This window comes from Mirounga angustirostris, unplaced genomic scaffold (assembly GCF_029215605.1).
Source record: "Mirounga angustirostris isolate CCGP_5_RB_7025 unplaced genomic scaffold, mMirAng1.0.hap1 SCAF_13, whole genome shotgun sequence".
NCBI classification, from domain to species: Eukaryota; Metazoa; Chordata; class Mammalia; order Carnivora; family Phocidae; genus Mirounga; species Mirounga angustirostris.
The window spans coordinates 31,743,629-31,808,256 of NW_026991721.1; the positions used below are offsets into that span (position 1 = coordinate 31,743,629).

The 64,628-nt window shown below is 38.6% G+C and overlaps 1 protein-coding gene and 1 pseudogene across 1 annotated transcript; one reads left to right on the forward strand and one right to left on the reverse strand.

The window, feature by feature from the left end:
• Window positions 1-1,742: 1,742 nt before the first annotated feature.
• On the reverse strand, window positions 1,743-3,471 carry LOC135362330 (tigger transposable element-derived protein 1-like; annotated as a pseudogene).
• Window positions 3,472-14,566: 11,095 nt separating this feature from the next.
• SLC5A12 (solute carrier family 5 member 12) lies at window positions 14,567-59,991 on the forward strand. The gene is made up of 15 exons (XM_045892649.1): window positions 14,567-14,905; window positions 22,109-22,174; window positions 23,524-23,575; window positions 24,945-25,012; window positions 29,517-29,671; window positions 29,793-29,933; window positions 34,806-34,935; window positions 36,194-36,282; window positions 39,835-39,947; window positions 46,289-46,356; window positions 51,348-51,434; window positions 54,277-54,443; window positions 56,046-56,149; window positions 57,588-57,715; window positions 59,839-59,991. Exons 1-15 carry the CDS (start codon window positions 14,567-14,569, stop codon window positions 59,989-59,991), a joined length of 1,860 nt encoding a protein of 619 aa, XP_045748605.1.
• The last annotated feature ends 4,637 nt before the right edge of the window (window positions 59,992-64,628 follow it).

A 64,628-nucleotide genomic window follows, 5' to 3' on the forward strand; every position in this document is an offset into this window, starting at 1 on the left:
CTCCCGCTTTGTTCTTTCTCAAGATCGCTTTGGCTATTCGGGGTCTTTTGTGGTTCCATACACATTTTAGTATTATTCTTCCTAGTTCTGTGAAAAATGTTGTTGGTGTTTTGATAGGAATTGCATTGAATCTGTAGATCGCTTTGAGTCATGTGGACATTTTAACAAAAATATGGTCACTTGGACTCTGAGGCCAAGCCTTGTGTCTCTACCAGAGTCCAGACCCAGCAATCTACTCACTGATTCTCCCACTGGGATCTGACATAAATGCATCAGTGCATCTTTTTCCACAACAACATCTCCAATACCACCGATTATGGCAGATCATGTGATCCAAATGGCTGGTCAGCTTGCACTGCAGCTTGATCTGCTGCAGAACCCTTTCCTTCTCTGGGTCCCAATCAAAGATGACATCCTTTCATAACACCCAATACAGAGTCCAGACCAGTATTCCTGGGTGCAAAATGAGTTGTCTCCAGAAAAAGAGAGACTTCCAGAAATTAGAATTCTTTGTGAAAGAGGATGCAAGATGCATAATTTATCTTTTACTTTAAGGAAATATCATGATACATCCCTGATTTCTGGTCTCCTAAAATGTTTCCCTAAAACATTGATGTGGCAGATCTCTCAATATTCATAAGATTAGTGTACTCGCCTCCGCAGTGTTTACGTCTTAAAGATTTTTGCATGTTAGTCACCTCTAGCTTATTCTGGTCAAACAGCATGATGCCAAAGATGTACTAGAGTAGTATGATATTCTGCAGGTCTGCATAGCTCAGATTTCTTCACTATATTACGACAGAAAGAAAGAAAGGTAACATAACCTTGGGCTAAAACTGTTGAATATATTGTCATCTACTTATTGTGAAAGTCAACTGTTTCTGATCTTTCATCCAGTTTCAGTAGAAAGGAACAGTTACTAAATTAATTAATTAATCACAACCATGTATTGAAAACCATACTACATCAATCTATGGTAGAAAAAAAAATACCCAGATTTTATAGGAGCCCAGACTAGCAGATGGAACAGAACTATGAGAAGGATTCTAACTCCTGTTTCTTTAAATCTTATAATGCCTTAATCTCTCTACCATCTCCTCTGGGATGCGATGGTGTTTTTGATTTGCCATCTTGGCCAGGCATGGGAGGCAGTTTCAGAGGTTTTCCACTTGATTTCTCCACTGTGCTAGCAATTACTCCATAGGTCAAGGACCCAGTGCGGGGGTTCCTCCAATTGCCAAGGATGTCAATCACTAGTATACCTCCACGGGTTGAGGACGTGGCCACCAGGTGAGTTCATGAACCTGGTGAACTCTGTAATTCAGACCTGAAGGAACAATCTGATACCTCAGCTCTCTAGGTATCAGTGCCCTTAGGGACACTCTGTTTTACTTACTATCTCCACAACTGTCATTGGTTTAAGACGCCCCGACTGCCACCCTGACCTTGCCATTTGTTATAACAATTATAACATCCTAGTTTCTGGCAATTAAGTCTGTCTCCTAGTTTCTATTGTTTTAGAGCCCCATCATCCCCATGGCTATCAGTGAGCCAAGCTCAGTTCCAGACCACTGCAATAGAGCAAATATTTCAATAAAGCAAGTCAAATGAATTTTTTGGTTTTCTCTATGCATATCAAAGTTATGTTTATATAAAACTTTAGTCTATTAAGTGTGCAATGGCATTATGTCTAAAAAAGCCGTGTACATACCTTAATTAAAATGCTTTATTGCTAAAAAATGCTAACCATCATCTGAGCTTTCAGCAGGTTCTAATTTTTTTGCTGGAGGAAGGTCTTGCCTCAACATTGATGGCTGCTGACTGATCAGGGTGGTGGTTGCCGAAGGTTGAGATGGCTGTGGACAGTTTAAAAAATAAGGCAAGGAAGTTTGCCACATTGATTGACTCTTCCTTTCATTAACAATTTCTCTGTAGCATGAGATGCTGTTCGATAGACTTTGAACCACACTAGAATTCTTTAAAAATTGGAGTCAATCTTCTCAAACCCTGCCACTGCTTTATCAACTAAATTTATGTAATATTCTAAATCTCGTTGTCATTTCAACAATCTTCACAGCATCTTCACCAGGAGTAGATTCCATCTCAAGAAACCATTTTCTTTACTCATCCATTAGAAGCAACTCTTCATTCAAATTTGATCATGAGATGCAGCAATTCAGTCACCTTTTCAGGTTCCACATCTAATTCTAGTTCTTTTGCTATTTCCACCATATTCACAGTTACCTCCTCCACTGAAGTCTTGAAACTCTCAAAGTCCTCCATGAGGGTTGGAACCAACTTCTTCCAAACTCCTGTCAATGTAGATATTTTCATCTCTTCTCACAAATCACAAATATTCATAATGGCATCTAGAATGGTGAACCCTTTCCAGAAGGTTTCAATTTACTTTGCCCAGATCCATCAGACGAATCACTGTCTATGGCAGCTATAGCCTTATGAAATGTATTCCTTATATAACAAGACTCATAAGTTGAAATTACTGCTTGATCTGTGGGCTACAGAATGGATGTTGTGTTAACAGGCAAGAAAACAACTTTAATCTTGCTGTATATCTCTATCAGAGGTCTCGGGTGACCAGGTGCATTGTCAATGAACAGTACTATTTTGAATGGAATCTTTTTTTCTGAACAGTACGTCCTAATAGTGGACTTAAAATATTCAGTAAGCCATGTCATAAACAGATGTGCTGTCATCTAGGCTTTGTTTTTCCATTTATAGAGCACAGGCAGAGGAGATCTGGCATAATTCTTAAAAGCCCTAGGATTTTTGGAATGGTAAATGAGCATTGGCTTCAACATAAAGTCGCCAGCTCCTAACAAGAGAGTCAGCCTGTCCTTTGAAGCTTTGAAGTGAGGCATTGACTTCTCCTCTCTAGCTATGAAAGTCCTAGATGGCATCTTCTTCCAGTATGAAGCTGTGGTGTCTACATCTGTTGTTTAACATAGCCACTTTCATGATTATCTTAGCTAGATCTTCTGGATGACTTGCTGCAGCTTTTACATCAGCACTTGCTGCTTTATCTAGCACTTTTATGTCATGGAGATGGCTTCTTTAAACCTCACAAGAGCCAAACTCTGCTGACTTCAAATTTTTCTTCTGCAGCTTTCTCTCTCAGCCTTTGTAGAAAAGGAGTTAGGGCTTTGCTCTGGATTCGGCTTTGGCTTAAGGGAATGTTGTGGCTGATTTGATCTTCTATCTAGACCACTAAAACTTTCTCCATGTCAGCAATAAGGCTGTTTCGCTTTCTTATCATTCATGCATTCACTGGAGTAGGACTTTTAATTTCCTTTAAGAATTTATCCTTTGCATTCATACCTTGGCTAACTGGTGCAAGAGGCTTAGCTTTTGGCCTACCCTGGCTTTTGACATGCCTTCCTAACTAAGCTTTATCATTTCTACCTTTTGATTAAAAGTGTGGCTTTTCCTTTCACTTGAACACTTGGAGGCCATTGTAGGGTTATTAAATGGCCTCATTTCAATATTGTTGTGTCTCATGGAATAAGGATGCCTGAGGAGAAGGAGATGGAGGAATGGCCAGCCAGTAGAGCAGTCAGAATATACACATTTATCAGTTAAGCTTGCCTTATATGGGGGATTCGTGGTGCCCCAAAACAATTACAATAACAACATCAAAGATCACTGATCACAGATCATCATAATAAATATAATAATAATGAAAAAGTTGGAAATACTGCAAGAAATACCTAAATAGGACACAGAGACATGAAGTGAGCAAATGCCGTTGGGAAAATGGTGTCTATGGACTTGTTTGATGCAAGGTTGCCAAAAACCTTCAATTTGTAAAAAATATAATATCTATGAAACACAATAAAGCAAAGTGCCAAATGAGGTATGCCTGTTTTTGGGTTCATCATGTAGTGCATAGCCCTCTGATTGGCACATAGTAAATAGGTGGTCCACAAAGTTGCATTTCATTCCTTCTCTTGTCCATTTTGTAGGTTCTTTCCCATGGGATGGATGTGGAAACAAGCTTACATAATATGCTCCTTGAATGAGCCTTTAATTCCTGGGAAGGATGGGATGTGAAATCAAACTTACAGAAAGGTTTCATTCAAGATGATTCAGATCTTAAAAATTATTGAAAATGTCATTTTTATCTAAGAAGTAGTACAATTTTTCCTTCACACTCAATGACTATTCCCTGTTATAGAATTTTACAAGTCATGAACTCACAGAACTTCAACTAAATTTATGTTTATGCTTGTGGACCTTGGTATAGATAGGCAGCAACATCTTATTACTAGATAAAACAATGATTAACAAAAACCAAAGTCCAAAAATAAATCTTTACTTGAAGGAAAAATAGCCTCCTATTCTCTTAGCAAAAAATTGCTAAGTAAAATTTTAAAAATTTTAATGAAGTTAAGGTTTTCTTATGAGTTTTTTGTAAGTTTTTGTGTTACAACTTTGTATTTTCAGTAGTAAGACCATTTATTGAGTTATCATTTTTTGAACCTCATCTGTATGCCTGGTATTAATTATCTTATCCATATGACCATAATACTATTCCTAGTATTAATTATCTTAACTACTTTATAGGCATTGCCTTATTTAATCCTCACTATTAGGCTTCAAAGTGTTGTTCCTCTTTTACAGCTAAGAAAACCAAATCTGTTTTCATAGCTTTCTTCAAACTTGTAGTGTGGAGCAGAGCTTGGAAAAGAATCCAGATTTGACAAAAGCCATGATCTGTTTACCATGATACTTTGTCTTCATAAACGTAAATATTTACTTCTGCCTTACAAGGTCATACTAGTTCATTTTTAAAAGACCCCTCCTTCTTTTTTATTTATTTGTTCTTGATTTTATGCCAGATTTGCAAGGTCAGTGGTTGCTCAAGACCAGAACCCTTTAATCAAGTATAAGACCTCTCCTTCTTAGGGAAATAGAGTGTCAGGCATGCAATAAATGGACAGACCACTATGTTTCCTAAAAATTGAATTGTTCCTGTTGAGTAGGAACAGAGTCAGTTGATTCTCATGAATACATCATCTAGAAGCTCCTAAATTTAATACATAGACAAAATCAAACACAAATGTTTTTATTATTAGGTATCCTGAGATGTACTTGTTCTTCTATCTTTCCCTCTTTGACAATGAGGTTGACTTAATTGCCCTGGCAATTGGGGCATTTTCACTCTTTGGTGACTAAAAATAAACACATTAAGAAGTCAAGCTTAACAGAGCATCAAAGCATATCAGTTGCAGTGTGTAGGATTTCCTCCACCTGGGTGAGAATGCTGTGTGGGAGGGTGCTTTTTCACAAAATGTTGGAGGATGGACCCCTTCTCGATCTCAAGCATTTTTCCAGTGGAGACACTGCCAGAGAGTGGGGGCTGGAAACCAGAACATTCTATAACCTCCTGTGATTAGAAACAAAGTACAAATGACTGGCCTAAAAGTTGGCCTGAGGCAGTTGCAAGAAATCAGCTGAGTTTATTCTCACTTTCCAGTGCCCAACTGATTATCCTCTGTAGAGAGGGTGACCATTTGTCTTGGTTTGCATGAGATGGCTTCTTGAACCCATGTTTCTCCTGCAAGGGCACTGATATTATAAGTGTTTTTCCATAAACCCTTCTTTCTAATCTTCTAAAATTTTAAAACATAGTGCACAGCAAGACTGTTTGTAAATGTGCTTTCTTACACATTCTTCCCCAAGTCCTAGTTGTTTTGATATTCCATAACATTTTTGCTTCACGGGGGAACTGAAATAATGCTGATTTGGGAAAGCTTACAACATTTTTAAAATGGGCCATACACTTGCTTATCTAGAGTCCAAAAGTGACAAGAAGTGACTTAGAAGCTATAATGGCTACAAATACCTATAGAATCACAAAACAAAGTTAGCTGCAGCTGACAGATTTCAGCTGAGCTAGAATTTTTACCACATTTACAAGAACATTCCTATCCCTGGGGCGCCTGAGTGGCTCAGTTGGTTAAGCGACTGCCTTCAGCTCAGGTCATGATCCTGGAGTCCCGGGAACGAGTCCCACATCAGGCTCCCTGCTCAGCAGGGAGTCTGCTTCTCCCTCTGACCCTCCTCCCTCTCATGCTCTCTGTCTCTCATTCTCTGTTTCTCAAATAAATAAATAAAATCTTAAAAATAAATAAATAAAAGAAAAAAAAGAACATTCCTATCCCAAGATGCAAAAAGCCCACTTAAAAAGAAAGAACAAAGTGATATAAAATGTACGACGTGATAAATTATATCAGTGCAATGAAACTGGGAGGATTTCCATAATCTAGACATTGTGAATACAGAATAGAGGAAAAAACCAAGAAACTCCCAGTCAGAAATCTGATTTTTGTCTCCCTGGATTAGGAAATAAATATTTACAAGTGAAACCATATTTCTTCCCATATTGTTTCCCTGTTATCTTTGTTCTCTCCAGAATAGTGTTGAAAGTGTCTAGTCCATGTGTTGTAGCATGACAGCTATCTCTAATAGAGATGTGACAGACATCAGTTTTGAAGTTCCTATGATGTGCGAACTCTGTGTATGACACATATCTCTAACATTCACAGCAGTTTGGTGAAAAGGCTCTTATTTCTATTTCAAAGATGAGCGATTGAGTGTCAAAGAAATTAAATAACTTGTTTAAGGTGATAAAATTATAAATGGCTGAGCAAAAATGTAAGTCTAACTCTGGCTCAAACAAATCCTCTGGTCTTCATTACTAATAATAAGACCCTCCACTTATTGACACATACGTACGTATCTATTAATTGACTATCACATTTAAGTTCTTTAAATTACCTGAAAACCATAAGCAGAGCCACCAAGTGCAAGCTTCAATAAAAAGGAGATACAAATGAAATAAAATAAATTCAAGGCTCCCAGCAAAGGAGGTCCCACTAAAAATCTTATATGGGATCTTGTATGGGTATGCTTATAGAATGGCTGCAGAAAGCTACACTGGCAAATTGCACCAACTTATTCTAACATCCCCCTGCCCCATAGCCCATCATGCCTTGTGTATAACTTAGCCACTATCCTGAGTTTTATGGTGAAGAAAGACATAAAGCGCTCTTCATCACTTTTTGGCCTTGATAAAGGTCAAAAAAGTTGGTAATTGACTGTGATGAGATTTGAATTCACTTTTCTGCTTTCAACGTAACATGAAGCATTTCTCACTAATGTAAACAATATTGAAACAGGTACCTGAAAAATCTAAATCTTGATGGGAATTCTTTCTAGGAGGAAGTTTTTTTGTATATCATGAACCAAAATAAAATACAATCCAAGGCCTGGCAACTTAACCTGGTGAGGAAATCAAGTCTTAGGATAGCATTAGAAAGTGTAGAATTAGAATAAAATTTCTAAGAATTATTTCTTAGACTAGAATTCAAAAAGACACACACAAATATTACAAAGAGACTCGGCACTTGAAGAGTGAGTGCCCTCTAACCGGTGTGGATGGACCTCCATATGACCACCTTAAACTCTTATAAAGGAAGACAATGATGTCTTTGATTCATCACTAAGTAAGTGAGAACACAGTCACCCACATCATGGCCCCAACCGTGTCACTGTTGGAAAAACTCTACGTTGTAGTCACCATTGCACATTTTCGCAGTTTTCTCTTGATGTTGCCTTTGAGGCTAGGACACATTTGTTTGTATATTCCCAGGGATAACAAGTGTTCAGGAGATGCAAAAAAGCCATTCAATCATAGTGGTGTCTAGTGGTGGCAAGGGTGGCATGAAGAACCCTGGAATGGATAGGAAATTAGGAACAAAGGTGTTTCCATAGCAACTGATAAAATTACATCAGAACTTGCCAACTATATTCTATTGTTCAAGTGTATTTCCAAAGAGTCTGCATAAATAAAAATCACTTAATATTACAATTAGCTTGAATTCATTTGACATTTTATTGATTGATTGATTAATAAGGTATTGAGAAGATGACAGTATTACAGGACACAAGGGGCCTTGGTTATCACTGCTCTATTTCGCTGGAGATGTGTTGGTTGTCACTGCTCAGATTGACAGGATAGAAAAACCTAGATTTTTCTTCAATACTTTTATATATATAGAGAGAGAGAGAGCACGTGTGTGCATGAGTATGTGTGAATGGGGAGGAAGGGCAGAGGGAGAGGGAGAGAGAGAATCTTAAGGAGGCTCCACGCCCAGCACAGAGGCTAATGTGGCACTTGATCTCATGACCTTGAGATCATGACTTGAGCCAAAATCAAGAGTCGAATGCTTAACCAACTGAACCATCCAGGCACTCCTTCAAGACTTTTTAAAAAAGTCTGTCCATTAAAGCTGGAAAGTGAGTAAGCTGAAAATGTCTTTGTAATATATATACAATAGAATGTTACTCAGCCATAAAAAAGAATGAAATCTTGCCATTTGCAACAACATGGATAGAGCTAGAGTGTATTATGCTAAGCAAATAAGTCAGTCAAAGATTAATACCTTATGATTTCACTCATATGTGCAATTTAAGGAACAAAACAGATGAACATAGGGGAAGGAAGAAAAAAAGAGAGAGAGGGAGGTAAACCATAAGAGACTCTTAAATATAGAGAACAAACTGAAAGTCAACGGAGGGGAGGTGGCTGGAGGATGGGCTAAATGGGTGATGGGTATCAAGGAGGGCACTTGTGATGAGCACTGGGTGTTGTATGTAAGTGATGAATCACCTGAAACCAATGTTACACTATATGTTAACTAACTAGAATTAAAACAAAAATTTGAAACAAAAAATGTCTTTGTAAGAAATAGTACAAACCACATAGATTTTAGAATTATCCAGGTTATACTTGAGTCTAAAACCACTTCTCAGAAGCTGAATGAACTTGCTCTTGACCTTGGACAAAGCACTTGTATGTACTCATCTTTTCCATTTGTAAAGTGGGATTATTGACACTAATTTTTACAGATTTTTATTATTTTTTTAATTTTAAAAAATTTTTAGATTTTTATAGCCATATAGGACCAAAATGATACATGAATGTGTCACACACATAGCAGATTCTGTCCCCTTTTAATACTTATTCAAAAGTTCTATTTCAATGCCTTAAAGCCTGAACCAAACAAGAAATGTTTTTTCCATTACGCTTATTTAGCACTGAGGAGTTGTTCTATTACGGAAGGGTTGCTTGGTACTTAAGGGCAATTACTGAAGGACCTTGATCCTCATGCTCAGTTGCCCTTCCAACTGGATATTCCTTTCAAATGTTCTACTTGTTTACAGTAGATGTGTGATGCCATTAGTCTGTTTTAAATAACATTATTTGCTGGACTTTGAAATTTGCCTCTTAAGGGTTTGAGTCACCATCTCTTCACATTTGTTAAGTATATATAGAATGAGTGAATAAAGTTTTAAACATGGTCACATTTAGCTACAATGAATTTGGGAACTTGATAGGGTGGAATATGAATTTCAGTTTGTGTTCAGAGGTAGATTAATATTTCAGCTTTAAAACAAATCTTGGAAAGTTTTTTCTTAGTTTTTTGTTTTTCCCCTCAGGAAAATAGGAATTAAATGTAGATTATAAAGATGGAATGGACCCCTAGAATTTACATAATTTAGTTTAATTTATGGCGTGTCTGTTATGGGACAGAAATTTCTAGATACTGAGCGTACCTCTGAGAACAAAACAGACAAATCCCTTTAGAAAGTTTTCATTTTAGTGGAGGGATGTCAATATTTAAAATATTCTATAGTGGGGCACCTGGGTGGCCCAGTCGGGTAAGCATCTGACTTTTCATTTTAGCTCTGGTCATGATCTCAGGGTTGAGGGATGGAGCTCCTCATCGGGCTCTTTGCTCAGTGCAGTCTTTCCCTCTGCCTCTGCTCTTCCCTTTGCTTGTGCTCCCTCTCTCTCAAATTAATAAATAAATAAAATCTTTAAAAAAATAAAATATTATATAGTATATTAGTAGAGGATACATTTTTGAAGAAAAAAAATAAAGTGGAGAAGAAAGATCTGGAAGTGGTTGTTTGCAATTTAAATAGGTCAATCAAAGAAGGTAACAGTTGAGTAGACTTGAAAAGTGATTTAGTTACTTACATTAATCTAAGTATCTAACTATTAATAGGATATACCATCATTTTTACAAATGTGGTAACTAAGAACTAGAGAAAATAATAAAATCACAAAACAGCTTAGTGACAGGGTAGAGAAAGAAACTTGGTCTCTTGCTGCAGATAAAGGATGTTTTCCACTATATTACACAAGGGCTTGGGAACAGCATTTTTCTCTAGTGAGAGTATGTAAATGAAATTCAAGTGTCAACTCCTTGGTGCCCTAAATCCTCCAGCCTTCTCAGAGCACCCTTCTTTTTACATTAGCAAGAAAGGAAGGAAGGAAGAAAGGAAGGGAGAGGGGAAGGAAAAAAAGAAAGAAAGAAAGAAAGAAAGAAAGAAAGAAAGAAAGAAAGAAAGAAAGAAAGAAAGAAAGAAGAAAGAAAGAAAGAAAGAGAGAGAAAGACAAACACAAGGCAAAAAAAAAAAAAAAAGGACTAAAAAGCTCCTGACTTTGATAGAATAGGATACCAAATGGTCTTCCATACCTCAGTCTCAAAGATCATACTGTCAGGAGGTCTTTCTCCACTTTTTGTTTCTTCTGGGTTCTGGGTTCTCAGTCTCCCCTATGTGTCATACTTCCTTCAATAGTTTTCCTTCCTCCTTCTGCATTTTGAACCCAAAGGTGATCACAACCTCTTTTCTCTTTAGTGTAATGATGAATATACACCAATATAACCCCAGTGATGTAGCAGCTTTTCCATAAAGGTTGAGATACAGAAGGGTATTACACTCCAGTACAACATGACAAAAATTTAACATTTATCTGGGGACCTAATGTACAACATGGTGACTATAGTTAGCAATATGGCATTATATACCTAAAAGATGCTAAGAGAATAGATCTTGAATGTTCTCACTCCCCACCCCCCAAAAAGGTAATTATGGGGAATTATGTAGTCAACTAACACTTTTGTGGTAACCATTTTGCAATATGTAAGTGTATCAAATCATCACATTATACATCTTAATCTTATACAATCTTATATGTCACTTATATCTCAATAAAGCTGGAAAGATTCTAACAATTTTAACATTTAATATTAATTATTTTCATTGTTAGGACCCCTTTGGTTCTCCTTACACTGGTTTTGAGAAATGTCTCTGCCACAAGACAGATTCTTGTACTGTTTTCTTGTCTTCATTCCTATGCTGAGTCTCCCATACTATTCCTCCAGATGTCTAATCTTGCCAGTTTCTTTACCCTTTCCTCCCTTTGGTAGTATTCAGTGTTCTCAAACTCTCTCCTTTCTCCCATTAGAACTTGCTCCAAACAAAGTGCAGAACTATTTTACACTAAGGAGACTATTACTGATAACAACAACAATTCTAACCTATTAGGCAGTGGGTAATTGGATAATGGAGCCTCATCAGGGGAGAATGTGTGTGTGTGTGTGTGTGTGTGTGTGTGTTAGGGGGAGCAGGTGATGATGTCTTACCATCTAACAAAGTTTCCCACCTGACACTAAGGAATAAGGTGCAAATGTTTGCATTTCGAGGACCTGCAAAAGGGTTCAGGAGATACTGGGGTTTCTTCAGATCAAAGAAGTACATTTCCCCCTCCCTTCCATGTTAATATTTATGATATAGGGATGTGCCTTCTAATTGATATAGTCATTGAGGCACCTGGTGGGCTCAGTCAGTTAAGCATCTGACTCTTGACTTTGGCTCAGGTCATGATCTCAGGGATCTGGGATCAAACCCCACGTCAGGCTCCCCACTCAGCAGGCAGTATGCTTATCTCTCTCTCCCTCTGCCCCTTCCCCTGCTCTCTCTCTCTCTTAAATAAATAAATAAATAAATAAATAAATAAATAAATAAATCTTTTAAAAAATAATTGATATAGCCATTGAATGTGCTGGTTCTCTTGTTTTCCTTGAAAAGTTATGAATAAGTTGATTCTATGCCTTGTAATCATCATGAATCTTGCATAGAGTGAGTTTCTCTGGGAAAGAGGAAGACAGTTTGAAGACATTGAATGCTACAGAAGGGAGAAAAAGATTTTTTTTTAAATGGGAAATAACTGAGAATTAACTTAATAAATTGTTGCTGTGCCTTATAGTCAGCAAAATGTTGAGAGCAAGGAATATTTTATTATGAGAGGCATGAAGCTTCCTTCACATACCAAATCATTAACCACTCTACTTCCCCATGGTTTTGAAATCTAAGACTAATGGAAGTTATGTAGACAATACTGTGTCTTGACAGTGGTTCATTAAAAACAGCAGTACTCATAGACTCGTCAGCTGCAAGCTTCTGGTATTTAACCCTGGGACCTCATGGATATAATGATAATGTTTTGAACAAATATTCTCCTGACCGGAACAAGTTGTTCACATGCCTTGTGGATTGAATATTACCACTTAGTTGGTGTTAATATTAAAGCATAAGGTAGTCAAGTCTCTGAAAGCCAGAGTTCTGATTTTCTGCTGAGACTGTTACAAACAAAACCCCATTATATAATTATAATACTGAATGATAAAAATAATTAAAATCCTAGGTTAAAATAAAAATATTAAAGGCCTAGTTTCCCATTAACATGGATCATATCAAGTCTGCAAATTTACGAGAGGAATTTTAACAACAAGACACAGATAGTTCCTGGCAGAGTCTTTGCATATTTATTTGTGACTAAAAGTGTATCTTGGCCATCAGAGCTTCCTGTGGCCTAATTCAAATCCATGGAGCAAAGTAGGGAGTGAAGACAGTATCCAGATTAAACAAAAAATCAAAGGTGTTCAGTTATCCAGATGTCAAAAGCAAAATTAGAATTTCCTCTGTTTGACAAAAATGTTTCTGGGTGGGGCATATTGAATAATATATATTTTCTTCTTTTGCTTTTTTGATTATTTCCTTATTTTCTTTTTTTTTAAAGATTTTTTATTTATTTATTTGAGAGAGAGAGAGTGCAAACACACGTGGGGGGGGGAGGAGCAGAGGGAGAGGGAGAAGCAGACTCCTTGCTGAGCAGGAGCCTGATGCAGGGCTCAGTTCCAGGACCCTGAGATCATGACCTGAGCTGAAGGCAGATGCTTAATTGCCTGAGCCACCCAGGCACCCAATTTCCTTATTTTCTACAGTGGCTACTATTTCTTGATCACTATGGACCAGGCCTTGTGCCTCTATCTTCCAGAAGCTGGTTGTCTACAACAGCTGACTGACTCATACAGACACATACATATAGGTTCTTTAAAATAGCTGAGGATACTCTCAGAGTTCAAAGTGAGTACCAAGGGAGGCTGCTTCCCACAGGAGCTGGGGTGGAGAGGGCAGGTGTGAGTCAAGGAAGGCTCCACAGAGGAGAGGAGACAGGAACTAGATTTCATGGAATAACTAGGCTTTGTAGAGCTCGGTCTCAGGGAAGGTCATTGAGAAAAAGGAGAAGTATGAACAATAGAGAACAATAGAGAAATGTCCCCCAAAAGCTTAGTGGGGATACTTCAGGACAATTGACCCTCTAACAAGAGCAGAAACAGCAATCTATAACTGGATTTTCACCTTCCTTTTCTCATTTGTCCTAGTACTAACTCTGACTTAGCCTCCGAGTGCAAGTGTTGTAAATATCAAAATGAAGGAGAGACTGGGAGATAAAATAGAGGACTACAGATGGTTTATTAATTATTGGTGAATCCATTTTCTGAGTCGAGAGAGAATCAACTATTATGTTCAGGAGTGCTCTGCTCTAAACACCAATAATAGCCAATGGGTAGATATTAGTAACTTTGATTTTACAGATCAGAGAAAAGAGGGTAGATAGTTTGAGACACTTAAAGACTCTAATAACCAGTTAAGGTCTTTTTACCCCCATGTTCCAGTTGAAGCTCAGAAAGGTTAAATGATTTGCCAACAATTACACAGCTTGCTTACAACTGAGCCAACTTGAGCAAAGGTCTCTTGATTGGCAGTCCTTCACTCTTTTCCTTCCACACCCACAGCCTCGGAAAATTACAGGTACCCCTCCCCCACCCTCCCTTATTCAGGTAAAAGACACCCCTGAGGGTGATGTTGCATATTGCAGATTCCATTTTACTAATTAAAAATGCTGAGATGGTCAACTTGTATCACTTCCATTTTTTCCTCAGTAATGTTTAACCTTAAATCAAAAAAATCTAGAAGATAAAAGAGCATGTTACCTGGCAAGTCCATTTCACCCCCATGGTTATTAATTTTAGAACACATCTGAATTCCTTTTCTGGCACATGCTTTAGTAGGGGAACAGACAGGTCCTGGCTGGGTCAGATTTCAAGTTCTCATCTGTTGGTACCAATACCACTACCAGATTCTTCTCTGTCGTCAACTTCTGAGGTCTTCCCCGAGTACAACTTGGTGTCTGAAGATCCACTGAAGTGCCTGTGGTCCTCATTTTCTTCCCCAAATCACAGTCTCTTCTCTTGGCAAAACATCTACTGCCCTGAGCTTTGCTTTTGGAAACAACTTCTCCCTGAGATCTGGTTGAAAGCAACTCTCTGGTGCCATACTTCCCAGCATGGAGGTGAAGAGCTTCACAGTTTGGGATTATGTTGTATTTGCAGCTCTCTTTGTCATTTCCTCTGGAATTGGGGTGTTTTTTGCTATTAAGGAGAGGAAAAAGGCAACTTCAAGGGAGTTCCTGGTCGGGGGAAGGCAAATGAGCTTTGGCCCTGTAGCGTTGTCTCTCACAGCCAGCTTCATGTCAGCTGTCACTGTCCTGGGGGCCCCCTCCGAGGTGTACCGCTTTGGGGCATCCTTCGTGCTCTTCTTTATCGCGTATGCACTTGTCATCATCCTCACGTCAGAACTCTTTGTCCCCGTGTTCTACAGATCTGGCATCACCAGCACTTACGAGGTAAGACAACTCTTCTCTTTTTCTTCACTTTGGAAAGAGTTGCTATTTTCTCTCCACTTGGACATTTTTCCCCCCTCTCTCTAATAATATACATTGTCTTAATAACACGGGCTAGTTGAGAAGCACATTTATTTTCAGGATGATGACGCTTTCATGGTAAAAACACATTTCGTTCTGGGCATCTGGGTGGCTCAGTCGTTAAGCATCTGCCTTCGGCTCAGTTCATGACCCCAGGGTCCTGGGATTGAGCCCCACATCGGGTTCCCTGCTCCGCGGGAAGCCTGCTTCTCCCTCTCCTACTAACCCTGCTTGTGTTCCCTCTCTCGCTGTGTCTCTCTCTGTCAAATAAATAAATAAAATCTTAAAAAAAAAAAACCAAAAAAACACATTTCGTTGTTATTGGGAAAAGCTTATCTTTGGACACACAGAACAGTTTTTCTATCTGTAGAATGAAAATACGGAGCTAATCCCACAAGTGTATCTCAATGATTAAATGAGAACCTATTTGTAAACCCCTAATGCATTGTCTGACTTGTAAGAGAGTCTCAATGAAAGAGAGCTGAAGTTAATATTTGTATTATTCACATCAGTCTTCTGAAAAGCAAGCAGAACATACACTGTAAATATTATCATTTTCCAGATAAGAAAACTGAGACTGAGCTAAATGGCTTAGCCACGATTGTATAGTAGATAAGACCTACTGAGAACCCATTTCGTCTTTATCCCTTTCCATCACATACTAGAGCTGAGTACTTTAATATTGGTTATTCCTATCAGTGGAGAAATGGTAATGTTTTTAAAAAATTAGAAAACATTTTAATGGGGGAGATTGTTAAATGATACATATATGGAGTTTATGTTGATGAAAACAAAATGAGGCATGATTTTGCAATACTTCTCAAGAAAAATAGCAGGTTAAAAACTGAATTTGCATGTCCAATATTTAAGCATGATCATAAATCAGTTTCTATGAGAAAGGTATTTATTTTCCTTATCCAACACCATCCCTACCAAGTCACAGCAGAGGATTCTTAACAGACCTCTTTTTTTTTTTTTTTAATTCTGTAAACTAAATGATTATAAAGGATTACTCTGGACTTCAAAAGCCACTTCGGCAAAGGAACACTTTAAAGAAGGTTTTAAAACTTGTGATTCTGCAGATAATCATAATCAAATATCCAACGTCAAACTCCCCTCCCTACCAAAAGTAGGTGACTGGAATTAGGTAATGCAACAGCTACTGTCTGGTACATAATTCAAGGGGAAACGGCTCAATTTATGGTTAGTCCTACAATATATATGCACATATCCTCGCTGCTCATTAGTGTACTTCTGAAAACATAAATATATCCTAGGTTTTTCCCTCAGCTATTAAGGTTAGACTCCCAGATGCATTGCTGGCATTTTAAAAAGAATTGCTTCAGTAACTGCTAGAGCGAGGAAGACAGAGAGAGAAAGAGAAGAGTCAGAAAATGGGAGTTCGATTTCAAAGTCCACTGCTTAATAATAGGAGGACTTTGTACAAGTTACTAAGCATTTATCAGCTCAGGTTTCGACGCAGAAAATAATACCTCCCTTCTTTCGTGGAAGTTTAGTTAAGTGTAAAAGAACTTTTTAAATTATTTAAAAAAAAATAAAAATTCGATGCTTAATGAGTATCGAATGGATTATGGAATTAGTTGTAAAAATGATTTTTTTGCTCTTTGACTTTGTGCTGAACACTGCTCTAGCTACTTCACATGATTAAATCATTTGACCTTCAAATCACCTTCTTTGATAGGCTCTATTATTATCATCCCCATTTAACAGACTAGAAACATGAGGCACATAGAGTCAAGTAACTTGCCCAATGTCACACAGCTAACAAGTGGCCGTTTTTCAAACCTGAGCTGTCTAACTTTGGAGATGGCATGCTGAATCACAATGCTATCCTGCCCTACTAAATGCAATAGAGAAAAAGTAAATAAGATAAGGTAGAATGTAGTTCTGCTTCAGGTGGAGAATGCCAACAATTCATATGGGGTGGTTAGGTGAGACTTCAGGGATAATTGGGCATTTAATTGGGGGCCTGGATAAAGCAAGCAATTGCACCATAGGAGGGAAGAACATCCCAAGCTAAAGTAACCACAGATGCGAAGGCCCTAAAAGGGGAATGTGATTAGCATGTTTGAAGGACGGCAAAGAAATCAGTGTGCTTGGAGAAGAGTGAGCCAAGGGGAGAAAGGCAAGAGATGAGATCAAAGAGGTGGGGGGGCCCCACTCGACACCACCAGTGGGTGTGGTGTCAGACACAGGGGGCTTTGAATATTTATAGGGTAATTTGGTTGTCAAAATAAGTGGGGGGCACTACTGGAGTTTAGGGGGCATGAGCAGGGACACCAGGTGTCTTGCAGTATGTAAGGCACATAATATGCAATGAATAATTGTACCACCATGTGCTTAGTGATTTTTTAATGCCCTCATGTTCAAAACCTACTGCAAATAGAAATTAGTAGTACTTTGCTACATAAGAATGTTAACTTTTTTTTTTAAAGATTTTATTTATTTATTTGAGAGAGAGAGCATGAGCTGGGGGGTGGGGCAAAGGGAGAGGGAGAAGAAGACTCCATGCTAAGCAGGGAGCCCAACACATGAGCTTGATCCCAGGACCCTGGGATCATGACCTGAGCTGAAGGCAGCCGCTTAACCACCTGAGCCACCCAGGTACCCAATAATGTTAACTTTTTAAAATAAGAAGTTATACACACCACTATAAATTAGTCTATTTCCCCCAAATTAAAATGGAATAAAAACATTGTCTTGAAGTTATTGAAACATTTACTGAGCAATCTATTCCAGATGTGCTATTCAATACCCAGTTCATTGTAACTGGTTTTAGTAAAGCGGTTCAGTTACTGCATTAAACCAATTGCAAATATGTAACTGAGGAAATTTGAGACTGCCTTTTAATTATTAAGTTAATACAGTTATAGGAAATGTAAGGGTTTCATTGAATTTAATTTATAAAGTTTGTTGCCCTCTACATATTTTTTAATTTTTAGTACCCTAATAATAAGGACTTCAGATTGTGTAAAGTACTTAAGAGGCGATTTGGGGATTTCCTTTTGCTTTATAAGAATTGGCAGAAGGCACAAGGATTAAAAGCATGACCTCCTGACTATTTGGCTTTAAATGCCAACACGGCCACCCATCAGTGGCATGACTGGGAAAATTGCTTAACTTCTCTGTGCCTGATTTCCACATATGTGGAATAGTGGTAATAAAAGCAACCGTCTCACCGGATGTCTGTGAGGAGTAACTGAGGTATTACATGCAAATACTTTTAACAGAACCTGACAAATGGTAAATGCCACATAAGAGTTTTATATTATTATTTATTATTACTGTTGTTGGTGTGGTTACTGTCCCCACATTTATACTACTTGAGCTCTATAGAGAAGCTTGAATGTATTATGTTTCTTTATTCATCCTCCATTCCCTATTACCCATTCCTAGATGTTCATTCCAGGGTCTTTTAAAGTACTAAGGACTGAAAGAAGTGGAGTTTATTTTCCTACCCCTTGAATCTGGGATGGCCTTGTGACTTGCTTTGACCAATAGAATGTGGCAGAAGGGATGTGTGAATTTAATTTAATTTAATTATGTTATGTTATATGAAATCAATGAATCGTGGATCACTACATCAAAAACTAATGATGTATTGTATGGTGACTAACATAGCCAACTGATTTAAATGCTTTGATATACAGTGGGATTTCAAGACCAAGATGTGCCATCTGCACAAATTTATCACTACCCTGTCCCATGTCGAAGCATGAGGGATCGTTCTTCCCCTCACGTTATAGATTAGGCACAGCTCATTTGCAGTGTCATACAGCTTCATTATCTCCACTTGGATGGTTTGTCATTAGTTATTGCCTTCTTTCTCACAGCACACATTAATAAATCTAGTCTGTTCTTATTCACCCTTAGCACTCGTTTATAGGCTGGTGTCTGCCTGCTTTCTCATTTTTCTTGGACTTCTTAAACTAAACGGCTTCTGATTTACTTAGTTCTCTTTAATCCAAATTTTTTCATTAGGTAGATGCACAGGCTACTGTTTTTTAATATCATCTTTTATGGTGGTTTCTAAACATTACAGATGACATACTGTGGGGGGTACGTTTCTTTCCTTTTATTTCTCCTTTAAATTATATTTGTGGTGTTGTAGTAATTTAAACTTTCAGAAATTAGATGTGCATAAGATGTCATTATCGAATATTATTTCAGCACAGTAAATGATGCTACAAAATGTTTTATTTAAGATGGATATTCAGGGTCTGAGAAGGTTTGAGCCAATGTTATAAAGCCTTTAGGACATTGTAAGGATTGACTTCTACTCTCCATGAGGTGGGTCATGACAGTGTTTGGGCAGAGGAGTGACATGATGTGATTTGCATCTTGAGTGTTGCTCTAGCTGGATGTTGGCAATGAGTCTGGGGTTTTGACTGCTGTAGCAGGGGGTCTAGTTAGGAGGCTCCTGCTGTAGCCCAGACAAGAGCTGATGGTATTACAGTAGCTACAGAAGAGATGATGCAAGTGGCTCTTTTTTGAGAGTGGGACGTGGGCATCAGGATTCTTGTATGAAGTAGATGTGGGGAGTGAGAGAAAGAGAGGAGTAAAAAGTGGATCCATGTTATTTGAGTTTGAACCAACATGAGAAGTGGACTTATTATTCACCAAGATGGAAAAGAATGTGGCTCTATCAGGCCTGGGGTTTTGAAAATAATCAAATACAATGATGGGAAATGATATCTGTGCAATTTTTTCAAACGCAGGCATGAAGCATGCGACTCTGTGGTTGAACTTCCATTTTTACTCCTGACTGTAGTGATAGATAAATACACACGCAAGAGGACCATTGAGTGAGGGAGGGGGTAATTGAAAGGCTGGGTAAATACATTCTTTCAGGTGGATTATTACACAGTTGGAATTGTCTCTCTTGTTTCATGGATGAGAAACCAAAGGCTTAGGTCACAGTGAGCTAGCGGCAAAGCTCAAACTAAAATTCAGGGAGTCTTACTTCTGATCCCCTTCTTTTATTTTTTTTCACATATCTTTTTCTCAATACTGCCTCTCCAGTTGGACTGAATTGGCTGAATTTAGTGGAACTAAATTGAGATGTTAAAAACCCTTGACTTTGTGAAGATTCCTATAGCAGTTACCTCATTATCTTTCCATTTTTTGGGAACAATTTCCCCTTTGCTTTCCCAAACCTCAGGTGCCACCCAGCCCCAAAGCCAATACCAGATTATTCTGGGGCTTTGTTACAACATTTCGCCACTCCTGGTATCAATTTTTATATTATTTATGTATTGTTGCATAACATATCACCTTCCCCGCCCCCCAAAATTTCTTAGAACAGCAATTTTATTTGCTCACAATTCTATGGGTCATCAATTTGGTGTGGGCTCAGTAGGGTCCAGTAAAGAGGTTCTCCTCCTGGTCTCACAGTGGCCTTGTATATGACTGCCATCAGCTAATGCATTAGCTAGTGGCTGGTATGTCTAGAGGAACTGAGATGAGACAACTTATTTATATCACACCTGGCCTCATCCTCCAGCAGGCTGTCTTGAGTTCTTTTATGTCACAGGGAAAAAAAGTTCCCATCAGCAGGACACAACTTTTTACACAAGCATTTTTAAAGTCATCACTTACATTATATTTGGTTTAAGTTGTGTTCCCCCAGAAGCAAACCCTGAGACAAGGATTTGAATGCAAGTCATTTGGGGGGAAGTATTTCATTTAACATTGGTAGGTAAGTGGCAATTAAAATATGGAAGGAAATGAAGCCAATAAAAAGTGTGTTTTTGAACAGATTACTACTGTGAGCAATTGATGTTCAGTCTCACTGGGGACCTCTAGAAGACATAGATCATGTCTCAGGGTTGTCCTTCCTGACCGGCAAAGAAGTCTGAATATTTTTTGTCTAACTCCCTTTGGTCACTGGCTTTCAGCCAATGATAACACCCCCAGGCACTTCTAGTCCGCCCCGTGCAAGGGCTGAAATAAAGCCCTTAAGCAAATGATCACAGGTGCATTTAGAAGCCATCAGCTTGTACTGGAATAGTGAGTGCCAGTAAGCTCAGGCATTGCACTCACAGTGACTATTACAGTCACTAAGATCCCACTATATTCTTGTGCTTGTACTTGGCATTATCATATACTATGTCACTGGAGCCTTATAAGCACCAATTTTAGAAAAGAAAGCCATTGTTTAGTGCATTAAATGAATCTCTCCAAAGGTGTCTCATTTGAACCTAAGCTGTCTTCACCGCAAAAGTTTTGCATCATTTTCCATCCTACGACATCTGAGACTTGACTCCTCACTGACTTCTTTACCTCTTTAAGAATATTTTCCTTATATCTGGTGCCCTCAGTCACACACCCCCTGGACTATCTCCTAACTCACAGTGTACTAAATCTATCGTCTGAAGAAGGAGGGTCTATGAATAAGATCGTTATTTTCTCAGGGTAAGGGTTGAGCAGGGCAAAGAAAACAAAAGTCTGAGAAGTACAAAGCATGTTGATTGAAAAACACACAGTGATTTTATGTGGAGAATTAATAATGGGAGGGCTAGTGGTGTGACTTAGGAAGAGTATAGATCATACAGTAGAGAATATCAAGTGTGGACTTTGTCAATGATAGAGAGTCATTGAAGATTTTAAGAAAAAGAGCAACATGATTAGAGCCTTGCTCTAGGAGAACCAATGTGGCAGATGTGTGGTTGATGGAATGGATGGGCAAGGATTGAAATTAGAGGGAGTCACCTGGGAAAGAGGGAATGTAGGTCTGGGCTAAACTGGGGGGAATGGGATATAAAAGGAAACAGTGGCTTCAGTATAGTCAGTAGGAAGATCCCTGGGTAGAAAGCTAGAGGATCTGGATTTTCATTCAAACAATAAAAATTTAAAAATAAAAAGCATTTATTTTCTCTATCATGAGAACCTTAAGCAAGAATTGAGCTTTAATAGAGCTCTGATATTTCTTTGACTTCAAACAATCCATATTTTTCTGGTTCTCTTGAGTATATATAGCATAAAATCATATTATAAATCCAAAGCACTAAACATAAAGGAATACAAGAAAAAAGAACCTTCTTAGCAGCTCTTATGTAAATAACTCACTGACTCTTTGCTTGTCCTTCTCTCTGTTCTTTCTAGTACTTACAACTACGATTCAATAAGCCAGTGCGCTATGCGGCCACTGTCATCTATATTGTGCAGACGGTAAGGGGGAAGGGCTGCTACAGATGTGGAAAGTGTGGGGTGACAAGATATGGGTTTGCTTACTCGGGGGGGAGGGTGGCAATGAATGCAACCAAGGGACAGACCTAGCACTTTCTTCCAAGGATAGCACTTTCGGGATGTGTGATTACATTGAAAGTTACCCACATTGTACAGACCCCGTATATTCATCCAAATAATAAATAAAAAACAAATGTATATTATAAACCACAAAGGAAAAAAATAGCATTAAAAACACATTGCTTTGGATATGAAATGGTTCAGTAACTGGTTTTCACTAGTTAACTGCATTGAACCAGAAATGCCCATTTTGTTGAAAGTCATTTTAAGACAATACTCCCATCTCCCCTTTGGGATTCCTCTCCTGCTCCCTAGCTCTGGGTGCCTTCATGCTGTCCCCCAGGGTCGCCTGTGGCACACTGTTGGTATGCTTCCTACAGCTCACAATGTACTTTCTGCTGGAAAATAACCTTCTTCTCTTTCTTAATCAAAACTCCCACTCACTCACTGAAGGATTTAAGAGAGAGAAAAGGAGGAAAGCAGTGCTCCCTGACCTGCTCCTACACTTTTGCCTCCTAAAACCCTCACAGGAATCTCTAAATGGTGAAATCCCATTTAAAATAAAAATGAGACTGCACCTACTTCCCTCAGCATAGTGGCTGCAACCCTGGGAGTCCAAAGATGTACTCATGAAGTAGATCACCCGCGTTCGTCTTACCCTGCTCTGTACTGTCTCCATTTGAAAATCCGTATTTCAGCGGCGTGCTGAGATGAGGTTGAGTCATTGTGACATATGCATGGCGGCGGGGGGTGGGTAGAGAAAGGTTGAACCAAAACCTTACCTTGAAGCCTATCTTTGTTTCCTTCAGAAATACCCCATATTGGGCGCCTGGGTGGCTCAGTTGGTTAAGCGACTGCCTTCGGCTCAGGTCATGATCCTGGAGTCCCGGGATCGAGTCCCGCATCGGGCTCCCTGCTCAGCAGGGAGTCTGCTTCTCCCTCTGACCCTCCCCCCTCTCATGCTCTCTCTCTCTCATTCTCTCTCTCAAATAAATAAATAAAATCTTAAAAAAAAAAAAGAAATATCCCATATCTGGCCATAAAGTCTCAAAATTCACAGCAGTCTTAAAAGTCCAGTGCTCTTCCTCCATCAAATGCTTTGCACACTAATGACAGTAATCAATGATTTCAAGATTAGAGCGGTTGCCAATGACATGTTTAGTGACATGAGGAGGGAAATACCCCTCTAAGGTCAATAAGGAAACTTTGAGGCAGCTTTCCCTTCCGTGTCACTTTTCACACTGTTCACTTGACTCTTGCTTCCCCACCAGATTCTCTACACAGGAGTCGTGGTATATGCACCTGCATTAGCACTCAATCAAGGTGAGTCACTGATACTCCCTTGGATACTCTCCATCTTTTGTATGCTTACATTCTCACCTTGAGAAATATACATCCATCTTGTTGGGGAGACATTCCTGCGGTTAGGGGCTCTAATTACTGTAGTCATCACGATAGAGAGCTCCAAAAATCAAACATTGAAAATAGTGCTGGGTGTAATATGTAACTGATGAATCATTAAATTCCACCCCTGAAAATAATAATATACTATATGTTAACTAACTTGAATTTAAATAAAATCTAAAAAAAGAGAGAGAGAGAAAAGAAGGTAAATAATTAATTACTTGATTTGCCCACAAGGTTTCAAACACCCAGTTTGATTGTCATTTAGTTGTTTGTTCTGTTTTTCTGAAATGATGGCAGTTTTGGTATTGCATACACACAACCACTAAAGACGTTTATAATGTATGATCCTGTCTCAGGGGTTTCATGAAGTCGATAATCTGAATACAGGAGTAAAAGGTACTCGTAGGAATTATTTTAAAACTTATAGACATTGGGGAGGGTATGTACTATGGTGAGCGCTGTGAATTATGTAAGACTGTTGATCACAGACCTGTACCTCTGAAACAAATAATACATTATATGTTTTAAAAAAAAGGGAGAGAAGAAGATAGCAGGAGGGGAAGAATGAAGAGGGGGAAATTGGAGGGGGAGACGAACTATGAGAGACTATGGACTCTGAGAAACAAACTGAGGATTCTAGAGGGGAGGGGGGTGGGAGGATGGGTTAGCCTGGTGGTGGGTATTGAGGAGGGCACATTCTGCATGGAGCACTGGGTGTTGTGCACAAACAATAAATCATGGAACACTTCCTCTAAAACTAATGATGTAATGTATGGTGATGAACATAACATAATAATAAAAAAAAAACTTATACTTGACCTTTTTGAGGGAATAGAATCCTAGAAACAAGAGTTAAAAAAAGATTAAAATAACTTTCATAATAATACCTATAATATTAGAAGTCTTCAATATTCAATTTAATCATGCTCTGCACTTATATTGAGACACATTTATTCAGGGCTGAGGTTTAGGGGGTTTCAAAGTCCTCAGCCTAACTTCGTTAAGAAAAAGCAAACAAACAGTTGGTGCAAAGACCAGAAGCTACAGAATTTTAGGAGGAAAGATTTGGCTTTTAACATTACCTAAAAGTTATAGACTGAGTTGAAGTATAACACTGTAATAAAACAATCTTTATCAGAGGTGAATGTAATAAGAGAAAATTTTAATTTGATTTCCATTTGCCCACAAAGAACACTGACAAAAATATTGTGACTTTTTTCTCATAAACCTTGATCTTCTACTTTTCTCAGAGAAACTTCTTTCAATATTTTTTCTTCTTTTCTAGTGACTGGGTTTGATCTCTGGGGCTCTGTGTTTGCAACAGGAATTGTTTGCACATTCTACTGTACCCTGGTATGTATCTAACTGTGAAAAAGTATTTAGAACCATCTCCTAATATGGGATAAGGGCAAACCTCCAACAACAGGGCATCTAATTATAGCAGAAATTGCTATTCCAAAATTAAAGAGAAATTTGCTGGCTTCTCTGTCACAGTTTCCTGAGGAAGGTGCTGTTCTTTTATTTAAAATTCTTTCAGTGCCATTAGCAGAATTGGGTTCTGGGCTCATTTGAGAAAGCCATGGCAAAGAAAAGATTTCATGGAAGAAATCCCTTCTTGCTAAGAGGATAAGTGACCATGTGCAACTGCCAAGAAAACAATGTGCCTGTTAACAGTAATTATGAACCCTAGATAGCATACACTTCATTGTCTAGTGATTGAGAAATGCACAATGCATATATGAATGATCAAGGATGGCTGGTATTTTGTAAACTTGAGGATTCCACAGCTTGTTGTTTTTTCTTATTTATGGATAAGCTTGGATTACAGTACCATTTGGCTTAACACATGCTCAGTTTTTCATCAAGGAATCTGGGTGGTATTGGCAACGTACTTACGTAATTGTTAAAATCTGTTTAGTTCAACAAACATTCATTGAGCACCTATTATTTATCATGCTTTGCAATGGGAAGCTTTATTCTTCTGAATCCTTGGCATCCATAGACAGAGGCTGTAAGCAACCAGTTAAAAATATGGCACTGGTTTTCAGAAAGCTGGATTTTCTTTCTTCCTCTATAGAGGAAAACAAAGTAATCCTATATTATCATCGAGCAGACCATCCAGATATTTTGGTATTGTGTGCATATCAGATACTCTTTGAACATAGATCATGAAATATACAATTTAAAAATGTCCTTTTCATACACACAATTCTCACCATTTCTTTTGCACTACAGAGTTTTGTCTTTTTTTTTTTTTTCCCGTTCCATTCTCACTACCATAGCTCTATTCCAGACACACGTCTCTTACCTGGGTTAAAAATAAGCTCCTGCTCCTTATATGTCTGGCCATACGTGACAGATTAGTTGCTCCAAAGCATCTATCCATACAAGGATGACTAGACACATTGCCAGGGACACTGAAGGCAGCCTTCTTAGCAACAATAATGGAAGGCAGAAACAGTGAAATAATATCTTCAAAGCATGGATGGAAAACAACTGTCAACCTAAAATTGTGTATTCAGCAATACTAACTTTTAAGAACTGTCAAGAACCAAGAGAATTTACCACTAATCTATCTTTCCCTGAGAAAAACCTAGAGGAAGTACTTTGGGAAGAAAGAAAATGATCCAGTTTTGGATAGAAGAAGTAATGATAAGAAAATAAAAGAGTAAACATTTAGTAAGTCTAGTCAAACAATTTTTGGTGCTCGATGATAAAAAAATAATTTTATAGTATAGTATAGTATACCATACATATCTAATTATATTTTATAATTTATAATATAATATACTACTGCTACTTCTACTTATTATTATTATATGTAATTTTGGGATTAAGAAAAAGAATAACCCTCATTTGGACAACAATAGCATGTAAATCAAGAAGACAGTAATCAGAGTTGACAATTTTATCATCTTTGAATTGTTGAGGATTAAGATATTCTTTAAATTTAGACTCTAACTTAAAAATCTGCAGCAAAATTTCAAGGGGACCCATTTAAATAAAATGTCAAAGTGGAAAAAGGGAATTAAAACAAGACAAAACAAAACCTCAAGTGATTTAAGCAAGAGAAGAGGATAAAAATAGAGAAGGCACAAACAGAAACAAAAAGTAATGTTAGAAACAAGTCTGGATATTGTCATAATAGCAATAAGCTAAAATGAACTAAATTTGCTACCTCTTAATTGGTTTCAGTGCTTCTCTCCACTCTGCGTGCTTCTGGAAGATTAATCTTAATCACCTATTACTTCATGCCACTTAACTGACCCAATTCTCTTCTCACTTCCTATTGTTCCCAGGATAAAGTATAAGCCTCTTAGCCTAGTGTTGGAAATCTTTTATGATGTGAGTCAATCCGCCCATCTAATCCCTTACAGCACCTCTGTCCCATCTTTTCTCTCTCTAGCCAGGCTACAGGCTTTTGGATCCCACTCCAGTGGTGGCTTATTTGTCCAACACATGTTGCTCATGCTGCAGTTTCTTTAACATCCTGAGGATGGTTGGATATCTAAGATAAACGGTGGAAGAGATTAAAACAATAAGTGATTCCTGCCATTCAGGGGCTTGCAATCTAGTGAAGTAAACATTAGATTTCAAACAACACAGACTGATTAAATACATCAGTGACACTGCTCTATCAGGGTTATAGGTCAGTGTGTGTGTTTTGCGGGGGGGTGTCTCACAGTATGAAGAAGTTATAGAGTCAGAGAAATTTTCATGGTGACTATAATCTGTCCTTTTTTTTGGAAGATTTTATTTATTTATTTGACACAGAGAGACAAAGCTAGAGAAGGAACACAAGCAGGGGGAGTGGGAGAGGGAGAAGTAGGCTTCCTGCTGAACAGAGAGGCCAACGCGGGGCTCCATCCCAAGACCCTGGGATCATGACCTGAGCTGCAGGCAGACGCTTAACAACTGAGCCACCCAGAGGCCCCTATAATCTGTCTTTTGATGTACATTTGATAAAGTGGTTTGTTCTCTTGCCTCATGTCTAGCTGAAGTTCAAAAATATGCATAAGGCTTTTGCATATTTTTGCATAACCAATAGCAAGTAGCTGCTGAAAACTGAGCTCTGGGATATTTGGTCTTCATATCACTAAAATCTGATGTTGTGACTTGGGTTTAGAAGGCTTAATGTCTTTAGAGAAAATCACAATACTATTACTTGGGAGGTAGGAGGTAAATATTGATTATTCCTCAAGTCAGGATGTGAACACAATATACAAATACAGTGCCTCAGGCAGGGGCTTTAATGTCTATTTATCAAATTGCATTCTAATTACAAAAGAAATGGTGGGACAATCCCAACGTCTTCTTTCTTCTCAAGATAAAGATGAAACCTGTCATCTTTTCGCAGAAGTTCTTGACACTCTGGAGGAGTAACTGGGGATGACAATTCTATTTTTCAATGTTAAAAATATCACATCCTTCCATTCTCATAGTGCTTATTCATTTTCAAAGCATTTTTTTTTATATCACTTCATTTAATCTTTCCCAATTTGCTCATTCCACCTCACTGTGATCCTCAGGGATTCTATACCTGGATTACTCCAGGAGCCTCTTTCTCGCCTCCTTTCCTCTTGCCCACGTGTTCTCAACTAGAATTGTACTTTAGAATTCCTGTCGGAGCTTTCAGAAAAATATTTAAGACTGGATCCCAACCCAGACTTCAATTTATTCAGAATCCTTGGGTGCTAGGACATTGGCGTTTGTTTGTTTTCAAAATTCCCCAAAGGATTCTACAGAGGATCCAGTTTTGATAACGAGCACACTAACCTCTTCCCTCATCACTCTGTCCTGAGTTCTGCTGTGAGATTTATCCTCCGCAAAGTCTGCCTTGCCCACCTCACTCTTTGACCATCGTCTAGCTCTTAAAACTCCTTTCTCCATGAATGTCTGGAATCTATCATTCTTTCCTAGTTCTTTTCTTTTTTCTCAGCATTCTAGCATCTCAGTTCCCCCAAATTTATTTACTGCCACTAAATTTACGAAAAAAAAAACCCTCATGTTTGTATAAGCCAGACCCAGATGATTATCCTTAATTTCCCCACTTCTTCATCATCTGTATTCAATTATTTACAAGTTGTGTTGATTTGACCTCCCAGTTATCTTTCAAGTCCATCCATTTCTTTCCATCTCTACCCTGCTGCAAACCTGCTTCAAACCTCTGTCCTCTTGGGCACAGACTACTGAAATCAACTCTGAGTGTATCTCTCACTCCTTCTTTTCCTTGGTCCAGAAATCTGCTATCCACACAACCACCCCTGAAACCAATATGAAGCAAACAAATAAAATCTCTCATCATGTAAATCTCTTTAATGCTTTCTCATTGCTCTTAAGAAATCATTTAAGTAGCCTTGCCAAAACCCATGTGTTCTGGCCTCTAGCAAATTCAGCAACCTCCCTTCGGGCATTCTGTATATGCCTCAATCTATATATTCTAGCATTCTTTCATTTCTCCAGGCAGCCATGCATCTCCATCCTTCACATATGTGGTTCCCCTCTCTTGTCCTCTGTACCAGGTAAATTCCTACTCGTTCTTCATAACATAGATTGAGAAAGAAAGATGAAAGAAAGAAAGAAAGAAAGAAAGAAAGAAAGAAAGAAAGAAAGAAAGAAAGAAAGAAAGAAAGAAAGAGAAGAAAGAAAGAAAGAAAGAAAGAAAGAAAGAAAGAAAGAAAGAGAGAGAGAGAGAGAGAGAGAGAGAGGAGGGAGGGAGGGAGGGAGGGAGGGAAGGAAGGAAGGAAGGAAGGAAGGAAGGAAGGAAAGAAAGATTGCATCAGCAGAGAGGTTGTAAAGAATTGGAGGACTTACAGCCTTCCTTTCCGAGAACTCACATCTATTCTCTCCATTTTAGGGAGGATTAAAAGCAGTTGTGTGGACAGATACATTTCAGATGGTTGTCATGATTGTGGGATTTTTAACGGTTCTCATTCAAGGATCAGCTCATGCTGGAGGATTACACAATGTCATAGAACAATCAACAAATGGATCTCGACTAAATATATTTGAGTACGTCCAATACTAGTTTTTCGTGTTTTATAAAGATTTAGCTGTATAACCTCAGCTAACTAAAATAATATTTGGGCATCAAAGGAACATCTTTGTTCACTCAATTCTCTCTGCCTCATAGCTTTGATGTAGATCCTCTCAGGCGGCACACTTTTTGGACAATCTCGGTGGGAGGAACTTTTACATGGCTCGGGATCTATGGAGTTAATCAGTCTACCATACAGCGATGCATCTCTTGCAAAACAGAAAAACATGCAAAACTGTAAGTTATAAATAAACATTTCAGTTTTCTTAGCCTTCATTGGGTACTTATTATATGCTTCCGCGTGTGTGTGTGTGTGTGTGTGTGTGTGTGTGTGTGAGAGAGAGAGAGAGAGAGAGAAATGGAAAGTTTTATTTAACCCTCTAAGCAATTTTTTGAGGCAGGCATTACTACTCCCATCTCAGCAAGGAAGTGGGTTTGAACTTCCGTCTCTCTGCCTTTGCTCTCCTCTACACCATTTGCTGCCTGCACTTACTGAGAACTCACTAGGTGAAATTAGGTGCCCTGGGTGGCAATGCAGAAGTAAATAGCATGTTTTGCCTCCTCAGAGTTTCTGTGATGAGATAGCCCTTATGAGTGACTTGACCTGTGGTCTCAATCAATTCAGCTTCTATTTTTCTTTGATGGGTATATCCTTAAATTTTCCAAGGAGAGGTTTAAAAGAAGGAAAGCCAAGGTAATGAGGTAAGTCACAGTGGGGCTTTTGCCAACCCAACTCCCGCCGAGCCGGCAGTCACCAGTCTTGCCAGGCGTGCTCGCCCTGACAGACCCCAGCAGGGGCACAGCTTGGGAAGCCTCTTCCAAGCCCTGCAAGCATCCCGTGCTCTAGAACAGGGATTGAAGGAAGTTCTGTATTATTCTGCAGACCTGGCAGAAATAAGCTAGACATGCATCTAAAATGGACATTTTATCCTCATTGTTCTGTCCAAATTTCCAGCATCCCCAGATTTGTCGGGATGTCCTTAACTTTTCTTTGAGTGAGAAACAGCCACTGTGGGGGCGCCTGGGTGGCTCAGATGGTTAAGCGTCTGCCTTCGGCTCAGGTCATGATCCCAGGGTCCCAGGATCGAGTCCCGCATTGGGCTCCCTGCTAGGCGGGGAGCCTGCTTCTCTCCCTCTGCCTCTGCCTCTCTCTCTCTCTCTGACTTTCATGAATAAATAAATAAATAAATAATTTTAAAAAAAAGAAACAGCCACTGTGAATATTTCCCCAACTGATTTTAAAATACTTTCAATGCATAGGCTGAATAGAAGATAACATTGCTGGGACATGGTTCACTGTTTTGTAACTTGAATTCCAAAAGAGACTATATTTCTTATATATTTCACACACTCACAGAAGGAAGAATTGAAGGCATTATCTAGTATTCCATTAATTTGCTGATAACATATTCATATCCTATTACAATAAATAATGTTAACAAACCCTCCATACAAGATCATCACTTTATCAAATAGCTGAATTACTGGAAATGTATTTAAGATCAAGTGTGACTTTGATCTCACAATTCCTTTAAAATTAAAGTTCATTTAGGGGTACTTGGCTGGCTCAGTTGGTAGAACACGTAACTCTTGATCTTGGGGTTGCAAGTTCCACATTGGGTGTAGAGCTTACTTCACAAAAATAAATAGATAAAATTAAAATTCATTTAAAATTCTGCTTTAAAATAGAGTTGACTGTATCTCTAAAAGGATCTTTTGGTGAAATAAACAATAATTCTCTGCTACATCTAGATTGTTTTTAATCTTATGTATTTATGTTATATTATTTTTTCTTGTGAACATGTCTAATTTCCCCCATTACAACAATAATAGTGTGTACTCCCAAGTGTGTGCTTGTGTTTGTGTATCTTTAAGACTCATTTAGCGAGTTAGTTTAAATCAAGCAAAAGTTGATACAATTACATTCATAATAGTTGCTTGGGGTTTGGAATTTATTGCATGACTATTTAATGGGTATGAGAACTGTCAGAAAAGGAGAGATATTCATGGAGAAAAAAATGTACACACTTTCCTAAGCATTTAGGATTGCAACTTCTGCTTCCACCCATCCCCACTTCTGTGGAAGGACCAAAGCTATGATAGGAATTTTGTGAGAATAAGGAAAGATGGAAAAATAAAAATTCTCTTTAGAAAAGACTTCCCTGAGAGAATCCAAATTGGTTTAGTTACTACAGTTCAGGAAAGAGAAATCAGTCAAAATGGCCAGTCCAGTTGAAGTGCATGCAGGTGGAAGGAAGCCTGCAGTGGGGATGTGTCATTTGTCACCCAGCTGAAGCCTCAAGGTCACTATGGGGGGCAACAGGAGGCCACTCGGAGCCAGCTGCCAGTTTGCTCTCACCTAGGAGGCTGTGCAGGATGTTGATTAAATGCTCTACTTCCGTTCAATTATCTGAGAGCTTGGTGTCATTAAAACATTCCATCAGAGTTTAAGGAAAGCTCTGCTACTTGGGGAAAATACATCCTGAAACATACATAGGTGAAAATAGATCCATAACGTTCATACTGAATGTGTCCATGGGTTAAAACCAGGAGCGACTCATTATATGTGCATATTTCATGGCCAGGAATGCGGATTACTTACTCACGAATTACTCACATCACTGATTGATGTTAAGCTTTATTGACCTTCCTCACACCTGGAAATAATATCACCCACCATGTGATTTTAGATGTGCTCCCTGGAAGCTGACTTCACCTCCTCTTTTTTCTAGTTTATCTTTAAAGATTGCTGATCATAAAAGGTGCCATGAGGGTAATAGGGGCTGATGCATGTTCTCTAGTCCCTTCCCATCTCCATCCCATCTCCTGGCTAAGACGAGCACACCCACACAAGTCACTTTTGTTCTATTCCTACTGCCTTAGTTTATTTTCCTCATTTACATCTAAAATCATTGTATTCATTTATTTCATTTCAGTGATGATCTGTTTCTAATCCCAGAATTTAACCTCCATGAGGGTGGGTTCTGTGTTGCTCACTGCCTTACCCTGGGGCCTAGAAGAGCTGGTATATAGAGATGCCTGATAAATATTTTTTTAATGAATCAATGAAGTGGCTTAAGTTACAAGATTCCGTAAAGAATCAAAGTCCATTTCTAATGAAAAACAAATTCACAACACAAGGACTTTAACATTCAGTACAATTTTGCCATTGGTTTCTCATTTCCCATAGTTGACTGGTGAAGCTTAAAATTGTTTTGGGTAATGTATGAATGTATGGCTATATAACCTACATCTCTTTTTACAGAATGTAACTCATTCATTCCTCATACTAGTCCCATAATAGAAGTAGAGCAGGTGTGTTAACACTCTTTTTACAGATGATATAACTGCCTCAGAATGTCATATGACTTGTCTAACATCAGATGGTTGAGAATAAAGTCTTCTGATTCACGGCCCAAGGTTCTTTTAAAAAAAATAAATGATATGAGGAGTATAATCATATTGTACTGAATTTCTACCATTCATTCATTCAATTATTTATTACCAAAAATAATTTCAAGTCTGCTAAGTGCCAGCACAATTCTATAGCACTGTGTTTGTTTGAGTGGGGGAAACTAATAATAAGCAAATGAATATATTATACACTTTTAGATAATGATAAGTGCTGTAAAGATGTAAAACAGTATAAGAAGTAGAAAGAGCAGAGACGCAGTTTCAGAAAAAGATGGTCAGGGAGGGCTCTCTAGGAGGTGGCCTAAGTAAAGGTTTGAATAAAGTTGCCCAGAAGGGAGGATAGCAAGAGTACAATCAAGGCAGTTAATAGGTATTGACCACCTCATATATTAATTGTATTCCCAAAAGGCTATCTTTAAATCAACCCCTCTAAACAAAAACAAGCCAATACAACTCCACAAGAAACATTGTTAGAAAACTCTAAAGGAAGTAACTTCTAGGATAAGTCCCTTTTCTAATGTAAATAGTATGAAATAGAAGCTTCCAAACGAGAGAATAATTTAACCAGATTTGCTGCATAAATGAGTAGTTTGGCTCAAGGGTTTTCTGAAAGCTAGGTACACCTGTACAGTATGGTTTTTCGGAGGCTTTGAAATTAATGTGTGTCCTTACATTTAAATGTGGATGTATCTGATTCCCTTCGAACAATGACTTGATCCAAGAAAATTCCCACTGTTGCTCTCTTGGCCCTTTGAAACTCTCCAGAATGAGGTTGTTTATAAAATTCCAGCCCACTTTCTAGTCTTCCCTGAGATTAAGAAAACTAGTGGGGCGCCTGGGTGGTGTAGTCGGTTAAGCGTCTGGCTCTTGATTTCAACTCAGGTCATGATGTCAAGGTTGTTGAGATGAGCCCCGTGTTGAGCTCTGTGCTGGGCGTGGAGACTGCTTGGGATTCTCTCCCTTCCTTTTATTCTGCCTCCCGCCCGCACTGTCTCTAAGTAAATAAATAAAATCTTTTAAAAAAAAAACCCCGAAAACTAGTAATATTTTGACTTTCAAAAACCAACAATGAATACAAAATAACCATAGGAGACTGCCAAAGCACTCAAACTGGAATTAAGTGTATCTCTGTGTTGTACAAATAAAAAGAATTGCTCCCCAGAATATGGGTAAAATGACCTTAGGTTTTGCATACTTTCTGTTATCTTTTTTAAAAAAAACCCTCAACTTTAAATTTCATCTAAATCAGTCTCCAAAGTGATTATTTCCAAAATGTGTCTACTTCTACATTTATCTCATTATCCCTCTGGAAGAAAAGGTGTTAAAATGTAAGTTCACTTTTTGACAGTTTTATGAATTGAGTGGGGGGAAAATCACTGTAAGTTATATAATATGAGTGATCGGTATGTGAAATTTCATCCACCACACATTGAGATTTTGCAGAAAAACTCCTAATTTCAAAAGAAAAGCCATCAAAAATCTACCTCATTCAAATTTTGTCACCAGTCTAAAAGTGTAACGTTCCCAAACAAACAAAAATTGCAAAAGTATAAAGTGTAGTGATTCTTGAAGGCTGTGGAATTTTATTTTATAGCAAAAATCCCCCAAAATTTTTACCATGGATTTTGGGTGATGTCTTTATCATACTGTGATATGGTGTAGAGGCTACCAATAGATCTTTGTGTTTTTTTCTAGAGCCTTGTATTTTAACTTGTTGGGTCTCTGGATCATTCTGGTGTGTGCTGTCTTCTCTGGCTTAATCATGTACTCCCACTTCAGAGATTGTGACCCTTGGACTTCTGGCATTATCTCAGCGCCAGACCAGGTATGTGTTCGCTTGGGACCAGTGGGGAAATGGCTGAGATGAATGAGTTCATAATGAGTATTATGGTTTCTGGCCATGAATGAGTAATATGGGTTCTTCCTTTTTTTCCACCTGGATCTCAAGCCACTTCCTAAGCCCAAGAGAGTTGATTTCTTTCTTCTCCTCTTGGGTGGTATCACCACACACCAGGTTTTAAAATGGTGGAGTGACACATAAAAAGGTATCTCACCTTGTCCATGAAGATAAGGCCAGGGGCCAGGGGTCAGGGCAAGGCTGGGGAGAGTGGAAGTTGGGCTTGAACCCATGGCTTGGTTGTCAATGCAGACTTTCAATTCTTTTTTTCTGTATGTCTCAAGGTTGATTAAAGATGTTTTATTCTCAAATTGAAGAAAATTACCTTTAATTCTATATAGCTTCTGCTCATGGCTTCTCATCATAGCTTAAACACCATCACCCCAATATACTACATTAAAAAATGAAGGGGGGAAATTGGAGGGGGAGATGAACCATGAGAGACTATGGACTCTGAGAAACAAACTGAGGGTTCTATAGGGGAGGGGGTGGGGGGATGGGTTAGCCTGGTGATGGGTATTAAAGAGGGCACGTTCTGCATGGAGCACTGGGTGTTATATGCAAACAATGACTCATGGAACACTACATCAAAAACTAATGATGTAATGTATGGTGATTAACATAACATAATAAAATAAAATTTTTTTTAAAAAGTGCTTTCAAAAACTCCATTTATGGAGGATGTGTTCAAGAGGAACCATCACTCTCTCCCCGCTCTATATTCCACTGTCCCCTCTATCCCAGGGGGGCTCCTCTCTCACAAATCTGACTACAAGGTAGAACCATAATACCTAGATTCCCTGAAGATGAGTTTTAAGCATTTGTTGTTAGGATTTAACTGCTAACATTAAGGGTAGACAGGCAAGAAAATGGCATATATTGCAAACATAGGAGAAATAAAACAAGTTCCTGAACCTTCTAAAGTCCATCCAACCCTTTTCCCTAATATCAGCTGCCCTTGCCCACCCCCCACCTCCCCTCCAGCTGGAGCTGGACCTCAGGTCCATGAAATCGGATTAATCATAACCTCAACTGCCAGCATGTAACAACCTGAGTCTTCGCAAACTCCTCTATTATTTTATTTTTTTGTCTTTTTTTCCCACCTCCTTTTGCTAGAAAGTGATGTTTTCACATTTCAGACTCTGCTGCTAAGGCCACTAATCCTATCTTGTTTTACCTCCTTCAGCTGATGCCATACTTCGTCATGGAGATATTTTCCACGATGCCAGGACTGCCTGGACTCTTCGTGGCTTGTGCCTTCAGCGGAACTCTGAGGTTAGTATATCGACAACTCTCCGCTCTGACGACGTGGAGGTTGATGACAGTGGTGATGGCAAGTCCAGTGAGGTGACAAGGGTGACGGTGGTCATAATCACCACTACTTACTGCGTACTTACTGTGTGTCAGCTGCCCTGATGAATGCTTTGTTGTATGAGATGGAAACTTGTGAAACTTCATGAAGTAGTTTGGATTTGAAGATCAATAGGAAGGTATTAGAAGTGTTAACCTTAAAAATAAAAACCACCAATGATCTTACCAGCAAAAAATGGGTTTATTGGGGAATAAAAGAGAATTGCAATAAGGGACAAGTAAGTTGAGGCAAAACCATAGGTGAGTGTGAGGAACAAAGGAGAGGTCTGTCTTTTTGAGGAGAAAAGGAGTAAGTTGGGAAGGCTGTTATGAACTAAAAGACCAATTGGAGTAAATCGGGAGTTCAAAGCATGGTGGCTTTTCATTGGCTGAGTGGTTGCTGGGGGGAAAGAGGTGCTTTCCCTCTGGCTGGGATAGAGTAGTATCCAAGTACAAGGTCAAGCCTGTGTAAGGTCTAGTCCCTCTCTTCCTGATGGGTCTGCAGTAGAAGTGGTAAGGCATGATTTTGTGGTAGGGCATGATTTTGTGAGGAGAAAAAGAGTAAATGGCTCTTAGATTTTACCATTAAATGTGATATCAAGTTTTAATTTGAAAGATACTATTTACATTTAAGAATACTTATTTAAGGGGCACCAGGGTGGCTCAGTCAGTTAAGGGTCCCACTCTTGGTTTGGGCTCAGGTTGTGATCTAAAGGTCCTGAGATGGAGCCCTGTGTTGGGCTGTGCACTTAGTACAGAGTCTGCTTGAGATTCTCTCTCTCTCTCTCCTGCTCCTCCTGCTTGTGCTCCCACTCTCTCTCTCTAAAATAAATAAATAAATCTTAAAAAAAGAATATCATTTAAGTTAATAAATTGTAAAAAAGAACAAAATGCATATACTTATTCTACTTTTAGGAAAGTTTTTATTGGAGATATTGAATTTTATTAAATTTTTGGCATTTTTGAAGTGTTTTTTTTAACTTTTGGCATATTAATATGTTGACATATATCCAAATTAGCAATATCCTTGAATTCATATAATGACTTGAACTTGCTTCTGGTGTAATTCTGATTTAGTTTACTACTGAATTATTTTTGCTAATATTCTTTTTAGGATTTTGCTTCAGTAACACAAAGTGTTATTATTCCGTGGTGTTGAGATTAAGATCTCAGGGAAACTTGGGACAGAAAAAATGAGCACCAGAGGATCAGTCACAAAGAAGGGTGGCACTCTAGCTTTTATTTTGTCCCTCTCTATAGAGCTTTACTTATTTATCTTTTTCTCTTACTCTAAGGCTGAGTCTCTCCAGATTAAAGAACATGTAGTTGTCAACAGATAATTCCCCCATAAGAGAATGGATGGCTCTTTTGGTCTCAAGCCCAAAACTTCTAAGAGAGGGACACAGTGGACACTTCATGCTATAGAGAGATTCCTTCTGCTACAACCTTAAGTCAGATGTTGAGTTGAGAAAGGAAAAGACAGGAATAGGGATACAATAAATAGATAGTGGTTGAGGGATAGGAAAAATTAAAAAGAAAGATTTCTATCATCTTAAAGAAGCTTTAGAATCTGAGAAATTGGCATATGGATAATATACCTGATTACAAAGGCAATGCAGGAGAGGTTCTATATGGGCCAAATTCAGCGTTTTGCTTCCTCTCTCTCAAAGGATTTGAGAGTCAACCCTAATGTTTGAGACTTTCAGATGATGTATTTTGAGACAAAACTGTTGGGAATGTGGACTCTTTTTATTTGGACACCTACTTTCCTTATTTGACTTTCATGGAGCTGCAGATAGAAGGGGAGTCTGGCAAGAAACACGCACCATGCATTGATTCTCAGGAAAAAGGGAATGTATCTCAAAGTACTTACAGTTTCAATTCCCTAGAAATGGGTTTTAGGAAATTTCTACTTGCTGTATCTGCCTCTTAGGAAAGGAACTTTTAATTTTGCATGTGATGGACCTGGAACTATTCCAACTAAAGTAAGCTACAGCTAAAATTAATGGTACCATTATCCTGCATTACAGAAAAAAGAAAAAGTTTGAATTTTCTCCCATGCTGTTGGCACAGCTCTAGCTTGTCTTCAGATGAGGACTGGAGGATAATAAAACAATTAGCTACTGAATATCAGCGGAAAATTTACAAACAGATGGCCAGATTTTGTTCATCAGCTGGTTTCTTTTCCAGAACTTTTGTTTGTGGTTGTGATTTTGCATAACATGAATTTAATACTGTTATCTATTCTACTACCTAAAATATTCCTGGTCTGTATGAGGAATTAAATAAGCTTTCATGCTATTCTTTTTTTTTTTTTTTTAAGATTTTATTTATTTATTTGAGAGAGAGAGAATGAGAGAGAGCACATGAGAGGGGGAGGGTCAGAGGGAGAAGCAGACTCCCCGCCAAGCAGGGAGCCCGATGCGGGACTCGATCCAGGGACTTGATCCAGGGTCTCGATCCAGGGACTCCAGGATCATGACCTGAGCCGAAGGCAGTCGCTTAACCAACTGAGCCACCCAGGCACCCAAGCTTTCATGCTATTCTTAAAAGAAAACCTCAACGTCCAGGTTCTCTGTCATCAAAGTGAGTTTTTGGGCCATAAGACTGGACTCTGGTTGAAAAGTCAGAGAGAATATTAAATCTTTATGTAGTTTTAGTCTTTGCCCATTTTCCATCCTATCTTTTGCTCCATTCTCCCTTACTGATTGCATTCTTACCACCCTGGGGGCTTCAGGTTGTTGAATGCAATAAGCTTTCCAGCTAGAGGCATTTAAATGTAATTTTCCCTTTGCTCTAGAACCTCTTTTTTCCCAATTTGCATCGGTCCTTTCAGTGTCTATCTTAATCATCATTTCCTAAGGGAAGAATCCCCTAACTTCAAATCAGCTTAGGATCCTGCAAGGCATATTTTCGTAGCACCTTATTTTCCTTCCTAACAACTGTGATCAATTGTGTAATTGGTTGTTGAATGTCTGTGTTGCCGAGTATAAGGTCTATGTTTTTCTGGTTCACCATGGTATGCCTAGTACCTAGAATGAAGAGATGCATAAATGGTATGAATGGAGGAATGAATGAATGAATGAATGACTAATGAGTGGCAAACTGTACTGATTCCTGGATTAGGATAGTCACTGCTTCAAGTCCAACCTAAATACACACACACATACACACACAACTTTTTACTGCCTGCTAATTCATTGAATGTCTTGTTCAGGGGCACTGGTAGGTATTAGAGCATGAACATCAAGCTTCTTCACTAGAGTTTGAAGAAATCAAAGAGCACAAAGCACAGAGGCAGCTTTGAAGAGTGAGTAGACAGGCCATGTAGCCCACCTGAAGTCCCAGAAGAAGGACATATGTCTGCATCTGTTTTTTGTTTCTAGAGCCCTGCCTTGTCGGTTTGCCCTGAATGATGGGGCAGGCTGGTCAGCTTTATTTAGCTTGGACTATGTTCTCGCTTCTCTCTCCCTGTAGCACCGTGGCTGCCAGCATCAATGCCTTAGCAACGGTGACCTTTGAGGACTTTGTCAAGAGCTGTTTTCCCCATCTCTCCGACAAGCTGAGCACCTGGAGCAGTAAAGGCTTATGTAGGTAGAGCCAATTCATCTTCTACTCCATGTCATGAAATGTGAATATGGTACATGTTACTCAGGACTCACAGGCACAAATGCACACCGAGTGTATGAGGAATTTCACATAAGGATTCACACTTCCAAAGATATCAGGAGGGTAACAGGCAAGAATTACCAGCTAGCTTACCTTTCACCAACCTTCTATTCGACACTCTTCTGTACTCACCCCACACTCTAGACTCATCACTTCAACATCTCTTGCATATGTCTTGCTTTGACCATATTCATCCCTCTACATGGGAAGATGTTCTGCTCACTACGGCCAGTCACTTTGTCTAATAAAGTCAAATTATTTCTTTTTCTTTTTTATAATTTTTATTTATTTATTTACTTACTTACTTATGTATTTATTTTTAGTATAGTTGACACACAGTGTTACATTAGCTTCAGGTGTACAACTTGGGGGTTTGACAAGTTTATACATTATGCCAAATTCTTTTCTGAAGAATTTTTGATTACCAAACTCCTGGTAACCTCCCTTCAAGGAATAATTGCTCCTTGCTTAATCACACAGTTGCATATTATGTTTATGCTCACTGTAGCACTTATCATATTGAATTATAGTTTTACAGAGTTTACTTCTTTTTCAGTATAAACAAATTATATGTTTATTCACTTATTACCAAAAAATGTAGGTAATTGGAGAAAATATATGTACTTTTTAAACAAAATTATGCCTAATTTTGTTCTGGTTGGTTCTTTTTCCTAGGAGAGTGTAGCAAGCATTTTCCTGTGTCATTTTTTTTTAAAGATTATTTATTTATTTATTTGAGAGAGAGAGAATGAGAGACAGAGAGCATGAGAGGGAGGAGGGTCTGAGGGAGAAGCAGACTCCCTGCCGAGCAGGGAGCCCGATGCTGGACTCGATCCCTGGACTCCAGGATCATGACCTGAGCCAAAGGCAGTCGCTTAACCAACTGAGCCACCCAGGTGCCCGCATTTTCCTGTGTCATTTATGCATTATTTGAAAACATGGTTTTTGAATGTTTGCTCTATAGTCTACAAAATGGCTTACTTTTTTATTTTATATTGTTACTTTTTAGAATCTTTTTTCATTTTTTGTAACATTGTGATGATACCCATATACATTAATCTTTGATGGCATCCATAATTTTTTCCTTAGTAAAAACCCCCAACAGAAAATTACCAGATCAAATAATACAAATTCACTGACAGTTCTGGATATATATTATGAAAAATATTTCCAGTGTGGCCCAATTAATAATATTTATGTGTGGCAGCAGTGAGTAGTGACATATTTCTCTGTGCACTTGACATTAGTATTTTTAAAAATTGGCCAAATTCATGGGCAAAATAACATCACATTTTGCTTTAATTTACATTTTTTGATTTATAGTGAATTTTGAACATTTTTCAGATGATGAATAACCACTTGTATTTTTTGTGAAAATCTATGCTTTCTGTTTGTCGATGAGATATTAGAAATTTTGCCTGCAAAATCTCTTCATGTATAAAGGAAATGTGACCTTTGTATATTGCAGAATGTCCCCCAGATTTTTTAAAATACATTTTTGATGTACAGAAATTATAATTACATATTTGATCAAATATGTGTATCATTTCTTTTACTGTTTTATCCATTTCTTTATGCTTACAAATTTCTTCCCATCCAAAACCCATTTATAGATTTCCTTATTTTTTCTAGATTGTAAATGATTTTATATTTCACATTTAATATTAAATGTATTCAAATTATTTGATTTATGATTTATGAAGAGGATCTAAATTTTTTTTTACCTATGTCAGCCAATTTTCTAAGCATCATTAATCCGATAATCTTCACTGGTTGTTAATATTTCAGTGATGATAATATACAATATAAGATTCTTTCATCTGTAAGGATTTGTTTAAGGATCTTATATATTATTTTCATTAAACTGAATTACCAATTGCAGGACAAATACCATCTTGTTGTATATTATAGCTTTATAGTGTTTTATTTAAAATATCTGCTAGAGCAAATCCTCTCACTTTTAGTTTAAAATTAAAATTTTTTTCTATTGTTGCTCTTCTTTACTTTTTTCCTGCAAAAACAAACTTTGGGTTATACATGTTTATTTATGCTTTAGATTGACTTTAAAATACTTTATTGTATGCCATCTAGCTGCACCTCCATCCCAATGGGATTGTATTAAATCTAAAAATGTTTTGGGGAAGAATTGACATCTTTGTAAGCTTTCTATCTAGCAATAGCATTTTTCTATTTAGTAGTATCATGTTTTCTATCCTAGATGTTAATTACACTCACATCTTCCTCCTTCAGCTTTTCCTCCTCTCCCTTCTTCCACTTTTCCTTTTTCTTTCTTCTCCTTTCTATGGTATTATGAATGGGATGCTTTCTCCATAGTATCTTCTAAAGCGTTTATTATCAAAGTGGAAAACCTATAGTTTCTCTGTTTTGTTTTGTAGAGAGCACATATCTGGCCATTTACCCAACCCTTGTTGGTTCTCAAAATTCTAATTGGTTTTCTTTTAGTGAGTGCCTGAAAATACTGAGTTTTATCACCTCTTTATTCTTAAATATTCTTCTAATTTGGGTTGTTAGTTATCCATATGCTTTACTTTTTCTCTTATTTTCATAACTTTTTTCTTTTTCTCTGCACACTTGAAGAACTCAAGTTTTCTCTTGATGTTACTTTGAGTTTTTCACAAAGTAAATTTCTTAACAATCATGATTTTAATTCTGCGATTGTATTTTGTTCCTTACATTTTATTATATAAATTCAATCTTACAGCAAAATTTAAAGACGTTTGCCATAAATTCTCATATATGTATATATATATATACCCCTTAGATTCTCCATTAATATTGTCCTAATCTTGCTTTTTCATATATCCATCCAGCTCCCTATCCATCCATTAATATATCATATATTTGATACATTTAAAAGTAAATTGCAGATATTAGTGTACTTCCCCCTAATTATTTTAGCATACACATTATTAACTAGAATTGAATACTTGCTTAAAACTTTTTATGTAAAATCTACCTACAATAAAATAGACAAATGGTAAGTATACATTTGCTGAGTTTTGACAAATGCATATACCTGTGTAACTCAACCACTAAAGATAAAAATCATCATTACCTTGCAGAGTTCTCTCTTGCTTATTACAGTCAATCCTTCTGCCACCACCACCCGCATCCCCCCACCGGGACAAGTACTATTCTGATGTTTTCCACCATAGATTAGTTTTAGCTCTTCTAGAATGTCATATACATGGAATCACACAGTACACGCTGGTTTTTTTTTTTTTTTTGTAAGACTCCTTTCACTCAGCATGTTTTTGTTTATGAGATTTATCCATGTTGTTTTGTATATCAGTAGTTCATCCCTTTTTATTTCTGAATAGTATGACAGTGTATGGATATACCACAGTTTTTTAAACTTCTAATTCTGTTGATGGACCTAGGGTGTTTCATTTGAGTTTATAATGAATAAAGGAGCTATGAATTCTCTTGTACAAGTCTTTTTGTGAACATATTTTCATTTCTATTTGGTAAATACTTAGGAGTGGAAGTGCTTGGTCAATTACCATTTTTAATTTCTTTATAGTCCTTTCTTAGCTCACTTGGACCCATTTTCATCTAAATTTATTGGTGTTGCACCCTATCTTGCCATTTTTCACCTCACTTGCTTTCTCTTGACCTGAAGTTGTTTGCTTCATTGAGTCTATGTGTTTTTGCATCATATTAAAATTGCTAAACAGTTTCTAAATACTTTTTTTTCTGCTTCCTAAGGTAAATTATTTCTAGAAAGTATACTGTGTATTTCAGATTTTAGGTTAATATATTCATTCCTTTGGTGATATTCTGCATGGATCCTGCATTTCTCTTTTTTTTCTACGTACGCTTGAACAGGGAGAGATCAATGCTGATCACATGTTTGTTAACTAGGTAGGTGAATTGCCTGATTCTACTCACTATCTTGCACAATGGATTAAAGCTAATAGCAGGTGAATGGACATTACTTCCAGTACAATTCTCAATTTCTAAAAGATATTCAGAAATATGCTGGATGACAGTAGAAATTTCTTTTATGCCTATGGTTTATTGTCTGATCCTCTGAGCTGATGTAACACTTGGAATATCCATAGCATTTGCTGCAACTATGGAACTTTCTCTCCTTCCCACATTTACTGCTTTGTTTGAGGTGCCATACACTCCAGGTCTCTATGGAACTGCCACCAATTTCCCCTAAATTTCCTGCCTCGATGGTTTCTATTGATTGTGATCTGGTGGAAGTATAATGTTTGGGGGAGAGAGGGAATGAATCAATTCTCTGGTCAGCACAAAAAAGTAGAACCTCTGGATTGAGAGATGACTGCCTAGAGTTTCATTTAACATATAACTATTGGCCCAGCAGAAGGGAAGTCTGTAGTGGACAGAAAACATGTCTTTTGTTATTTTTTTCAGGTAGGCAGAGTTCTCCTTATTCATGAAGCGGTTCAGAATCAGGGCAAACATTGTTTTTTGCAGTCCAGTCTATCCTCTTTAAAGATAATGAGAATAATTTTAGAATTCCAAAATGTTTTGATTGATCAAACTTGGTTTTTAGTGTTGTGGTGAGCTTCCTTATTTTTCTGGCTTATTGAGAAGTTGAAAAATATTGCATTGAAAGTTGCTAGCATAATTTCATTTTAAGAGTGAGTTCCTGAGGGGCGCCTGGGTGGCTCAGTCATTAAGCATCTGCCTTTGGCTCAGGTCATGATCCCGGGGTCCTGGGATCAAGCCCCCGCATCGGGCTCCCTGCTCCGCAGGAAGCCTGCTTCTCCCTCTCCCACTCCCCCTGCTTGTGTTCCCTCTCTCGCTGTGTCTCTCTCTGTCAAATAAATAAATAAAATCTTTAAAAAAAAAGTGAGTTTCTGATAATAAATATCATGAATATCATGTACTAAACTTGAAATATAATAATAATAATAATAGCAAACACACAGTACTTTCTATGTACCAGGCACAGCTGGATGCATTATTTATGTGTAATCTATTCCTAGCACATGAGATCTTTGGGACAGGAATCAGGTGTTGACTTGATAGCTCTGGCACCAGTAAAGTGCCTGACATATGGTCTGTACTCCGTACTATGACATGTCATGTTGGGAACTGAGCTAGATATTTAGCTGAGAGATAATTTCAAACAGAATAAACAAAATCGTTTTCCCTCCATTTCTGTCACTGTGTCTCTGTCTATATTTCCAACTCTTCATCTCTTTCCCCATCTCTTATTTAGTTTAGGGATTACAATGGGAAATTAATGCAATTTTAAGATGATTTTTAAACAAAGATATATAAAAACAATTCTTTTCTTAAAGGTGGTTTAAAAGAACTCATCATCTTAAAAAGATGACAAGAGGCATCTGCTTCTTCACTCAGCAAACTCCCTTGGTCCTGGAGGCCCTGCGTGAGAAGCTCCAGGGCCCATACTCTGATGGCCCTTGAGGCATTCCGATGTAGATATGTAAACAAATAAATCATTTCGCAATATACTCAGGGCCAGAAGGATGGTATGAATAAAGCACTAAAGAAAGAGATTAGAAAAACTTTCCAGAGTTGCAAATGGCATGAGGTAAAATGTATAGATACTTAGCCATCTTTTTTTTTTTTGGATCAAATAATACAATGTTTATTTACATAAATCATAAATTTTGGCCTTTCATAAAGCTGAAAGACTCACATTTTTGTTAGATACTTTTCTTTTTTTTTATTATGTTATGTTAATCACCATACATTACATCATTAGTTTTAGATGTAGTGTTCCATGATTCATTGTTTGTGCATAACACCCAGTGCTCCATGCAGAATGTGCCCTCCTCAATACCCATCACCAGGCTAACCCATCCTTCCACCCCCCTCCCCTCTAGAACCCTCAGTTTGTTAGCCAGCTTAAAGATGAAGAACTATTGAATCCCAGAAAGGTTAGTAACTTCTTCAGCTAACTTTTGATGAGTGGTCAAACTGCAATTACTTCCCACTAATGGAGCCTGGATTAGCCTAGACCAGTGCCTTTTCCACATTTTCATGTTGTGTCCATATGATGGCCCTCTTCCTGAATCCTGGAGAGAAAACCCCTAGAGGCTGGCTTCCAGCTCCTTTTGCCTGACCTGGAACGAAGCCTCCCACATGTCCCTCTTGGGGCTTGCGATGGCTGAATGGTCAGGACAGTTTTCACTGAGATCCTTCCAAAAGGGCTTGCCTCAGAGACTGTCCTGGACAGGAGCTCAAGAAACCCCTCAAAGCCAGCTTGGACCATGGTCATGAGTTTGTTTTCTTTCAGGTCTCTTGTTTGGCGTGCTGTGTACCTCCATGGCTGTGGCTGCATCCCTCATGGGAGGCGTCGTGCAGGTAATGAAAGAGAAAAAAGACACCTTTGATTTCAGAGCAGCTCTTTACCCACTTTCTTTGCTAATGCTTTGCCTGTTCCTCCAAGCACCATATGCTGAGACTCCCAGATACTGGGTCCGAATTAAACATACATGTAAAGTTTCAACTGAAATTACTTTCAGAAGGAAAAACTATTAAAAACCAGTAATGGAAATCAGTGACATGGGACACTGTAATTAAATTAGAAGCCCTTTTAAAATTCAGATCTGAGAATATATGATCCTGAAATAAAAGTAGAAGTGATTATTATAATAGCAAAAAAAATCAGAACAATTGCTATTAATGGAAGAGTTACTATGTTCCAGGTACCATCCCAGTGTATTACTTAATTTAATCACTTCTCCCAGGGTATTATGATTCATGGACTGACTTTACAGATGAAGAAACTAAGAAGTAGAGAGGTGAGGGGATTGTCCCAGAGTCACAGAGTTAAGGAGTGAGAGAGTCCACCTCTACCTGCCTCCCATCTGTCCAACTACCATTTCCAGAAAAGGATGATGCTAGAAGGAGCCCCAAGGATAATCTGTTTCAGCATCTTCATTTTGGAGATGATTATAGAAAAGAGTGAACATAACCTGCTCAGGTTCTCACAGCTGATCAGTGGCTGAGTTTATGTCCCTTGTCTTCCGAGCCACCTCTCTTCCCTCCGCAAATCACCCACCTCTCAAAACAACAGCAGAGAAGCCCATCTTCTCATTCTGCTTTGACCCTCTCCATCCCACTTGTATCTTTGCATCATTTCAACATCCTTTATATTATCTCAACATGGCATAGGTTTTCCAATAAATGTTGCATCAACAAAGAAATGCATAAGGGTGCATGAGGAGTAATCACTGACTTTTATAGAATGCATTTTAGTTTGCAGAGCTGTGCATCTTCCTTGATCCTTCCAATGATGACTTATGCAGATTCTGTTCTTCCCATTTTGAGCTTCAGGGAGTAGGTCAGGGAGACTGAGGGACACGGTAATTCAGTTGTCTACGTAAGAGTTTTTGGGACTGGAAATCCGGTGCCCTCTCCAGTAAGCTAGGAACTTACTGTTTCATCACAGATGCTTGATAATCTCTTCCCAGTTTTGGGGGCACTTTGATGTTTGCCCATCCACACAGTGGAACTGGCAGTTTTAGTGACCTCAGCAGCTTTCCCAGGGACCACATTTCCAAATCGACTCTGAGGCCTTGGGCCCCATTGCTTCCTCCCCTTATCCCAACATTTACTATTAAGAAAGTATCATGACGTTGAATTTAGTGAATATTTGAATCTCTATTTTGTTGTCTCCCAGAAATGTTTGCCTTTTAATCTTACTTCCAGTTGTGGTAGGAAGGGCTTTAGAATAGACAAGGACCCCTCCAAGACTGGTATAAAGTAAAGCTGACTATGAAGAGGGAATGACTGTGAATGATGTTCTCATCTGCTTGTCCCACTGCTTAGCTGCTGGGCCCACTTTCTTGACTGTTCACAATGTAGGCCCCACAGTTCACACAGTTTAGGAGATGCTATTTGGCAACAGATGGCAATTCTGAGTTCTGGTTTCCTAGAGATATTGTCTATAGGATGGCCCTCTCCTTTCCTTGAATATGTCTGATTTAATAGGTACAGAAAAGCACTTATAATTCCCCTATTTAATTTTACAAACAGCTTTGCTGTTTTGAACATAATGGGACATTCATGTTCAGGTTTCACAGATGGGAAGACTGAAGCCTTAGTCCTGTGCACGTGAGGAATAGAGCCAGGTTTAATTTCATGTTCACAAAGCCATCCCATACTCATGGTATGTGTTTGTGGGTGGTGCTAGGGGCGGGCAGCTTGAATCCTCTTCAACAAAGGTCTTTTTACTGTTTTAGCTTAGGACTTTATAAAGTGTGTTCTGAAGACTTTCATCCTGTGAAATACTGTAAGAAAGCAAGTTTCCAATGTTAGAGACATTTGGGAAATGCTCTACACTACATTCCCTCTTAGAAATCCACAGCCATTTTAGCATATTGAAGGCCCTGGGAAGTCCCAAAATAAAGAAACCTGTTTCACTTTATTTTTTATTTTTATTTTTTAAAGTTTTACTTCTTCAAGTAATCTCTATACCCAACATGGGGCTTGAACTCACGACCCTGAGCTCAAGAGCTGCACGTTCTTCCAACTGAACCAGCCGAGCATCCCCTTTTTACTTTATTTTTTTTTAAAGATTTATTTATTTATTTGAGAGAGTGAGAATGAGAGAGAGTACATGAGAGGGGGGAAGGTCAGAGGGAGAAGCAGGCTCCTCGCTGAGCAGGGAGCCTGATGCAGGACTCGATCCCGGGACTCCAGGATCATGACTGAGCTGAAGGCAGTTGCTTAACCAACTGAGCCACCCAGGCGCCCTCCCTTTTTACTTTAAATATGTGACTATAGACCATATGTGGGAGGGCAGGGGGTGGTGGTGGTGGTGGCAGAAATAGGGGGAAGGGGTAGATAGAAGCAGCAGAGATCACCCGTTAACTAGTGATTTGCAGAGCTCCCTTTGGGAAAGGGCATTCTATCCATTATGCTTCTATTTTAATGATTATCATCTAGTTCTGCTAAGGGCTGTGATGACTTCCCAGCACGTTCTTATCTTAACTTAAGGAAGTGCTTTCTGGGTCCCTAAACAGTTCAACAATCAAATGGCATGCCTCAGGAACCAGAGAGCTCACTAACAGGGTAGGTAATAACAATAAGATAATAATAATAGTGGATAACACTTGAAACTAATGTAACACTGTATGCTAACTAATTGGAATTAAAATTAAAACTTAAGAAAAAGAAACAAAGGATAATAGTAGATAACATTTGGGGGGTACTTATTGTGTGCTCCTGAATGCTTAGTCACTATTCTGGCCTTTCTCAGATTCCACATTGAACAGTCACAAGAAAACCCAGGAAGCGGGCATTGTGATCCCCACTTAATATATGAGAAAGCTAAGGCACAGCAAGGCAACCCCCCCAAACATATGTTCTTAGCCATCACCCCCTGCTTACAGGAGCAACTTATGTGAGATTTGCCCACTGAGGAAAAAGCTGTTGGATGAGCTTTCAGCCTTCCTCCAATTGAACCTGCTTAAGAACAATAACAAAAAGAAAGATAAAAATTAAAATTAGTTTAGTTGTGTAAATTACAGAAATATATATTTTCAAAAGCCAGAAACTATTGAATTTTTTTTTCTTTCTATCATGTGAAGACCCTTTTTTTCTCCAGAAGCATATTGGCTGATGACTTTTTAAGAGATTGTTGTTTTTCCTCCACAGGGGGACATAAATGCCTTATCTAAATGTATTGATTCTCCCATATAATAACTAGTAAATTAGCTCCCAAATTCAGCAACCATGGCAACTATGAATTCATGCTATCAATCAACAGAGGAAATGTCAAGAATATTAAATTAAGTATTGACTTTGGGGAAGAGTATTGACTTTAATCTTATCTGCCTCCTTCTTGTCAAAGATCCATTTGCAGTATTGACTTCATAAAAAATTAACCTGGAAAAACAAACATAACAATGCATTGCAGCTCATCCTTCTAGAGAAAAAAAAATTACATTACAGATGGAGGGCACTTGACGGCCTCTTGGTCCTATCTATTTTTCATAAAGAAGACTCTCTGAAATAGAATGTATCTGAATTAATAACAGCAGGTTCACCAAATCATAGTAATGAGAGGCAGGGCCAAAGTTAGAATCCAAATATTCTGACTATTAGTGATGGAATCTTTCAAGAACTTTTTTCCCTTAAACAATAGGAGGAGGCCATCAGGAGGGTTTGTGTTCTTGACTTTTTTTTTTTTTTTCTGTAGACTTCCTTTAGGAGAGAAAATGTGGGTTTTACAGCCAAACAAACCTAGATTATATCTCTTAAATCTTACCTTTCCCATTTTCTAAATGGAATTATACCTTTAATATGTTTTCCGTCAGTGCAGTTTCCTCATCTATAAAATCCAGTTAGTGATCCCTACTAAACAGGGTAATTGTGAGGATGAATGAAGTCATTTATCTTGAGTGCCTGGAAGTTCATCTTAACTATCTGGCACATTGGTGGTGCCTGACAAACGTAAGGTATGTATAGGATCTTCAGAGCATCCTCTTCTCAGTTGTTGATCTAAGAGTCCTACAGTTGCATTGATAGAACAAGATAGGGGCTGCACTGCAGGATAGCTAGCTGTGTGTGATAAGCACATGCACACACACACGTATGGCACTTGCATACACTTACATGCATATCAGTGCATGTGTATGTCCAAGACTCTTGGAAGGCCATAGAAAAGGCTACAGGTCAACAGAAAATTAGTTTAATGAGAACTCCTTACCAATTCAGTGGGCTCAATAACAGGCTAAGAGATACGGAAATGCTCTGTCAAACTCCCTCAATTTTCAAAGAGAATAGAGCTGTAAAAATGAGAGATGAGATCTGGAGTGTCCAGTGGCCTCCCCATCATGTCCTAACTTAATGCTTCAACATCCTTGAGGTGTTCTGGGTGAGATGGTGGGAGTGGGGTAATCTATTATTATCAAAATGATAGAATTGTTCAAACTAAGTTAGAATAGGTGATCAGTCATGTAAGATATGAAACATTAGTTACAGATACATTTATTTGGTACATTATAAAAAGAAAGGGTTTTTTTTTGACAAGATAGAAAATGTAAGCAAATCAATGAGTTCCACCTTAAGGAAAAACTACTTCTACCAAATCCAAATTGCCTGTGTGTATGTATATACATGCACACACACAAAAACACACAAATGTATGTTTGTGTGTACTTTTATTATTTTATATAGTGCTTATCTCCCCAGAAGGGAAAAATGGCTTCCAGAAAGCACATGATTAATGAGTTCCACCATCAGGATTAGGACTAAATTTTATCCCGAGTCTAAGAAAGGGTGATCCCAGGCGACCATGGATTCAGGGGAGTGGGCACTTTGATCTGATCTGTCTTGTTCCACAGGCTGCTCTCAGCATCCATGGCATGTGCGGGGGACCAATGCTGGGCTTGTTCTTTCTGGGAATCTTGTTCCCTTTTGTGAACTGGAAGGTAAGGATCCTGCATGTCTCTCCATGATTCCCAGCTAAAACTGAAGCCCAACTTGTTGGGATGAGCACTGGATGAATCACTAAATTCTACCCCTGAGACCAATAAACTACTATGTGTTAACTAACTTGAATTTAAATTAAAAAATAAGTAAAATAAAAGCTCCTGGATCTACCTTTCCAATTGTTTGAAAAATAAAAATAAAATAAATAAAACTGAAGCCCAGCCATTTTCTCTCTCTTCCCACTTGTTGGAAAGACCATTTCTCTATACCAGGAAAAAAATGGTGGCTATTTTCCATAGTAGAACTAAACTAAACTCCTATCTCTGACTTCAGTGAAGCCTTCTTAGAGACAGGAAACAAGGAAAGTAAGAGATGAACACGAAGTACAGATGTCATGGCATCAAAGTTGACTCTTTAGGGTTTAAATTGTCCTCCCTAAATTCAGGGCCCACAAAATGAAATTTAAAATATATACTGAATTCAGGAAAAATTTAGGTTAAAAAATTTTTGAAAACTTAAAAAACTATGCGAATTTTATTTTTTCCATATTTCATCTAAGGTTATCACAAATTTAATTAACTTAATGAACTAATTTAAGAAAGGGAGAGTAAACAATCCTGGTATATCCTGATCTCACAAGCTAATAGTATATCTTTAAGTAAATGTTGGTTGGATGACTTATAATAAATATAAATCAAAATGAACATTTATTTGGAAAAATAGTAACTCTTTAAAATAGCTTAAAACTCATAATTTTCTCAATCTAGCAAAATTGTCATTTTTTTTTACTTATTGCTGTCCATACATGCATATATTTTTAGAAAGTCTTTAGACTACAAAAAAAAAAAAAAAAGAAAGTCTTTGACTACAAAAAACCTGACTGCATATTGTTTAAATACTGTAGGATGCTCGATGAAGCCTGAGTCACATGATCTATCTAATTAGGTCTCTGCAGCTATCTGACCCTTGCTGACCTCTATTCTAGATAAATCTTTCGGAGCTAGGTAAAGAGCATGGATAGGTAGGGAGCATTTGGTAATTTGTAGTGCTTCCCTTACAGTCTTATTTGTTTTAATTAACTTTTCTGATATTGAGGTTGACAAGGATAACTATGTTTTGGGGAGATGATAGGGAAGGCAATATCCTGGCCATGAAAAAACTAATAATGAGCTATATAATATATAACATCTTTGTCCTTCTACACATTAACTTATTATCTATGTTAGTGAATTGTGGTCCTTCTATTTAGTTCAGAAAACCACCTTGTTCCAGGTAAAGGAAAGTAAACATTACAAATTTGGGTTACCTCCCCCCTTGTCACTGTCCATGGCTGATACTACTGATCAGTCACGGTTCTCTTTCCACAGAACGTGGATACGAACCCAGAATCCTTCTCAGGATGGCTTTCTAGGCAGCTACTGTAAATCACTGAGGGTTGAACCTCCTGCTGAAATCCATTCACCCTTTACTGGTAGGCCAGGGGACAGCAAACTACACCCCTCAAGCCAAATCTAGCCAGCATCCAGTTTTCGGTAAGGCATGCAAGCTTAAAATGGTTTTGACATTTTTAAGTGGTTGGAAAAAATTAAAAGACAGGATTTCATGACCCACAAATATACGAAATTCACATTTTGGTGCCCATAAACAGTTTTACTGGTCATAATTATTCTCCGTTGTTTACATATTGTGTATGGCTGTTTTTGTGCTATAGGGCAGAACTAAGTAGTTGTGACAGACATTGGATGGCCCACGAAGCCTAAAATATTTCCTAGCTGGCTGTTTGTAATAGAAGTTTGCGGACCCCTGGTCTAGACCAAGGCACAAGTATTTGAATCATATACATTGCTTTAGTTTCCCCAAACAATAGTGAACAAAACATTCCAGTCCTCTTATCAGAAAGTATTTTCCTGGATAAATAAACTAATGAGTTATTTTCTCTGACGGAGAAGGCTCAGCTGTCCAGCAGAGACTGGGAGCATCCAGATTTATTCTCCAGTTCTGGTCACTGCCAGAGGGCTCTATCTCCTATGCAGGAGAAATGACTCAATTACTCATTGACTTTTCACTGTTTATCAAGGAATATAACCCTTAAATGACAAGACTAGTAAATATGCTTGCTAGTATTTAGACTCAAACAAAAACTCCAAGCTTGTGAGCCAGGGTCTCTGCCAGAATCACTTGGGAAGAGATATGGGAGACAGCTAATCGCTGTCAATGAAAAACGACCACTTTGTCTCCAGTTTCTGAGGTTTTCCTGTCAAGCTTCTGAAACTCTTCTACTGGGAACCGAAGTCTCAACAGGTGTTTTTCCCTTCAGTTTTGAGATATAATTGGCATATGAAACTGTATAAATTTAAGAAGTTCAGAATAATGAATTGACTTATATATAGTGAAATAATTACCACATTAAATTTACCATATCATACAGATAAAAAAAGAAAAAGAAAAATTTTTTTCTTCGATGAAAACTTTTAGTATGTACTCTCTTAACTTTTGTGTATATCATACAGTAGTGTTAACTACAGTCATCATGTTGTACATCTCTCAACAGATTAAATGGTAAGAAGAAGCTAAAAGGAGGGGGAAAATTTCCTGCTAGAAATCTAAAAATAGTGACCATTATGACATTCTCCAATGTTTTCATTGAAGGAACAAGTGACTCCTAAGTAAAATTGCATTGTGGGAGTTGGAAAGAAGGCAGTTTGGGTGGACTGTTTACAGCCCATGTGGCCAAGACTTGGGATGGATAATAAGAATCTCTGAGGCATGGACTCTTCGTCTCCTTTTACTTTCAAAAGCTTTGTTAAATCTCTCTTTGACTTCTTCTTTCCTTTCATCAAGGGTGCATTAGGTGGCCTGCTGACTGGAATCACCTTGTCATTTTGGGTGGCCATTGGAGCCTTTGTCTACCCTGCACCAGACTCCAAGACATGGCCCCTGCCTTTATCCACAGACCATTGTGTCCCATCAAATGTAACAGAGTCAGTGCCTACAGTGCTACCTAGCAGGTATGTGGACCTTGAAGATGGTGTTCGGTCCCAGGGAGTGTGTAACCGGGATAGAGGGAGATGCATTCTCCAGGGATAAGTCCAACGAGCCAGATCTTGCTTTCCTGTGAGAATCGCGCCAGGCTGTGCCCAGCATTGAAGAGTGCCATGCAGGGCTGTTGAATCTTCCGCAGATATCCATTACCCTCATCCCGGGATTCACAAGAGTGAACTCAGCAAAAACATTAATCGGAAGTCTAAGTGCAAAACAGGAGAAGTAGTGGAGGGTTTGAAAATAGGTGAGTGGATATGAAGATCAGAGATGGTGCCCTTGAAAGAGTAAAGGACCTGAGTAGAATAGGTTTGTGGGCAATGAGGAGAATGGTTGTGGACATACACAGCTGGGGACACTGATGTGAACTGGCAGGTTCTAGATCAAACTCAACTGGGTTTAACAAAAGATTTTCCTTCTCTTTCTGGCTGGAATAGGTCATTTAAGATACCAAGACACAGGAGATAACACGGTATAGGGAGAAGACCACAGCCTTTGAAATCAGAAATGCCTAGGTTTGGATGTGGGTTTTACCATTTATCCACTCTATGTCTGCACAAGTTAGTAACTTGTCACTTCTTGAATTCTCAAGTCTTTGAAAGAAAAATGAGGGTAATAATCTTTACTTTGCTGGTGTTTTGAGAAGATTAAATGAGAGAAGATATATATAGCTCGTAGCACTGTCCTTGACTTTAATAAATGCACAACCTCACACTCTCATTGTTTGTAGAAACAAATCTAAGAAATGTGGGATAGCTCCTTAACTCTGCATATCAGGTGGAAAAATTATTATGGGCTGTGCTGAGAGATGAAGTAGGTAGAGCTGCATCCTAGAACTGTCCTGGCTACATAGTCTATGAGCACTCCATTATGTTGCTTCCACTTGCCTCTGAGTTTCATTTAGTTTAGAACCATTCCTTTCCATAAATCTTACAAATAATGCCAACCTATTATAGTTCCCAAGTCCGCCATGTTTCTTCTCTCCTGCTTGTGCTTTTTCGATCCTCTTTTCTTAGAGTGCTAAATCCTGGCCCTAACTACATTCCTTGCTTGATTAGCTACTAATTAGTCTTTAAAAATAAGCTCAGGTATTATCTCACACATAAGCCTGGATTTGATACTCTTTTAAATGTTCCCAGAATCCTTTGCTCCTATTCCACCAAGGTGCTACCATTCCTTTATGATTGCCCGTTAGCTCCTCTATGTAGACGTTGTGGCTTACTCATCTTTTTATCTCCAATATCTGTCACAATTCTTGGCACTAAATCTGGGCTTAATAAATGTCTAAAGCTGCAAAGAAATGGGAGGCATGGTCCTCATTGTATCTCTCATAATTTAGTATCTACATGGCAATATTTGTAATGCAAGGATGGGTTGGATTGAGTGCAATACAAAGCACAACTAGTCTACAATTGATTCTTTAAAAAAAGAATAACCAAATGGCAAAAAATTAAAGTGTTGGAATTTTGAGAAATGCCAGGCCCTACAGTGAACTATCATTGGTCCTCCACATCACTGTGGATCATAACATCAGAACTCATGGAACTGCTGACACCTGCTGTTGTCCACAGACCTTTCATCGCCGATACCTGGTATTCAATCTCCTACCTTTACTACAGCACCGTGGGCTGCCTCGGATGCATTGCTGCTGGGATGATCATTAGCTTCATAACAGGTGGGTTCCATACATTCCTCTCTTTGGGGTGAAGGAAGACATGGGCTGGCCTCATGCATTGGCGGGCTAGGTGGATGGCTTACTGGTGTGATTTTGGATCCATGGCAAGAAGCCCTTCTTCCCAGAGACGTATGTCTACTCTCTCCAAGCTGATATGCAAAACCATCCTCCTGATTATCATATACATATTATTATTAATATATATAACATATGTTTTTATTATTTATTTATTTGACAGAGAGAGAGGGTACAAGCAGGGGGGAGCGGCAGGCAGAGGGAGAGGGAGAAGCAGACTCCCCGCTGAGTGTGGAGCCTGACGTGGGGCTCGATCCCAGGACCCTGAGATCATGACCTGAGCCAAAAGCAAGAGCCAGACATATAACTGACTGAGCCACCCAGGTGCCCCAACAATATCTATTTCATGAATATTAGATATGTTTTGTAGTCTACATAAAATGTGCCTAGTACATAGAAGGTACTTACTAACAAATAAATATTAAGAGCAGTACACTTCTATTTGGTTGAATGTCTTTTGACAGAGTAACATAATGCCAGGGAATATATCATTTCAACTTCAATCTGGAGCTTTAAGAATAGGTAAAATCTATTTTATCTTTAGAAAGAAATTTGAATTTGGAAAAAGCTTGTGGACAGGCACAGTGTCTGGTACATAGGAGGAATGAGATCAAGGTTGTAACTGATACTCCGCTACCCCATCTAGGGACATTTAGACTAAACTGGCTATTGAATTAAAGACAGCCATTGAATGAGATCGGGTATTTGCGAACAGTTATCATTATACCAAAATTTACAAAGGTTCTAGTCAGAGAACACTGTTAGTCTTTAAATCTTGGTTTAAATATCAATGTGACTGACTCTTACTCCACAGCAGGGTTTGAAAGAATGGGACATTGGACAGGTATGTTTTAATGATTGGAAAGGAGGTGTGAGGAAAGTCTAGACTAGCTGGAGGGAATGTGAGGGTATTGCTGATTCAGGATGCTGGGGTAGAAGGAAGAAGAAACAGTAAAAATAACATTTTGAATTTTACAAATAATGACTCTGATGGCCTCTAATATATCTGATGTGGCTGAAAAACTGAGTTTTCCTAGAGGAAGAAATTATGATTTATGCTATCCCTCCTGGTAACCTACAAAGTGTAAGAGTAGAGTTTTCCATAATCCATATTTAAAAATAAATATGTTATCTCTGCTTAACTCTCTATCTGTGAGTTTGCCTGACCTGACAGTTCGTGGATATTTAAAAACTATCCCCACACTCACTTTGAGCAGTTACCAATTTCTGTCTATTAACCAGTCAGGCCTATTTTCACCCTTATACTAAGAAGTGACCTACTTAGTAAGTATACAATACTTAAACCCTTAACAAAGCCTTGGAAGCATGCAATCACCTAATCCGTCTGTCCTTCTGTTAATAGGTCACCAAAGCAGCAAGGATATTCAACCACTGCTAATTAGACCAGTTGGCAATTTATTTTGCTTTTGGTCTGAAAAGTACAAAAGACTGTGCTGGTGTGGTGTTCAGCATGACGGTGGGACGGAGCAGGTGAGCTGATGTGTGAACTTCTGAAAAACATACGAGCTCAAAGGGCCTCTCTTTTTGCTGATTTAGACCACCTGAAAAGTGGCTGTGAGAAAGGAAGACAATGAATGTTACAACCCGAATCTTGTTTCAACTTCAGTTACCTGGCTAATTAGCTTCTGAGCACATAAATATGTTGATAGGTACATGTATCTTTAGGCTGAATTGTTGGCACTGCAAGTGATTAATTTCAAAAATTCCTGTTAACCCTTCCAAAGGTGAATTCTAGGACAAATATAAAAATGAACAGTAGAAAAGGAATAAAACAGGGGTAACAGTCTAGTATCATGGTGAAAAGCACAGCCTTGAGGGTCAGCCCTGGAGAGAATCCTGGTTCCGCGTCTTACTTGCCTTGGGTAAATTGTTTAACCTCTTTGAACTGCAGCTTTTACCTGGGAACCGGGAGGAGATCATCCAGTGCCACCCAGACACAGACATCTCTAGGTCCATGAAGTGTAAATATAGAGTCAGATGGACAGGGGGAACTTCTTTTTTTTTTTTTTTTTTAAAGATTTTATTTATTTATTTGAGAGAGAATGAGAGAGAGAGCACATGAGAGGGGGAGGGTCAGAGGGAGAAGCAGACTCCCCGCCGAGCGGGGAGCCCGATGCGGGACTCGATCCCGGGACTCCAGGATCATGACCTGAGCCGAAGGCAGTCGCTTAACCGACTGAGCCACCCAGGCGCCCGATAGGGGGAACTTCTTAAAGAAGTAGCAGGATGCACATCTTTCCTATCCCACCGAGAATTGTGTTTAGACCAGGCAGGGCTAGAGATACTCTCCAAGTATTATTAGGGTTGTAGCAGCCAAAGACCACCAGGAACAGCCTGGGGTCAGACCAAATTGAGCTTGTTGACTTGATGCATCTCCGGGCGGTGAGGACACTCCAGGGAAGCAGGCAATGCCACCCTTAACAAGAGGGGTGCTGGACATGACTTTTGTAAGCTTTGGGTTCCCACGGAAGGATTCTGAGAGGAGTCTAAGGGAAGCTGGGAATGAAAACAAAGCTGTCTGGGGCCCATTTGGTAAGAGAGCAATAATCCCTCACGTTGTTATGGCATTTGACAACAGCAGAACCTTGGGAGATGTAATGTTTCCTGTTAAGTTTGCAAATGGTCTTATCTATGTCTGGCCTCTCGGCCTCTTTAAGTGCAGGAGTGTATTTGTTTTTTCCTTTTTTTAGTTGCGGCTTATTCACATTCTTTCAGTCGCAGACATTTTGTTCTTTTAGTACTCTAGAAGACAAACTCTGCACCCATATCACATCACCTAGGTTGTTAATTGTTCTCCTTCCCCCAAACACCCTAATAACATGTATATGAAGTAAAGCTGAGTGTAACAGTTACTGAAGCAAGGAGAGCACCGTCATGACAGGCGTTCAGAATGTGAAGGCAATCTTTTTGGCTGAGAAAGCAGCTGATCGAGCACTGTATTGTTTGGATAAATGGATTTTTGAGGACGTTCTAGAAGGAAATAATCAAGTTATTTACTGATTTACAGACTTATGTTCTTGGGCAAGAATTTCCTGGGATGGATGATAAATCCTGTTGATACAGGCAGCTTCTGTCCTCAAGGCTGCACTGAGACGGGGAGGAAACACTTAGTATGTCGTTCTTGGGCTCCTTCCCTGAAGAATGACATTGGGCAGCCTCTGGGGGAGTCTGCCTGCAGGTCCCCCTCTTATGATCTAGAGGCCTTGCTCTTCACAGGAAGGAAGGGCACCACCACCATCTGAGACATAGGTTTGTCTCTCCTCAGGAGCTGAGACTATTACCTTACAGGGCTACAATACTAACTGACAGATATACAATATACATTTCTTCACACAATGCAAGTTATATTGCAAATGCTTACTAAATTGTTCTTTCTGTTTTCATTATCATTGGAAATAGCACCTACATGGATTGAGTCATCATAGTTATCAATCAAGAGAGGCATTGCTTTCATATTTACATGTCATTTGATTCGATATCATATCATGTGATCATATATCATTTGAGGGGGAGGTGCTTAGCTAGATTCTCTCCGTGTGATTTGGAATACATCAAGAGTAACTCCCTAATATGTGTCTTTTCATTTTCCTCAGGAAAACCTTGAGAATGGCAGTTCCTGGAAACAAGGGGCTGAATCTACCTTACAGAATGGACTCAGGCAAGAAAACCTGGTCCATATTCCAGGCCATGATCCGAAGGACAAAAGCTACAGCAATATGGCGTTCGAGAAGATTACCCATTTCTAACACATGCACAAAAATATAACCCCCCTGCACACACACACACAGATACACACAGTCCACATCCTGCTTGCCTATTGGTTAGTAGACATGTGTAGTTGTCACTGCTAGAAGACAGGGATGTCTAATGTCTATTTATACTTATTTATAACTACAAATAAAATGACTGTTCCCCTGGATATTCTCAGGACATTTTTTGGAAGACCCCAACTTTCAGGTGAGAAGAAACAGCCCACCCTTAAGTGCCCTGGCAACTTCCTCCTGGATTAAATTAGGACTGGATGGCACGGCAGTGTAAAGAGTCAGTCCCTTTGGTTTATGTCATATTAAATTTCAGGGTGTTTTGTTTTGTTTTATTTTATTTTTTGGTAGTTCTTGAGCCATCACATATCTTGGAGTTCACAGGTTGAATGTGGAAGGGGGTATGCTTATTAAATGTTTCTCCATCACTGCTGATAAAATGAAGGATTGCCATCCACCCGACCCCCATATCTCACATAGATGGAGACACATTTCACAACACCCCACGTTGCAGTTGCAGTTGGGACACTTAACTGCCATTAACCCCCTCACCCTGCGCCACACCCTCATACGTTGAAGTCCTCTTCCAGTCATCCCTCCTCCTACAACTGTCCCGACCAAGCCTTAGAAATAATTTTGCTCAGCACAGGAGAGGGACTGGTATATCTAGTTAGTGCAACAGTGATAACTAAATACGCTTCTATCTTTGGTGTAGTAGGTCTTTCTATCACCTTACAAAGAAAAATTGATTCTGCTCAACAGAAGTCTAGAGTCTTTCCCCAGGGCCGGGTAAAGAGGAACAAGGAATGTCCTATAGGAGACTGTTAGGATAGCATTGTGGAAAAGAACCTCGCAAATAGCTTACCGGCCCACAGATTTCACTAGTCATGGGGTCTTCTTTGGTGCAAAATATCTCATCGACAGGATTTACACTGTACTGATTCAGCTCTGACGTGCAAGCTCAACGTGTTCCATCAGGCTTAGGTGACAGATGAAAAGATCTATATGGTTGAATTCTCAAAAATACTTTTTAAGTTCTGGAGTAAGAGGAAACTATAGAACAAAAGTGTTTTAAAAATGGAGAGGCAGTGAAAGCTTTTTGGAAGAAGCAAAGAAACAAGATCCCGAAAAAGTAAAAAAGAACCAGTGCCACAGGGGCTAGATCAGAGGGAAAGTAGTAGAAATAAGCCAGTGTCTCTGTCACATACATTAAGACAGGTGTCAGATATTTATTTTGGTGGCCAGGTAAGATCAAAGGCCTAGAAGTAGTATGTCAGCAAAATAAAAAGAAATGGTCCAAATGGGCAAGGATAAGAAACCCCAAAGGCTATGTTGTTTATATGTAATCCAGGAGGAGAAAACCTTAAAAGAAGCATGAGACAAAGAAAATATTATGTAACCAGTATTTGTTATTAGGGAGAGAAGATAGAAAAATGGGGAAAAATTCAATGAAGGAATTAAAAAACAGCTGGAGTTCATAAGCCACAGCCCAATGCTTGCCTTCTTTCCCTCCATTCTCAATAGGAGAGGAGAATAGAGGAAGAAAAAGAGAAAATTGGGTTGTGGCTTATCAGGAAGATGAGAAAAATACATTTGGAAAAAGGAGGAAAGAAGTAAAAAGAAAAAATACATTTGGAAAAATATCTGAAAATGAAGGAAAAAAATCATGAAGATGAGAAATGTCTAAAAACATTTTTTGAGGTCCAGCAAGCTAATGAAGGTGTTGATCTAAGGATTTGCAAATTGAAAGGTGCAATTATTTTCCAAATGATTTAGTAGTTAGGACATTCCTATGAATTAGGATTTCGAGAATGTATTAGGTGAATGTTGAAATCGGGGCCAAACCTCATTGGTTTAGTTATTATCTAACCAATGGAAGGGAAGCGACAACTCTGAGGATGAAATTTGATAAACAGCAGCCATGATATATGTGGCTTCCCCCCATCCCGCAGAGGAATGCTTTATTGACAAATTGCTCATTATTCACTTTAAGGAAAAGATAAATCAGTTACCACCCCAGCATCCTGCCTTCTCAGCACACCCTGTCAGAGATTCTAACGCTAGAGAAAGAACACGGAGTGGTGTTCTTTCCACAGCAACAGCATGGGTGGCAGTCCCTGAAGGGTGTCTGAACTGAGCAGTGGCCACTGAGGCATCAGAGAGCACATCACAGTCTGATTTTGAGCTGACAGCTCCGCCCCCAGGAGGTCCACAGAGGCCTGCAGGCAGACCTGGTCTCTGCTGCTAAGAACCAGCATGGAGCTGCCCGTCCAGACACACCAGACACGCGTGAGAGGCTGCTGGGGTATAGATGTATGGAATACATTTCAAGATTTTGAACTTTCACTTGGAATTGCATGAAAACAAAATGTACCATACAGTTCTTCATTTTATTCACAAATTTTACTCACAATTTATCCCACCAATATTTCACTCAGACAGCATTTTCCCCAGAAAGTTTTTTAGGATCCTTTTTTTTTTTTCTTTTTTTAGTCTCTAGCTCTCTTACCTGGAGTGATATCAAAGCATCAAATGATTTACAAATGGAAGATATTATTATTATTATCATTATTATTGTTATAAAAATGGCTCTGTCTTCTCTCATGTAATGGAACCTATGGCATTAGGAGTTAACATTTTGAGCACTTGCAGAGGTCAATAGAAGGATCCCTCCTCATTCTTCCTAATTGAACAAATATGCAAAAATCTAAGGCTTCAAGTAGAGTGCAAATGGGAGTCCCAGAGAAAAACCATGTTCCACAGTGTCTAGGAACTGCATCTGTTGTGTGGCTAAACAGAAAGGGACAGTGAAATGCAGTCATACTTCGACTCCTTGGCTGTGACACCTCTCTTGCCCTCACTCCTCCCTACGAGCATGAGCTCCGACTTCCGTCAAGGTTCCCGGGACAGTATAAGATCTGTCCAGTTCCAAGTTCAATCCAAGCCACGGAAACGGCTTAAACCTGTGGTTGTTTTTGCCACAGAACGACCAGGGAGATTCTCAATACACCAGGTAGGAATGATGAGTTCTAGGATAGCCTACAATGGGCCAAACTTAATGCCAGTCTCCATCTTCTTAAATTCAATCACAAAGATTGGTAAAAAACGAAATGGAATGACCTCAGTTGTCTCTTCCATTCGTTCTGAGGAATTCATTTTGAGAACTGCTATTTTCTTTGTCACCATTCGGAGCAAGAAGTACAGCTTCTTGACGGAAGGGGACAGATTGGAGGCAGACAGCTTAGGTTCAGATGCAAGTTCTGACGCAAATTATCTCAGGAATTCTTGGGCAAGGCTTTCTAAAGTTTTGTTTATTACAAATTAAAAGGAGCAAAAGTCGTGCCTACTTAGTAGGGTTTTTGCGAGGATTTATAGAGGGAAATCCTATCAACTCGTTAGCGCGGTGACTGGCCCCCATGAAACATTCAATATTTGTTAGCTGCAATATATGAAGAAAGTGATACTCATTACGGTATTCATTTTCAGTTAAATTGGTTCACTGTTTCTCTTTAATTTCCAAGATACTGGCTTAGCATATGAATTAATGAAGCAGTTTAAGAACTAACAAGAACAAGATAACCATAAGCTATAAACTAAAAGTCATGCCATTAATTTCCAGAGGTAGTCTTTTTAATGGCGAATTTAAATAAAATATGATGTTTTTTTCAGAGAGCAACGTTTCTAAAGGTCTGAAATTCTTGAAAAAAAGAAAAAACCCACTGTTATAAAGAGAGACAAGTTTATTACTGAAAAATGCAATATTCATATTGATGATTTGTTAAGTATTACGTTTGTACTGTAAACAGCATCTCAAGCCTTGTGTATGACTCAGTGCACACTTAACAGTGATTGTGATTCTCCAGACAACAACAGAAGGGGCGAGGGCTTTTCCCTTGTTCAATTCAAATAATATTTCTTGAATATAAATTTCATTCTTTTGTGATTTTATGGGGCTCTAGCATTTCACTTGAAAGAGGAAAAAAAAAAAGAAATAAACCACACACCAAGGGGCTTGCAAACAAAATTTCAAAGAGAATATTATTGAAATATCTTTATGGTATTACAATTTTACTTAAACATTATTACAAAGATCAGATCAGTAAATAGAAAAAAATAGAGCGGTTTCCTTTTACTTGTTCTCTTAGAAATAAATTGTTTTAAAATATTACAGAAATTTAAGCTCTGTATGCATACATTTGTATATTTAGAAATCTCATGTGTGCAATCTTGGTATTCCAAGGTAGCTGGGCTTACTGTAAAGTTAACCTCTTTTATCCAACATTAATAACCTGGATGTATAGTCTATTTCCAAACAACTAAAATTTAATTAATGTTACCAATGATATTAAAATGATACAGAATTTTAATCAAGTGTAACTCATAATTAATAACCATCTAATGGGTTATTTTCACTTGTAATTCTTTTCTTTTTTTTTTTTAATTTATTTATTTGACAGAGAGAGAGCACAAGTAGGCAGAGTGGCAGGCAGAGGGAAAGGGAGAAGCAGACCCCCCGCTGAGCAGGGAGCCCAATGTGGGGCTCGATCCCAGGACTCTGGGATCATGACCTGAGCCGAAGGCAGCCACTTAACCAACTGAGCCACTCAGGCGCCCCCACTTGT

Coding starts and splice junctions, on each gene's coding strand:
- SLC5A12 (XM_045892649.1), top strand. CDS start 14,567: ATGGAGGTGAAGAGCTTCACAGTTTGGGATTATGTTGTATTTGCAGCT. Junction 34,936..36,193: donor TTATCTCAGCGCCAGACCAG/GTATGTGTTCGC, acceptor TACCTCCTTCAG/CTGATGCCATACTTCGTCAT. Junction 51,435..54,276: donor TCCCTTTTGTGAACTGGAAG/GTAAGGATCCTG, acceptor CCTTTCATCAAG/GGTGCATTAGGTGGCCTGCT.